General features: G+C 46.3%; 8 protein-coding genes across 8 annotated transcripts; 7 read left to right on the forward strand and 1 right to left on the reverse strand.

Annotated features, from left to right (window-relative positions):
• Positions 1-2,028: 2,028 nt before the first annotated feature.
• On the reverse strand, positions 2,029-2,697 carry LOC126875711 (uncharacterized). The gene is made up of 2 exons (XM_050638600.1): positions 2,640-2,697; positions 2,029-2,396 (listed from the first exon to the last, which is right to left on the reverse strand). The coding sequence occupies exons 1-2, from the start codon at positions 2,681-2,683 to the stop codon at positions 2,048-2,050; spliced, it is 393 nt and encodes a 130-aa protein (XP_050494557.1). The 5' UTR covers positions 2,684-2,697; the 3' UTR covers positions 2,029-2,047.
• Positions 2,698-4,635: 1,938 nt separating this feature from the next.
• LOC126875654 (uncharacterized) lies at positions 4,636-6,243 on the forward strand. The gene is made up of 4 exons (XM_050638541.1): positions 4,636-4,688; positions 5,242-5,587; positions 5,672-5,733; positions 6,172-6,243. The coding sequence occupies exons 1-4, from the start codon at positions 4,683-4,685 to the stop codon at positions 6,241-6,243; spliced, it is 486 nt and encodes a 161-aa protein (XP_050494498.1). The 5' UTR covers positions 4,636-4,682.
• A 19,735-nt stretch (positions 6,244-25,978) lies between these two features.
• On the forward strand, positions 25,979-28,606 carry LOC126875655 (uncharacterized). Its single transcript, XM_050638543.1, has one exon. The coding sequence runs from the start codon at positions 25,979-25,981 to the stop codon at positions 28,604-28,606; it is 2,628 nt and encodes an 875-aa protein (XP_050494500.1).
• Positions 28,607-28,693: 87 nt separating this feature from the next.
• On the forward strand, positions 28,694-29,728 carry LOC126875656 (uncharacterized). The gene has a single exon (XM_050638544.1). The coding sequence runs from the start codon at positions 28,694-28,696 to the stop codon at positions 29,726-29,728; it is 1,035 nt and encodes a 344-aa protein (XP_050494501.1).
• A 12,972-nt stretch (positions 29,729-42,700) lies between these two features.
• LOC126875657 (uncharacterized) lies at positions 42,701-47,113 on the forward strand. Its single transcript, XM_050638545.1, has 3 exons — positions 42,701-43,016; positions 43,128-43,823; positions 44,361-47,113. The coding sequence occupies exons 1-3, from the start codon at positions 42,701-42,703 to the stop codon at positions 47,111-47,113; spliced, it is 3,765 nt and encodes a 1,254-aa protein (XP_050494502.1).
• Positions 47,114-47,200: 87 nt separating this feature from the next.
• Positions 47,201-48,235, forward strand: LOC126875658 (uncharacterized). The gene has a single exon (XM_050638546.1). It carries the CDS (start codon positions 47,201-47,203, stop codon positions 48,233-48,235), a length of 1,035 nt encoding a protein of 344 aa, XP_050494503.1.
• A 13,012-nt stretch (positions 48,236-61,247) lies between these two features.
• LOC126875659 (uncharacterized) lies at positions 61,248-65,660 on the forward strand. The gene is made up of 2 exons (XM_050638547.1): positions 61,248-62,370; positions 62,908-65,660. Exons 1-2 carry the CDS (start codon positions 61,248-61,250, stop codon positions 65,658-65,660), a joined length of 3,876 nt encoding a protein of 1,291 aa, XP_050494504.1.
• Positions 65,661-65,747: 87 nt separating this feature from the next.
• On the forward strand, positions 65,748-66,782 carry LOC126875660 (uncharacterized). Its single transcript, XM_050638548.1, has one exon. The coding sequence runs from the start codon at positions 65,748-65,750 to the stop codon at positions 66,780-66,782; it is 1,035 nt and encodes a 344-aa protein (XP_050494505.1).
• Positions 66,783-70,853: the final 4,071 nt, after the last annotated feature.

Below are 70,853 nucleotides of genomic sequence, written 5' to 3' on the forward strand. Positions count from 1 at the left end.
TATAGTAAAACTTTATAACGTATTACGTTTTATAGTATAAAGTTATAACGTATTACGTTATATGGTATAACGTTATACCGTATTACGTTATATAGTGTAACGTTATAACGGATGACGTTACATAGAATAACGTTATAAGGTATTACGTTACATGGTATAACGTTATAACGTATTAAGTTATATAGTATAACGTTATAACGTATTACGTTATATGGTATAACGTTATACCGTATTACGTTATATAGTGTAACGTTATAACGGATGACGTTACATAGAATAACGTTATAACGTATTACGTTATATGGTATAACGTTATAACGTATTGCGTTTTATAGTATAACGTTATAACATATTACGTTATATGGTATAACGTTATACCGTATTACGTTATATAGTGTAACGTTATAACGGATGACGTTACATAGAATAACGTTCTAACGTTTTACATTGTATAGTATAACGTTATAACGTATTACGTAATATACTACAACGTTATATGCTTTAACTTTATGACGTATTACGTTTTATAGTATAAAGTTATAACGTATTACGTTATATAGTAAAACTTTATAACGTATTACGTTTTATAGTATAAAGTTATAACGTATTACGTTATATGATATAACGTTATAACGTATTACATTATATAGTGTAACGTTATAACGTATGGCGTTACATAGTATAACGTTATAACGTATTACGTTATATAGTATAACGTACTAGCGTATTACATTATATAGCGTGACGTTATAACGTATGACGTTACATAGAATAACGCTATAACGTACTACGTTATATGGCATAACGTTATAACGTATTACGTTATATAGTATAACGTTATATGGTATAACGTTATAACATATTACGTTTTATAGTGTAAAGTTATAACCCATTACGTTATATACTATAACGTTATAACGTATTACGTTATATGGTATAACGTTATAACGTATTACGTTTTAAAGTTTAAAGGTATAACGTATTACATTATATAGTATAACGTTATATGGAATAACGTTATAACATATTACGTTTTATAGTGTAAAGTTGTAACGTATTACGTTATACAGTATAACGTTATACCGTACTACGTTATATAGCATAACGTTATAATGTATTACTTTATATAGTATAACTTTATAACGTATGACGTTACTTAGAATAACGTTATAACGTATTACGTCATATGGTATAACGTTATAACGTATTGTATTTTATAGAATAACGTTATAACGTATTACATTATATGGTATAACGTTATAACGTATTACGTTATATAGTATAACGTTATGACGTATTAATTTATATGGTATAACGTTGTAACGTATTGCGTTATATGGTATAACGTTGTAACGTATTACGTGTTATAGAATAACGTTATAACGGTTTAACGTTATATAGTATAACGTTATACCGTATTACATTATATAGTGTAACGTTATATCGTATGACGTTCCACAGAATAACGTTATAACGTATTACGACATATGGTATAACTTTATAACTCATTACGTCTAAGAGAATACCGGATTACATTATATAGTGTAACGTTATAACGTATGACGTTCCACAGAATAACGTTATAACGTATTACGATATATGGTATAACGTTATAACGTATTACGTTATATAGTATAACGTGATAACGTATTCCGTTATATAGTATAACGTTATAACGTGTTACGTTAGGTAGTATAACGTTATAACGTATTACGGTATATAGAATAACGTAATGACGTATTACGTTATATAGTATAACGTTATAACGTATTCCGTTATATAGTATAACGTTATAACGAATTACGTTAGGTAGTGTAGCATTATAACGTATTACGTTATATAGTATAACTTTATAACGTATTACGTTTTATAGTATAAAGCTATAACGTATTACGTTATATAGTATAACGTAATAACGTATTACGTTATATAGCATAACTTTATGACGTATTACGTTAGATAGAATAACGTAATAACGTATTATGTTTTATGGTATGACGTTATAACGTATTACGTTATATGGTATAACGTTATAACGTATTACGTTTTATAGAATAACGTTATAACGTATTACGTTGGGTAGTTTGGACGAAAAACTTACATCCGGCGGAAGCGGTGCCGCACCGGAAACGATCTCTCTCACGCTGCTGAAATCGTAATTTGGCACTATTGGATGCTTCGCAAGACCAACTAAAACTGGAGGGACCAATGGTATATGCGTAATTCTGTATTTTTCTACGGAACTGAGTAACGTTTCTAACTCGAAATTTCCCATTATGTACACAGCTGCACCGCAACTTATTGCCGTATTCATCATTCCGAACGCATAACCGTGAAATAATGGCAAGAAAACTAGTATTCGGTCTCCACGTCGAATATCCATTGATCCTGGGGCACTTCGATTATGAACAAAATGCAATTGAATCGAATATTTATAATTTCAACTAGAATGATAAGAGTTAAGATGCACAACAATAGAGAAAATATTATATAGTTGACTTGAATAAGGAATGGTTTGTTAATCATATAAAACGAATAATATATATTTAAATTTGGCATAAATAAAAAATAAATTTCGAAATATATGTGTGGTCTGAGATCAACCGGATACATTGTGTATATTAATTTAATATATTTACCTTAGAGTTTGGATGAAAAGTAACAAATTTCGATGAGACAACATTACTCTAAGACTATTGAGGGAGGATATGCAGACATCTGGGTGCCATCCTATCCGTGGTGTGTGGCCTGGTCTCTGATGTGAATTGACGTTACACTCCCGAGGGAGCAGGAGGGTGGGGAGTGGAGAGTGGTAGAGGCGAGGAAGAAGAGACGGAAGAACAAAAATCAGAGGAAGACAGCCGTCGCCGTTGGAGGAGAGACAGCGAGGAAAGGGGCGAACGTGGCACCGCCGACGAGGATACGCCAGCAGCAATCCCAGCCCAGGACGACAGGCGCGGCGAAAGCGAGCGCCGCCGCAACAAGCAGAGGACCGTCGCAGGCACCCAAGGCGGTCACGCTCCCTCGCGCACCGCGAACATCCGCGGTGACTCTGACGCTGAACGAGGGAGCATGGATGTCGTACGCCGACGTCCTCGAGGCAGCCGGAGGTCCCGCTCTCGGAGCTCGGCGTGGAGCAGGTGGGGATGAAGAAGGCGATGACGGGCGCCATCATCATCAGATTCCCTGGAGACAGGAACAGGGAAAAGGCGACGCTGCTGGCGACGCTGCTGGCGACGCGTCTGGCCGAGGCGCTAGACGCAACTGCGGTGAGAGTCGCCACGCCTACCTGGATGGCGGAGCTTCGAGATACCGGGATAGACATCTCGGTCAAGAAGGAGGAGCTGCGGAAAGCACTGGCCTCGGCGGCAGGATGCGGCTGCGCGGAGGTTCAGGTCGGCGAGAACGGCGGCAGAGGTGGCCTAGGGTCTGCCTGGATCAAGTGCCCGGTGGCAGGAGCCCGGAAAGTATCCCAGGCAGGGAAAATAGCCCTGGGCTGGTCAACCGCGAGGATTCGAGCCATCCCGAAGCGGCCCCTGCAGTGCTTCAGGTGCTGGAGGTGGGGCACGTACGCGCAACATGCGTGTCCAGCAAGGATCGAGGGCACCTGTGTTACAGGTGCGGCGGAAGCGGACACCGCGCCAGAGGCTGTCCCGCCTCTGCTCCCAAGTGCTCCCTGTGCGAGTCGCTCGGGACGCCCGCCAATCACAGGATGGGCGGTGCGGAATGTCCCCCCCCCCCCCCCCCCCCCGAAAGTCAAGAGGAGGAGATCAATCCGCGAGCCAGCAGCTGCGGAAAGGACACCAGGGAGAACCGCCAAAGCAGCAGCGGCAGATGGTCGGGAGGAGGCCATAGAGGTGACCGAGTAGTTCAAGCGCCTCCTCCAATGCAATCTCTGTAGGTCGAGAAGGGCGCAAGATCTGCTCTTCCAGACCATACGGGAGTGGAGTAATGGTGGTAGCGGTATACGACTCCCCCAACATCGACCTGGCTGCGTACAGGGGCTTCCTGGAACGGGTCGGCGAGTGCGTCGGGAGATGCCTCCCCCGCAAGGTACTCGTCCTCTGGGACTTCAATGCCCACTCTATGCAATGGGAAAATCCCAGGACCAACTCTCGGGGACGGACGCTTACCGATTGGGCAGCGGGTCTCGGGCTCCTGCTGGCAAACAGGGGCTCGGCGAGCACCTGCGTGGCGTGGAGAGGATTGTATTCGCCGTAGAGTTTATACTAGCGGGTAAGAATTGTTATTGAGTATTACTGGATGTGATGTAGCACTCGCATTGCGCGACAACGTGAGATACAAGAAATACGCGATTTTCTTTAATATCGAGACGCGCACGTGGATAGATTTGACGCCATTATTGTAATGGTAGTGGCAGGACGTACGCGTGGTGCCGAACGATGCGCAGGCGAGGTGGTTTGTCGCGTCGATGTGTGGCGTCGCCACCTTACGGGCAGCACACTAGGGTATGTACGGCCGGCTCGACTTAAGTTCCTATTACGAAGAAATAAAGTCGGGTCGACCAGAGTTCTAGTTATATATCGTTTATTTTATTTATTTTATTTATTTCGCCACTCGAGTCAAACTTCCTTGGTGAATAAATAAGAATAAATAAGTATGACGGGTGCTGCGTACGTGGAGGCTTTATTTGAGTTACGCGGCGTCGTGTGGGTTGGGGAATGCAGGTATATGCGTTTCTTATTTATATTATTTATTTACTTTACTCGTTTATTTATTTATTTATTTATTTATTTAACTATTGGTTGATTATTTATGTATTATTTGTTTTGATATTATTTATTTATTTACTTATTTATTATTAATATTTATTATTAGTTATGTTGGTTTATTTATTATTTAGTTATTTAGTTATTATTCATTTATTTATTTATTTAGTTAGCTGGTTGTTTATTTATTTATTACTATATTATCTATTTATACATGCGGTGATCTGCGTATGTATCATCAGGCCTCTTATTGAAGCGCAGGCGTTAGCTTGATATATTTAGTTTATTTTAGCGTTATATAAATTTAGCTTGATAGATTTAGTTTATTGTAGCTGTGTAGAAATTTCTAAGATAATATTTAATTATGAGGATATAACTATGTTTTGCTCTTAGATACTTATTTATTTATTTATTCGTTATATATTTTTTATTTCTATTATACTGGCTTTTTGTTGACGACTTGGCGAGTTCTTTCGGTTATGATTGGATACATTCGAACGGTTTTGGCTAGGAGGTGGAACCCCAGGCACCCCCTTGTACAGTAACAGCGACTGGCGCAAAGGCGAATAGCAAGAGGTTGGCGGTTAGTATTGAAAACCCAAGGATAGTGTCGGACATCAGAATAAGTGACAACGTCACCATATCGGTTGCACCGAAGACTAGGGGAGACGAGGAAGGTGATCCCTTTAAGCCTAGTAGGAAAATTCAGAGGAGTCCCACGATTGGTGGTAGGCCCGATATTGAAGTAGCAGAAGAATCGGTGGTGTACCGAAACTGGATTGAAATTAGCTCAAGACAAGACGGAGGTGATTCTACTTACCGGAAATCGTATCACAAGGTCAAGGACGTCAATATGGGCAAGTACCTGTTGATGACTAAATAGAAGGTTAGGTATCTTGGGGTGCAATAGGACAATAATAGAAAATTCTCATTACATCTAGGAAAGGTGTGTGTCATGGTTGATACCCTAATAGGAGCGATTAGGATGTCGTGTAAAATTAAGGTAAAAATAAGGAACTTGTTAATTTCCGAAAAGGAGATTAAGTTCTTTTTATTTTTTACTCAATTTATACAATTTTTTCGGTTCGCGATGATACACTTTCGATACTTGGATTAGTTAAGAATTTTTTTATTAGACTGACTGAATGATTTTGAAGGGAGCATTTATATTCTTCCAATCGTTGGAGTGGGAGAAGGTTTTGTTTATACTTAGTGTAAAATTCGGAGAACGGCTGAAGTGATCGAATGCCACTCAGGCGGCTGAGAACGGGTGCTGACCGGACGGTCACACGCGATAAAGCGTTCGGAATTTCGGTTTGTTATATACAGTTGCTCGAATTTCGTCTGTGACATTCCCCCCTTCTTAGATTGAACTTGATCCCTCAAGTTTTCTTCAGAAGACTTTTGTGGAATCGGACTTGACGTGGCTTGAAAATTACAGCTGATTCCTCCTCTTCATCTGAGTGGTATGTGTTGGTTGGAATATAGATGTTGGGTGTTGAGCCCAGGGTGAGTGGTACTGGTGGGGCTGTCGCATTGTGGCTGTTGATTACAGTTTCATTTCGGCAGCAAAATAAATTGATACATTATTTGTTCGGTATACATTTCCTGATGCATTTGAATACCCCTATTTTGTTTAATCCATATATACCTAGTATGCCTAATGCTATGTACCCTAATATCTGGAGCGTGGTTAGTCCCCAATACTGTATATTTTTAATTCTGTGTTCGAAATTAAGAGTTTCTATCTCGTCGCCTATTTTATCGATCGTTGTTTTATAGCCTTGTAAATTATCTATTATTTTCGGTGCTCGCTGGAGTTTATCTAATAGATGAGTGAAACTATCGTTTGTTTTGAGCGCTAGGGTTTTTGTTTTGATTTCGTATATGACTTCGTTTTTTGTTTCGCCTATACGCATGTGTTCGTCTTTGTACAATAAATCGCAAGAAGTGTTAGCTCTTATGATGGAAGGCTTGTCAAGTTTTTGTAAGGTATGTTTCGTTTGGCAAATTGTGTCTATTTCTATCGGATTTGCTGGTATCGCAATGTAACAGTTGCTAGTTTTGAGCGGTATAAAGCTAATGTCTTCAATCTTAAGTACAGTTATTTGACAATGTTCAATGTGTGGTTTGAAATTTATTATTTCGCTGCGACAATCGGTTCTTGAATTTCTCTCATGGATTGGTAGTGTTTGTTTGCATATAGTGGTTCCGGCTCGATTCTTACAAAGTTTGTTGAAATACTCGATATCAGCGTTTATAAATGAAAGACCTGAAGTTAAATACATCTGATGTTCGACTACTGGAGCCAAAAATACTCCATTTCTTTTACTCGGCATAGGATATACTTGTAATATGTTCCATTCTGTGTTAGAGACTAAAGGTACTATGATTTTGAAAAATATTTTGTCATCTATTGTGAAGATTTTAAGATCACCGATGTCGAGTATGAATTGAAAATGTTCGGTTTTGGCAGAAATCGCGGTGTTGTACATCTGGCTACCTATTGCCTTGGCGTAATTTTCTATGAATTCATTGGGGTCAAGTATTTGTGGACTAATTATTCCTTGTTTGCCTAATATCATGACGTTAACTATTTCATCTAATTGGAAGTGTAAAGTTTGCATCGCGGTGCCGACTTTCATGATTATCTTAAGCATAGATCTATCGATATTTGCCTGCTGTTGTAATTTTAATATATCACTATATGATCTCTCTAAGTGGTTTAGGTTTTCTGAGTTTACAATTTTTCTAATAAGTGCTGTTTAATTAGCTATTATGGTCTTGATTTTATTATTATCATCGAATAGTTTGTCCATATTTTTGTTTATGAGCGTAAGATCATCATCGTCGAGAGTCCCGAACAGACTTTTCGATACGGAACCTATGATGTTAAGCAGACCTCGTGTGCTCCGGGTATGTGTTAACGCTTTCAAGTGTTTTGCGAGTTGTTTTAGGTTATTGATGCGATTTTGTAATCCGCCTAACTCTTCGACGTATTGTTTGCTGATTGCACGTGAGTCTATTGTTAATTTATATGATTCTATTGCGCTTATCTGTTCGTATATGTCGCTAGTGTCTAATCCTACTATTACATTGGCAGTGTCGCTGTATAAATATCCTTTTCCTATGTTTTCTACGAATACAGAGTTTCCTTCTAATGGTGTAATATTTATTTGCGCGGATACTATTCCGGCAAAGAGGAGCGTCGACCTGGAAAGTAAGGTTTTAAACGATTACCGTGTATCTTTTTGTCTTGAATCAGATAGTATGGAGTACATACCTTATCAATCGTGTACGGTCCTAACCATTCCACATCAAGTTTATGCCTTTTATGATCGTTATGTATTAAAACGGAGTCTCCTTCTTTGAAAACTGATTGAGGTTTTATAATTTTACGTTTTTGATCGCGCTGATATCGCTGTTTACTTTTGATCAATGTTTCGCGAGCGTGTCGGAGTCTAGAGTCCCATTCCTTTTTGCGGAACGTGACTTCGTCTGCGTATGTGCGTTGGGGATTCTTGGATATTGTGGAGGGAAGATTGGCTTGGTGTCCGAATGTGAGTTCGAATGGCGTGTAACCAGTAGAGTCGTGTATCATTGTGTTATATGCAAGGCATACAAAGTTAAGTTGATCGTCCCATTCTTCATCCGAATTTCGCTGCATCGATTTTAACATGTCTGTTATTACTGCGTGTGTCCGTTCTAACGATCCGTTATTTTGTGGGTGGAAGGATGTCGTTTTGATATGTTTGATTTTGAACGCGTCTTCGTACTGTTGCATTAAACTAGATATAAAATTCTGTCCGCGGTCAGTTAATATCTTTTTTGGAGCGGAAAAGATGTAAATGTAATGATTCAAGAGTGCGTTCCAAATTGTTTCCGTTTGCTGAGTTTTTAGTGGTACGAGTATTAAGTATTTTGTCAATTCGTCATGTATGGATAGAATGTACTGATTGCCTTTTTTCGTCTTTTTCAGTGGGCCTAATAAGTCCATAGCAATTTTATCGTTTGGTTCGAGGGGTGTGTCGGTGATACAAGGTTCTTCGCGCGGTCTGATACGTGTAGTTTTAGATGTTTGGCAGGTGTCGCATGATTCTATATGTTGTTGTATGCGTTTCATCAAATCTGGTACTCTGTGCCGTTCACGAATGCGGTCGTATGTCTTTTGTATATCGGGGTGTCCTACTAAATCGTGATTTTCTTTCAATAATTCGTCTATTTCTTCGTCGCTATATGTTTGAATTGGTTCCCATGCAAAATTTAATTCTTTTACAGTGTCGTTCAGGAATAATAAAATTTGTTTGATCGCGTTCTTTTCGGTCTCTGTGAAACTGTCGTCGCCTATACCTATCTTTTCGTTTATATGAATAATTTCGTTTAATTTAGTTAACCATTCGATTCTGTCGTAATTTCCTAGCTCTGTTTTGGATAATTGATAGAAAGATTTACGGTTCGGAGTCATTTTGAGAATTTTGGGTAACGCGTCGGTAGATTTTTCCCAATCGTGATATTTTTTATCGAGTTCTATGTTCAAATTTTCGAGTCGTCTGGTCAGAACATGTATTCTAGATAGTGCGTCGGCTGCAGTATTATCTTTTCCTTTCGTGTATTCTATGTCGTATTCGTATTCTTCTAGTTTTAGTCGCCATCTCGTCAAGCGTGATGAGGGGTCTTTGCAATTCTGTAACCATTTTAGTGCTTGGTGATCGGTTCGGATGAGGAATTTCTGTCCTAACAGATATTGTCGGAGGCGTTTCACGGCCCATACTATTACTAAAAGTTCTTTTTCTGTAGTGGAATAATTTCGTTCCGGTGGGTTTAGAGTTCGCGAGATATAACAACATGTATGTCCGTCCTGTGATAAGATTGCACCTATACCTTCGTTACTGGCGTCAGTCGTTAATGTGAATGGTTTCGCAAAGTCTGGGAATTTTAGTACGGGTGATGAACAGAGTTTGTCTTTTAATGTCTGGAATGCTTCCTGGGTTTTATCTGTCCAATGAAATGATGTCTCCTTTCTTGTAAGTTCGGTCAATGGTTTCGCGATCTTAGAAAAGTTTCTTATGAACTTACGGTAATAACCTGCTAGTCCTAAGAACGATTTGATGTCTGTGGGATTACGTGGCTGTTTGAAATTGCTAACGGCTTCTAATTTTTTGGGATTTGGCTTTACACCTTCGGCGGTTACTATATGTCCAAGATATTCTAATTCTGGTTTGAGAAATTCGCATTTGTCCGGCTGTATTTTGAGTCCGAGTTCGCGTAGGCGTTGCAATACTATCGCGAGGTTGCTATTGTGCTCTTCAATCGACTGTCCGAATATTATAATGTCGTTTAAATATACGAAGCAATGTTTATTTATGAGTCCTCTTAGCGCGGTATCCATCATGCGTTGAAATGTTGCAGGTGTATTCTTTAAACCGAATGGCATCCTATTGTAATGATAGTGTCCTTGTGGTGTGGAGAATGCTGCGTACTTTTTAGAGTCTATGTCCATTGGGATTTGGTGGAATCCGGAGGATAAATCGAGGGCTGAGAAGAATTTTGCGTTGCCTAGTTGGGATAGTATGTCGTCTATGTCAGGTAATGGATATGCGTCCTGGTCAGTTAGTTCGTTTATTTTTCTGAAGTCTATTGCAATTCGCCATTTCTGTTTCCCTGAGGCGTCTGCCTTTTTTGGTACTACCCAGACTGGTAAATTGTAAGGAGAATCAGATGGTTCTATAATGTTCTTTTGTAGCATTTCGTCCATTTGTCGTTTGATTTCTTCTTTATGGCATTCAGGCGGTCGGTAAGATTTTGTGTTAATGATTTTATTTTCTTTTAACGTTATTGTGTGTTTAGCAAGGTTAGTGCATGGTAATAAGTCGGTCTCTAGATTGAATACGTCGAGGTAGAACAGCAATATCTTTTCGATTGGTTCACGGAGGGTTTTCTCTATATGCGAAAGTCTAACTATATCTTTAAACGTGGAGACTTGATCGTACGTATTTGAATTTTCGATAAAATTAGTCATTTTGGCTGGGCACTCACCACAATTGATAAAGCATATCGTTGTCGGTTTTCCTTCCAGGTAGACTGTTTTTGACACTGCTTGTTTTGGAGGTACGTCGTTTTCCTGTTGCAATAATGATTCGAGAGTTCAAATTTGAATTTAGATAGGGCTGGCAAACCGAATATGCCGTCTTCTATAATTGGAAAGTTGTCTTCTACCACAAAAAATTCTAGAGTTTTGCCAAATAGTTTTATCAAAGCGTGTTCGTTGGTTTCAAATTTAGAGTGTCCCATCGAGAATTTCCGTTCTTTTGTTATTCTTGGTCGTAATACGCATCTTCGCTTGAGTATATTAATTCCTGCTCCGCTGTCAATGAGGAATTTATGTCGCTGTCCGTCGGATCGTAAAAGTACTGTGGGTAGTCTTCCCGTTGTGGCGTTAATTCGTAGGTCTGGTCTGTTGGTTTCTCTATTTCTTCCTTGTGTGTCTCGAGATTGTGGACTGCTGGTGGTCTCGGAAATTGGCTGGGTGTTCGAAAATTTTTACATTGACTGGAGACATGTCCGATCTGGTTGCATTTGAAGCATTTTAATTGTGTCCTTTGGGCAAGTGGTATTTGTTCGGTTTGTCGGAAGCTTCTTGGCATTGGATTGGGTGTTGGAGTTGGTTTTTTAGTGATCGGATTAGGATTATTGGTTGTTAGTCGTTGCTGCTCAGGGAGTCGTAATCGTTCTATTGGTTTTGGTCGTCGATTTCGATCTTCCCCGAAGAATCGCTCGATGTCGGTGGCTTTCTTTTCGGCTTCAAGGATATTGTATGGTGGATTGGCGAGTAGTAATTGTCCTATTTCGCCTTTCAGGCCTCGGATAAAATCGATCACGGAGTCTTTTAAAATCCTGTCGTTCATAGCTCGTCTAGTAATTTCGTCACGGTATTCGTTCGTTATACTGTATTGTAACTTATTGAGTGCTCTGCGGAACCTGATGATATAACTTTGCACACTTTCGTCGTGACGCTGTCTCGTTTCGCGTAGCTGGTCTTGATGTTCTCTAACAGAGTCTTGGGTGGCTACGTTTCGTCTTAGGGCATCGTACAGGTGTCCGTATTCGTATATCGGTATATTGCAGATGGCCATTGCGGCTTTACCCGCGATTTTCCCGATTTTGATCGTTTTTAATAATAGCGTGGGTTCGCTACACATGGCTCGTAATTCGCGTACTTCGCGTATGAATTCTTCGACTCCGATATTGTCTTCACCGTTTAATTGCGGAATACATACTATCGCGTCTTTGGTCCGTAAGCTCGGAGAGGCGAATTGCGGTGGACGGTCTTCGTAAGAGGGATGGTTGCCTTCTTCTGTTCGAATTGGAACGCATGGTGGGGAAGTTCTATCTCTCGCGGCAACAGATTCGTCCATAGTAATAAGGGAGCCTAGTTCTGTAGTAGCGTCGCGTCCTATTTTTATTTTAGAGATATTTTTGCCTAATAGTTCTATTTCCGCTGCACGCTTCTTATTTTCACTGTCGGCCGTCCGTTGTGTCTCTTCTACACGTTGCGCAAGAATTTCAATTTGTTTTTGTATCACGTCGAGTATGGCACGAATCGAATTGTCCGTACCTCCGTTTGTAGAAACGGTTTCAATAGTTTCGACTTTGTCTTTTCGTGATGTGGGCATGATTCTAATTGAGCTTATTGAGTCTGAACTACTGTTGCTATTTGGACTCGAAGCGCTTGAGAAACTGGGTTTTCTCACACGGTATCGTGAAAATGAATCCAGATTTTCAGCTTACCGTAGTAGCTATGACCGTTGAGGAGTCTCAGGGATGTTTCCTCTCTGGTTGGTTCTAGATTCCGAATCTTATTCGTAGGGTTGCTCTGCGCTGACCGTAGTCCTCTCGTCTAGTTTCATCGTAGTGGAACGTTGAAAGTTGCTGCAGGCCTTCGTAGTAGCAAAGATTCGCACTGGGTCCGTTGATCCTTCGATCTTCAATGATGCGCGTACGCCGAAATCGTAATTTCGTTTGCACTGAAGTGAATAGATCCTGGCACGGATCGCCAAAAATGTCGTGTAAAATTAAGGTAAAAATAAGGAACTTGTTAATTTCCGAAAAGGAGATTAAGTTCTTTTTATTTTTTACTCAATTTATACAATTTTTTCGGTTCGCGATGATACACTTTCGATACTTGGATTAGTTAAGAATTTTTTTATTAGACTGACTGAATGATTTTGAAGGGAGCATTTATATTCTTCCAATCGTTGGAGTGGGAGAAGGTTTTGTTTATACTTAGTGTAAAATTCGGAGAACGGCTGAAGTGATCGAATGCCACTCAGGCGGCTGAGAACGGGTGCTGACCGGACGGTCACACGCGATAAAGCGTTCGGAATTTCGGTTTGTTATATACAGTTGCTCGAATTTCGTCTGTGACAAGGACATCGTTGCCGAACGTCAATGGGCCCACCGACTCAGTTAGGAAACTATTACGGAGTGCGGGAGTCGGTGGTGCTTTATGCCACACCGATATGTGTCAAAGCCCTAGCAATACGGAAAAACAATAACATTCCGAAGATGTCGATAGTGATCGAATAAAAGATGAAGGGAAGAGTAGCTCTATTGCAGAGAAGATAATTGGACCAGAAAGCTGATTGACGACGCCTGCATTTTTAATAGAGAACGATTAGGAAAGAGACACACCCAAGATGCTGGGATTGTGATGTCGAAGGTGAAGATGCAGAGCATGCGTTGTTCAATTGCCCCAGATGGGACAATGGAAGTACATTGTTGGATAATTACGTAGGCGAAATACTGGCAACCAATAACGTAATCGACGTGGTCGTCAATAGCGAGGAGAACTGGGCTAGATTCCAAGGGCTTTGCCGAAAGAAAATGATAGCTCAATCAGATAGACAAGATAAGGAGAGGAACATGGAGAGAAGAAGGAGAGGATTAACTAGAAGAAGATCATAATAAGATGAGAGGTACACTCAGTAAGAAGACCAACCCTGAAGTAATGCCGAGAGGTGGTTCCAGGGTTGGTTCTTGTACCGACAGAGGAGAGAGACAGAGGAGGGGTTTTTTGGTGGGTAGAGGTGCTATCATCTTGCCAAGTCCCGCATAATCCAGGCGCGCGCTAACGTACCTAGTTATGCGTAACTGCATTCTCCTCTCCTCTCAAAACAAAAAAATGTGCAAAATAGGAAGGAGTATGGATATGAATTTTTAAATTACCATCTGTCAATAAATATCCACAATTAGTAAATTTAGGTTTAAGATTATATTATATTTGGGTTAATATATAAATGCGAATGATCTTTTACTATGAAATGCATAAAATAAAAGTAGATATCAATTGGTGCCACCAGATGACTTGTTATTTTGCGTGTTAAGTAAATATACCACAAAATTTCAGTTGATATAATAACCGTCACTTGTTGATAAAATATCGTTGATGTTTGGATAAGGTATGTATTTCTGTTTGTTTTAAAATAAAAACAACAGGTTGTAATAGACGTACGATTATAAATTGTAACGTATCGCTATTAAAAATCATTTTTGTTCTTCTGGAAGATTAGGGAAGAATACTATTCTGTGTTTGTATTCAAGTAATGACAACGAGAGAGTGAGTGAAGCGTAAAGCATTAGAAAGCGTAGGCGAGAATTTATCTTCAGGTAACATTAGTGATGTATGCCTGAAAAAGGCAAACGCGTGTAGAATCTGTGGTTTCAGTTTAATGTTTATACCGATGCAGTTATCTCTTCCTGGCAGACGAATAGTGTTTTTCTAACGCCATATTACGTTTCACCTTCTCTGAGTAGAAATTCGTGATACTCGCAAGTTTAATATTTCAAGTCCTGGCATAATCATTCATTGATTCGGTGTAATTAATACTTGGTTAGGTACATGTCGAAATTTGTTTGATTCATTAAGAATTAAAGTAGCGAAAAAATGATTTTGACGGGAACTGTGTTCTTCTATACGAAAAAATGTCAATAAAGAGATATTTTAGTTTCCACTGAAATGAACAAATTATTGAAGGTTTTGAGGATTTCGAATTTTGCAGGAAAACAAGTAGTGCGCAGTTTTTCATGACAAGCGATTTACTCAGTAATTGGAAATAACCAATAGCATTTTTTGTTTAAAAAGAATGGAATTGAAACTAATCAATTATATTATCAAATATATTAGGTGCTATTTTAGTACACAGTACTGACTTAGAAGTTGTTGCTAGAAATGCGAAAAAAGGTTTACATTTCATGACATCGACATTGGAAAAGGTGGAAAATGTCTCAATTCGACATGTATATTTATCTTTTTGTTATGTTTACCGATTTTTCGGAAACGGCTTGATCAATCGGAATGACACTTTTTGCTCCTTGTAAGACATAATTTTCCGTTGGTTCAGATATAAAATATTTTTCCATTTCTTTTTTGTAAACTATTTTTTTTTTTTTACAAAAAGCCAATTTTTATGTATACAAATTCATCAGTTATTCTGGATTGGATCGAGCTATCGAGATGAAACCTTTTGCATCTTTTAAGAGTAGTCCATTGACTGGACCCATTTGCAAAATGTCTCCATTTTGTTCATTAAGTATTATTATTGCAAAGAATTCGTTATTTATCAATTTCATTTACGTCTACTCAGTGATTGTTCTGCAATTGTTGGACTGATAACGAGATGATTCTAAAACAACAGCCTGGGCAAGTAGTTTGAAATCGTGTTTTTCAATTTAGGCTTCAATTCGTGTTTCCATTGCAGGAAACAATGGTTGGTTGTTATTGTTGCTGTCGTATAAACGAAATTTCTTGACATAGCTGCGTACATCGTAGTTTGTCCCTGATATTTCGGAGATGTACAGCTAGAATAAAATTCTTTTACTTGTTTATATTAATTTCTACTGTCCATAAATAGCCATACATTATGTCCAATATTTGTTGTAGATGGCTTTTGGATTTTAAAGCTTTATTGTCTCTCGCGCATATTAGTAGGTCATCTGCGAATGTTATTGCTTCATTATTTTTATCGCTATTTGCGCTACAATTTACATCGCGATAAATTAGGCAGACCTTAAACAGTAGACAGGCGACGTTGGCTTCGGGGTTTTCAGTTATAGGGTAACACTGCTAGCGTGCGGATTTGGACCAGTTCAAATTGTATTCTTACTTATAATTACACTTCTGTATGAAAATATATTATCTACCTTACAATTTATCCACGACTTTCTCTGTTTATACATCAAATAACCTCAACAAAAAAAAAAAAATAGTTGTAGTGGCACTCGACAGTAAACATTCCAACAGTTGCTGTTCGTGGATCACGACATGCAGACCCTCTTCATCTCCACAGTACATGTTCAGCTAGCCTGAGGACCCGTTATAAATCTCAAGATTTAGTTAACTAAGGTCCTTCAAACAGACAAACAGTCTTTGTCCCAACTACGAAAAGATAGGGGAAATCTATGTTTCTCACGAACGACGTTTCCTGCTAGCAACTTTCTCTCAACGTCACTTTCCCTCACTTTCCGGACGAAGGCATCTCTCCGCGAATCCGATGATCTCATGTTCTGCGACACACCCCATCATAGATTTCCTCTGCAGCATCATCACGACGGAAAGTTATTCTCTCGTGAGGTCACATCAGCGAGTTACATAGCGTCTTTACGCTCGGTGAATATTCTACTTTTTAACAAATAGTTAGTTTAGTAATACTTGTACCGTAGACAAGCAAGTTGAGTAGAACTTGGACTTTGAAAAAAAAGGGCATTTTGTTATCCCGCTGACCGCGGATTCGTTATTGAACCTAGGATCATTGTCATTGGCTTCTCGAGTATCTAATTACCACGGTTACTTGTCAAATGCTGTAATAATCCTATTTGCAGTAGTAAATATTGCATAACAAAAATGTCTAATCCAAATGAAGATTCGTTTCACGCCCCTAACCCTAGTCATAATGTGAACCCGACATATATATAACATTTATTGCCCGAGAAAATACATATTACACGTATATATTCTTAATAAAGAAAGAATTTCAGTTGGAATGTGGTTTTGGCAAAAGTACCGTTACGCGACGGTATGACGTAGCCATACAATATTTTGTGTCGGATTTACATTTTTAACATTTCAGTTAATGATTGAATTTAAGTCGCTACAAAAGTGGTACTTTTCTACAATATTGTTTTTCCTTTCTTCAGGAGAAGAATGCGAGAACGAGTGTACTCAATGTGGTATGAGCGTTTGCTGAAGTAACTAGTTTTGTTATTCGATATTACTGTACAAAAAATATCTAAAACCTATAAATGGTATATAATGGTTAAATATGTATTGAGTATGATCTCAGACACTTACATTTGAACCAATTTGGCTTTTCTGTTTAAATCAAATCGGGCAACCGTACATCAGGATCAGCTTTATTAGAAGTTTGCAGCAGAATATTTTTACTTTATTATTTAGTTGTTTGCAGTAGATTCGTGTGTTTGTTCGATTTGAAATCCGAATGTATATCTAAATAGCAAACGACTTTTTTGTGAGGAATGGATATGTTGCTATTGTATCGTAGATATCGTGTAGGCGGAATTGCTTTTTGCATCTGATATTTTGGAAATGTACGGCCCGAATAGAATTGTTTTGAATTCGCTTATATTAATTTGTGATTTCCAAATTATTTTTATTACGTGGTGTGGAAGCTCTCTTTTTCGAGCTTAAGGAAAGAAATTCAGCCAGAATGTGTTGAATGCCCTCTCTAAATCTATGAACACCGCTTCGACGCAATCACTCTCGTCTCTTGCCCAAGAGATATATGATGAATTTTGTAATTGCATGTATCGTTGAATGTTTAAATTTGAAGCCAAATTGGGTGCCCGGAATTAGGTTATTTTCAATGTATATAGTGTTATTTATCATAGATTCGGATACTTTATAAATGTTGAGTAAGAGTCTAATTCATCGGTATAGCTGACAGAATCACTGTTGCTTTTCCTTCTTTTTTTAATGCTACTGCCTTTCTTGTTTTCCAGAATGGAGAAATAATTGGCATTTAGGCAATTGTTAAATATTATGCTGCAGGAGTAGATGTGTGAAAGGTGCGTAAATATAGTTAGGTAGGTTCTTTTAAATCAATGTTACCAAATTCGATAATTTTTTTTATTGTTCATTTTTGAAGGTTAGATCTAACTTATTTTAATTTGTGGAAATGTCAGATAGAATTAAATCTGGATTGTCAATGTTACGACCGTTCGCGGAGAGACGCGGTCGCGAGGAAAACGCGTCAGCGAGAGGCGTAAATTCTCGCTACGATTCGGTGAATCGACGCCGCGAAGTAGTCGTTCCCCTGTTTCGGTTAGGATAACAGAGGTGGTTGAATGAATATGACACAGTAGTAAGTTATATTTCACCGTTTATTCCACAACTTATAACGAGGATAGTTACGCTGATGCGTATGTACGAGATGAGTGACTGATCTACGGGTGTGTATACCGGGTGGAAGGATGTTGACCGTTCGAAGGATGTAAAATCAGTACTCTTGGTAGACGATGCTGTCTCGGAGGAAAGCTAAGGATCGGGTGTGTCTAGCGCACGGGACCATCGGATTTGTTCGTGACGATTTGTGTTAGGAGAGTGAGGGAATAGGCTTCGTTTTTAATTGGTTAGACGCAGGGTCTTAACCGCCCTCGAGAGAAAGTGGTTAGTGGGAGGAAAGTTGCAGCGTACGTGACAAATACTACCTTTCCCTTTTTCGCCGTGGTAGACAATAGTCTCTAGAAATTCCTCCGAACCAGATGTTTGTTTCGTTTGAAGGACCTTTTCTAGGAAATCTGTGAAATTTATGGAAGGTCCTTGAAACTATGGAGGATACGCTGCGAGTATCCGAAGACATCTGGTTGCCATATTGCCTTCGGTGTGTGGCCTCGGCTAGGTAGAGTGTTACGCGACGTAACAGTCAACTTAGTTATGCTGATATATTCTTATGTGGCTATTTTGTGTGTGGACTGTTTCAATGCGTGCTCTTAGTATAGACGATTAATTTATGACTTCCCAAATTAGCCTTTTTAGGCCCTTTATTTGGAGATACTCAAGGTTTCGTCTATGTAACGCGGAGCGTGCCCATGCGGCCCAGCAGTCACGTACCCCCAAGTAGACTCTGACCGTTTTTCCCATTCGGTATATGCTGAATGTTTCAGTTGGAATTCAGTCGTCTTTGCCAATATCCTAAGCTTTCTCCTTATACTTTATAACCATCCAGACAATAAATGTTATTTCTCTATGTTAGTATGTTTAGTATCTCATGGTTATCGATAATGATTATATTATTGTCTTCGTCGAATTGTGTGACGGTACATGTCGGCTTTCATGAATTCCTATTTGTATCCGTTCTGGTTGTGTCAGAGTATATCACTTATGTTGTGGTTTTTTGGGCGGAAGACGCAGTTAATCGATGGTGAAAGTTCTTTGGGTTTTTATTTGGATATGTTTTCCATTCTACATTTCCAGTAGTTTCTTATGAAGTTGTGGAAAGCTTTTCTAATTTCGTATTCACTCTCTTTGTTCCTCTGTTATTCTGCTCTTCTTTTTCTTCTCCAGCAACGCTAGTAATTTTTCACCGTTGCGTTTGATCTTTTATTTTAATGTACTAATTCTTTGTAGGATGATTGGTTCCCCGTGTTACTATCCTTTTTCTTGTTTTTATCTTTTGTGCTTTAGATGATTTCTATAGACATGATTTCTATAGGTAATCCGGGTACGGAATTCGATCTTTTCATGTTTTCGCTTGATTTCAATAGTACTTTTATGCACTGTACTAGTTCCACTTCGTTTAATTCTTCTGTTATCCGTTTATTCATTGGTGTTAATTCTATGCGAAAAAACATTTGCGTAATAAAAACTAGGACTTTGTTTGAATATAACAGAATTCTTTTGTCAAAATCCAGGAAAAGATACTTACTTTTGCTACGTTTATGACTCCTTTCATATACTTGCACGGTGTGGTATTTTTCGAAGCAATTGCGTGTATGCAGGGCCGGTTTAACCAAACGAGTGGCATAATAGTACATCGATTCTCTTCTTCTACCTTTGATTTTCCGATTACAACATACCACACGATCTTTACTTCCTTCTGTGTCATCTCGCCGAATGACATGTAAAAGGCCGTTTAGTCTTTCTGCTGTTCCAGAAGTTGATGAAGTATTCTTGAGGTCGGCGTCACGAAAATGCCCAATTAATTGACCCATCAAGCGACGTACGAATTGCAAATGCGTTATTTTGTTTTTATTCTTTTTCTTCTGGTTTGCGTTATATAATAAGTAAGAATTTATTGTTGATATTTCCAATCCGCAAAAAAGTAATTTTCGCCACCATTTTTGGGACTTTCGTATAAAACGGTATGTAGCTGTTTACTGGTCTGCTTTACACCGCCCATATATTCGTGGCGGGACTCGACGACGGAACTCTTTTCGATGGCTTCGCGATACAAAGCGCCATATCATAAAAGTGTAAGGCCGACATGCTTCCTACATCCTTCCGTCGAATATTTGGAAGAAGACATACGTGGCAACGGTCGCGAACGCGTAACGAACGCGTGCGTAGTGCGGATATCGAGGGGCAAGAAAAGAAATAGTCGTTCGTATTCGAGTTCCTTTCCCGACGTTCCGCGCAGCGAAATTGAAAGGGACGATCTGAAAAAAGCAGAGTAAACTGGAGTAGCTTTGACCTGTATACCAGGTCCAAAAGGTAATTTAAACGTTTCGGTATAGTTACATGTTTAATTAAGGAACGGTTAACCGGAAAATCTTTGTAATTGAAAAGCATTGAATTCCGAGTAAAGTTGGCGAGCAGATTTCAGCTCGTTGATGGGTCTTAAACGAGGTCGAAAATTCCACTAACGGCTATCTTGGAACACTCGATGAAAAGGATCCGTGGAGTAATGATTTTCCACAAACTTTATTCGGCGTGTCCCTCGTACACGATGACGTAAAGCGACCAACCATCGTGATTAACTCAAATACGGCGGAAGAAGAGAAAGAAAAAGAAAAGTATCGTGGAGAAAAGGTAATACCATCGTAACCGTCGTAAATCGTTGGCAGTTGTCGCGTGTCGATGGTACGTTGATCGGGTCGGCTGTACGCGGAAGCTCTTTATCGACGGACTCGAAAAAACTTTCACATCCGGCGATCGCTAAGCAATTTAAGTTTAGCGGAAAATCCATTTCTCTGGCGAAGAAAAGAGTGCGAGCTAGCGGCGCGTGGATAATATTAACTGATTTATATCCCGGGATTTAATAACCTGGCGACGTTGGGCCGGAGTACAGAGGCTCTCAATTACAGTCGGAACAGCGTCGTTAATACAAAAGGAGGCTGTTACGGTCGATAGATGGCGGCCCTTATCGTTGTCTCTCTGCCACCAGCAGGTTTCAGCGACGCTGCCTCGATATATCGATACAACCCCCCATTGGGTGAAACGACAGCGGGCTGGCTGCTGTTTTTTCGCTACGGTCGGACCCGCGCTCCCTGTCGCGAAATGCTTTTGCGTCACGATGGTTTCGCGTCGGTTGTTTGCGCGCCGTTTCGTTACATTCCTGTGACTATAACGCTTGGTTACGAGTCGAAAAACGTTTCGTTTCCCGCTGATCTTTGCACGAGTACGAATTTTTCTATTTTTCGACAGTGGATTTTTTTTACAAGTTTCTATACGCGAACATTCGTTGATTTATGCATCGTCGTATACGTATTGTCGTTGCGTGGACGCTGGTTTGCTGAACAGCGCGACGTTTTTTCCATCGCGGGAATCGCACAGACGCGTAAAGCGAAGGCCACCTTGGTATTAGGTATTCTCTTTGAGAAACGTGCAAGCAGAATAGGAGAAAAACGGCACGAGACGCGTTGCAAGGCGCGCGTTGATATACTTGTACGTATAGCCAGAAGCGGAAGGAGATTTCGCGGAGACTCGAGTTTCCAAGACTGACCGTGGCACTCGTCGCGTATATTTCGCAGGATCGTTTTATTTTAGAAAAACCGGTCTCGCCGTTCTCTCCAGTCGGCGCCCGTAACTTTTCGTAAACTCTGTTGCCAAATTGCTGGCGAAGAGATGGAAACACGGGCGGCTGGATAGCGCGGTCCACGGGTAAATTTTGTAAGAAAGAAATTTATTAACAGGAGTCGGCCAGATTTCTTCCGCGCACCGATTCTGCGTCGCCAGTGCGAATTTCCGCGAAATTTTTCACGCGTGTGTATAAAAGGACGACACAGGATGAAACCGGGCCGCGTATTTCGCGTAACGTTATTTGCTCGCCGTAGGGTACTTGCAAACAAACGCGTATTTGCCCGTTCATTACATTCGTTTGGCAACAACGTTGCCGTTGCCGTTCTTTCCACCCCCCCCCCCCCACCCCATCATCAGCGCATGGTTTTTCACGTGTTTATCACTGGCGATTTACGTTCCGCGTTGATTAATTTTTCAGCAGAAATTCAGCGACCGTTCCGAGGCAGGCCGCTCGAATATTCGCTGGTTTAGCTCGGGCGGACGCCGAAGATTCGTTTCTGCCGAGCTGCAACGGCAAACAGGTCGTTAAGCCTTTAAGTTCAGGCCTCGAGTGTACAGAGCAAACTCACGGCTGTTCGCTCGCCGCGCGTTCCAATGGCAACGACGATCGGCAACGCAGCGATTAGGCATCGCGACAACGCGCGCCGAAACTTGGATCGGCCAGACCAACCACTGCGAAAGAAATTCTCTTTCCGTAGGATTCTCGAGAGGGGTCGGATTTCGATCGCAATCGCTATCCCAAATTGCGCGTCACTGGTTTACAAACGGTTCGAACGTAACAGCAGCTAGCTGTAAAATCGACGACTTGAAATCCGCTGGGGCGTCGAGGGGCATGCCTCGACGTCCCCAAAGGCTAATTAGTTTATTTTCGCACGACGGTGGGGCGATGCCCCGGTTAGCGAAACTCCCTTTCCGAATCGTTGATCAGTGTACGTAATATTATACGACGGGTTATTTACCGAGGTTACGACGCTCGCTCGATCGCAGTAGCTTCGGCGCACGCGAGCATCGCGACGCTCGGGGCTCGGGGCTCGTGGCTCGCGTGCCGCTCAAATTAATCAACAGTCAACCTTTTGATCTTTCTTCTCGCGTCCCGATGCATTCGCCGATATTAAAATCGGAAAATTTCCATTTCCATCCGCTTTCCGCGGCTCCACCAACTTTATTAATGTCTCGTGTTACAAACCGTTCGTCCGATTTGCTCTACCATCGAATCCCTCTTTCATCTATCTCTTCGAATTCGACGCTGAATTTGTATTTTCATGCGGATTACGCGGTCCAGGGAATTTTGGTCGTTCCGGTTTTTACTTATTAATTGGAATTTAGGAATGTTACGACGCCTAAAGCATCTGCTCGCCAGCCCGCGCGACCGGACAACAACCGACCTGCGTAACGGCACTTCGACCCTCAATAAACCTAAGGACCCACCATAACTTTCATTTCCCTGCATTGTTTCGCCATATGTCTTCAATCCGATTGTCTTGAAGAATTGCAAGCCAAAATATGCTCGAAACACAGTCGGTTTTAGAGGTGTCCTTGGGTTTATTAGTCGCCTTTAAAACACGGAGAAAGCGGGTATGCACCCATTAGGAAAACCCGAATAGCCCTGTAATAAAACAGGCTTGGTTTTCTCATACACACAGTCATTTACGCACCACGATGGTAGAAGACTCCCTACTCATCCCTTCGAGCAGTAGTGCAGCATGACCAATCGACACCGCGGTTCGTTACCCTCACTTTTCCTAACGAAAGTGGGACCAACGAATCCGCGTTCTTTATGCACAGGGGCACACCCACACCGAACTTTCTTCCGTATTAAACAAAAGAGCGACAAACGGTCTACCAGCTAACGCCTAACGCGACAGTCTCCCAACTAACGCCTAACGCGACGGTCTCCCAACTAACGCCTAACGCGACGGTCTACCAACTAACGCCTAACGCGGCAGTCTGCACATAGCGCGAGAGTCGCATTCTTCACGCAAATCTTTTGTAACTAAGTGCTTGGAAATATATACTTTATAATACTGTGAATCCCAGTGTTATACCAACTCAATCACCCCTCATTATCTCAAAGGAAATCAGGGGATCGATCAATTCGTGGTGTCGATTGTTATAATCGTAACGGGGATTTACGACCCCCGTTGACGACTCTCCTCGCGAGTACGTCTCCCCGCGATTGGTCGAATTTACATGGTCCTTCGAGCCGGATCTCGTGCCACCAAAAAGTGCACTGAACAGTGACTATACAGTGTCGCGTGAGATCCAAGTTCCAACCACTTAGTCAACTGAGCAAGGGAACCGCCATCGGAGAGAAGCACCTCCGTCGCGCAGCATCTACACGAGCCCACGCCGCATCGTAACGATTAGCAACAGAATCCCAGATCAACGTCCATTTGATCAAGGTAAGGGCGTTCATTATCAAAATCAAACATGGCCCAAGCTGAATCAATCAGCACGTTACGGCGGAGACGAGGCGTCCTAGCCCGTCGACTTGCAACCATAAGGCGCGAACTCGATGAGTACGAAGCGTCTGGGAAGGCAAACAGAATCTTCCTAGCATCTTGCCGCAGCTCGTTCGATGAGCTTTGGAGGAGGATACTCGAGGTTCAAGAAGAGTTAGGTGTGGTAGATGAGGGGGAAGATGCGCGGGTAGATTCGTTATCGCAAGAGCATCGGGAGCTTGACATGCGGTTCCGAGAGCTCTTTGAGCAAATATCAGCAACAACCCCGTCGACTACAACAAGAGGTGAGACGTGCCGGAAACCAGAGCCGACCACCGTTCCAGAGGTCCGCGTGCCCCAATTCGACGGTGCCCTCGAGAATTGGACCTATTTCTACGACACGTTCACATCCATAGTGGACCTTAACGAAGGTTTGACGAATGTCCAAAAGTTCCAGCATCTACGCTCATCTATAACTGGACGGGCCGCACAGAGTATCCAGTCATTAGAACTCACAGAGGCCAACTATTCCATCGCGCTTGATACACTGAAGGACAAGTTCAATTGCCCCCTCCAAATCTGCATGCGCCATTGGAATCTGATGCGTAATTATCCGGAAATCAAAAGGGAAACTCCAGAGGCCCTAGAGGATTTGTTGGAAACCATCAGCGTAAATCTAAAGGCGCTCGAACATCTAAAGGAGCCCGTCACTTCAAACATAGCGATGATCGAATTGATCGCGTCGAAGTTGCCCGCGTCCAGCCTGCGTAAATGGCAACGCACACATTCCCCCGCCAAAAGGTGCCATCCTATCAGCATCTGATAGACTTTCTCAAAACACGGGCGAACGGGACTCAATTCCTCTCTAAAGAGAAGGAATCAAAAGGGTCAACACACAAACACCGCAGTCAGCGAACAACCATACCGCATGGGCGAACCCTTGCTACAACCAGCAGAACGGTGGTGTGTCCGACCTGCAACGGACATCACGAGATCAGACACTGCAAAATATTCAAGGCCAAATCAGCGACCAAACGTTTTCAAATCGTGAAGAAGGCATCGTTGTGCATAAATTGCCTAGGCACAGGACATTCGCCGACACAGTGTACATCGGGTTCGTGTCGTATCTGCGGTCACCGACACCATACGTATCTACACCGCGAAAAAACCCAGGTAGATTCATGGTCGTCGAGCGGTCGATCTTCGAGCGGTCGATCGTCGAGCGGTCGATCGTCGAGCGGTCGGTCGGCAAGCGGTTGGTCGCCGAGCAGTCGGTCGTCGGACAGTCGCGCATCGAGCGGTCGGTCGTCGGGCAGTCGCGCACCGAGCGGTCGATCGTCGGGCAGTCGTTCATCACACAAGCGAGCCTCCACCGAACAATCCCCATCGGGATCATCGAAGTCGCGGTCGTCCCACAAATCGAGGCGAACATCCGATACTTCACGGAAGCATACATCTTCGGTTCCAAGAGGTACGAAAGAGCATTCCTCGTACGAGTCACGCTCAGCCCGGATCCGGAACACCACCCCAACCTCTTCATCCAAGTCCCAACCGGGGCAAAACTGACTGTCCGAGACTACGACAGCAAGGGGGATCGGACTAACAAACACATCTCCCCACACCCCTCTGCATCATGATCTGTTGGCCACAGCACAGATCAAGGTTTTGAACAAACAGGCACAACCAATCCGAGCCCGAGCCTTACTCGACACTGGGTCGAGCATGAACTTCATGACCGACAGGCTCGCGAACTCCCTCGGTATAAGGCAAAGGAGATGTGCGATCCAGATCGGAGCCCTCGACAATTTGAGCACCACGGCAAAACGTTACACCACGGCCACCATCACGTCGACGGCGGCGAGTACAAGAAGACATTGAGATTTCTTGTTATCCCGGCCATATCGATCCTCGTACCAAGCGAGCCCATCGATCCCTCGAGTCTGGGATTACCCAGAAATATTCATCTAGCCGATCCACAATTCCATTGCCCAGCCCCGATCGATGTTTTACTTAGTACCGGATCAACATTCGCGTCGCTGTGCATCGGGCAGGTCAATCTGGCACAACCAGGCGAACCTGAACTACGTCTACAAAAAACACGCTTCGGCTGGGTAATCGGGGGGAGTCCCACGTCCCAAACCGCGATAAATACGTTCCACGCAACCACAACGGCTCTGCAAGAGGACCTCGCACGGTTTTGGGAGATCGACGAGGGACAGGCCACTACTCATCTTTCGGAATCGGAACGACTATGTGAAGAACATTTCCGAAACCATGTCCGACGAACCAAGGAAGGCAGATACATCGTTGCATTACCGTTCAACGAAAAGCTTTCCTCACTAGGGTCATCGAAGGCCACTGCAATGAGCAGGCTCGCCTCTCTTCATCGCCGATTCCAACGCGACAAACAATATGAAACCGCGTATAGTGCTGTGATTCAAGAATATTTAGACTTGGGTCACATGACAAAGATCAACACGGATCACGCCACCGACCACGGATATTATTTACCACATCACGGCGTGACCAAGGAATCGAGCGACACCACCAAGCTACGGGTTGTGTTCGACGGCTCAGCTTCAAGTACCACGGGAGTGTCTCTAAACGACGCCCTTCATACGGGTCCGAAATTACAAGAAGACCTGAGGAACATCCTATTGAGATTCCGGTCATTTCAATATGTCCTTACCGGCGACATCGAGAAGATGTACCGCCAATTCCTCCTACGTCCAGAAGATCGTCCCCACCAAAAGATTCTGTGGCGTGCCGACAACGGAGAGATCGAAACTTACCGACTCAACACCGTAACGTTCGGTCTATCCGCAGCCCCGTATCTGGCCATCCGATGTCTCAAACAGTTGGCAGAGGACGAGGGACCTCGATTTCCGAGAGCAGCGCAGATCCTACGGCGAGACTTCTATGTCGACGATGCGTTGACCGGAGCCGATACGAAGGACGAAGCCCTATCAATCAGGAATGATCTCACGAGATTACTTAAGCTAGCCGGTCTAAATATCCGCAAATGGGCCTCAAACGATCGGGATCTGCTGAGAGGGCTACCTGAGGAAGACACCAAGCAGAAATTACATCTCGGTGAGTCATCCACGTTAAAAACACTCGGCGTCTTTTGGGATTCAGCCGACGATACCATACTATATTCGGTCAAGACGAACAGTGACACTTCCCGAATCACAAAGCGATCAATCAGCTCAGTCATCGCACAAATATATGATCCACTAGGATTGCTCGCGCCGGTAATCGTTCGAGCAAAAATGATTTTGCAACAAGTCTGGACATTGAAGGTAGATTGGGACGAATCCCTTCCGTCAGACGTACACACAGCATGGATCAAATACCACACCCAATTGCCGTTGTTAAATGCGGTAAGGTTCCCTCGGAAGACCATCCTAGAATCCGCAACGAAAATTGAGCTCCACGGATTCTGTGACGCTAGCGAAAGGGCATATGGGGCGTGCGTCTACGTGCGGACGACTGACCGAAAGAACAATATTTGGACTCGACTCCTCACGGCGCGGTCGAAGGTAGCGCCGCTCAAATCGCTCTCCATACCACGTCTCGAATTAAGTGGGGCACTTATTTTGACGTCCTTGATTTCGTCAATACAACAGGCCCTGACGACCAAGATATCGCGGATAGTCTACTGGACTGACTCCACCATCGTACTCCATTGGATCAGGTCTTCGCCGCACACCTTGAAAACATTTGTGGCGAATCGAGTCGCTGAGATACAGACCAAGACCAATATCTCCGACTGGCGTCATGTGCCTACCGACGATAATCCAGCGGATCTCATCTCCCGAGGCCATACGCCCAAGGAATTCCTATGTCCGTCCATTTGGAAAAACGGGCCAAGGTGGCTCCTGCAAAGCGAAAGCTATTGGCCGGTTTGGAGCCCGATACCGGTAGTCGACCTCCCGGAGCAAAAGAAGACGATCTGTCTGAGGACGAGTGTTAACGACAACACTCTCCTCCATCGCTACTCGTCTTGGCCAAGACTAATAAGAATCGTCGCCCGGTGTCTTCGATGGAGACATAAGCAACACCGAACTGCCCATCTCACCACAGACGAACTGACCGCAGCGCACAACAGGCTAATAAAAATCTTACAATCCCAGCATTTCGCGCCTGAAATTCGGATCCTCCAAAAAAATCGATGCGAGGACGTTGGAGGGAAACTACAGCCATTAAACCCCTTCCTCGACGAAGATGGGCTACTCCGGGTAGGAGGGCGACTAACCAACTCCGCCATACCCTTCAGCCAAAAACACCCGATCATCCTACCGAAATCCCCGGTGACAGAGCTAATTATAGAACAAGAGCACCGGAACAATCATCACACAGGGACCCAAGCTACCCTATACGCGATGAGACTGCGCTATTGACCGATCGACGGCCGTAGCCAGGTATGGCGCACTCTCAGAAGGTGCGTCCGCTGCTGCAGAGCCAACCCTCCACCAGTGGAATACTTGATGGGTGATTTGCCAGAGGCGCGTATTACCGAATCGCGGCCGTTCAGGAACGTCGGAATCGACTACTGCGGCCCATTCTACATCAAGGAGAGGAGGGACCGCAACCGACGTAAAATCAAGACGTACGCCGCCATATTCGTTTGTCTGGCGACAAAGGCGGTCCACATAGAGTTAGTCAGCGACCTAACCACCGACGCCTTCTTGGCCGCGCTACGCCGTTTCATCTCGCGGCGAGGATACTGCGCAACGATCCTCACCGACAACGGCACCAATTTCGTCGGGGCTAATCGGCAGCTGCAAGAACTCCGGACCCTATTGCAGTCCGACGACCACCAGGATAGGGTACAGAATTTTCTCGCCGACCGACAAATACAATGGCGTTTTAATCCTCCGAACTCACCACATTTTGGCGGCTTATGGGAAGCCGCAGTTAAATCGTTCAAACGCCATCTCATCCGCGTGGTCGGCACGGAGCTCCTGACCTTTGAACACCTCAACACCCTTGTGATCGAAATTGAGGCCATTCTCAATTCACGCCCACTGACTCCCACCTCATCCGATCCGAAAGATCCCCCTGTCCTCACTCCCGGTCATTTTCTAATCGGTGATACCCTAACCAGTTTACGGGAGCGTGATTTCAGGACAGTTCCATCAGGACGGCTATCCAGTTGGCAGCGCATTCACCAGATTAAGCAGCACTTCTGGAGCCGATGGTATCGAGAATACCTAAACGAGTTAACCCGCCGCAGCAAATGGGACAAGGGCAAACACAACATTCATGAAGGCACCGTAGTAATCCTCAGGGAGGACAACGTGCCCTCTATGCAGTGGCCTTTGGGCCGCGTAATCAAGGTCCATCCAGGAGCCGACGGAATCATCCGGACCGCTACCGTGCAGACGGCAACAAGCATCCTGGACCGCGGCGTCAAAAGACTGGTCCCCTTACCCATCCACCCAGATCCAGACGAGGCCGAACGCCCACACGGAGCGAAGGAGGTCACCAACGACACACCAGACTCCACAGCCAGAATTTGATCGGTGCCCTCTCAACGGGGGGAGGATGTTACGACGCCTAAAACATCTGCTCGCCAGCCCGCGCGACCGGACAACAACCGACCTGCGTAACGGCACTTCGACCCTCAATAAACCTAAGGACCCACCATAACTTTCATTTCCCTGCATTGTTTCGCCATATGTCTTCAATCCGATTGTCTTGAAGAATTGCAAGCCAAAATATGCTCGAAACACAGTCGGTTTTAGAGGTGTCCTTGGGTTTATTAGTCGCCTTTAAAACGCGGAGAAAGCGGGTATGCACCCATTAGGAAAACCCGAATAGCCCTGTAATAAAACAGGCTAGGTTTTCTCATACAAACAGTCATTTACGCACCACGATGGTAGAAGATTCCCTACTCATCCCTTCGAGCAGTAGTGCAGCATGACCAATCGACACCGCGGTTCGTTACCCTCACTTTTCCTAACGAAAGTGGGACCAACGAATCCGCGTTCTTTAGGCACAGGGGCACACCCACACCGAACTTTCTTCCGTATTAAACAAAAGAGCGACAAACGGTCTACCAGCTAACGCCTAACGCGACAGTCTCCCAACTAACGCCTAACGCGACGGTCTCCCAACTAACGCCTAACGCGACGGTCTACCAACTAACGCCTAACGCGGCAGTCTGCACATAGCGCGAGAGTCGCATTCTTCACGCAAATCTTTTGTAACTAAGTGCTTGGAAATATATACTTTATAATACTGTGAATCCCAGTGTTATACCAACTCAATCACCCCTCATTTTCTCAAAGGAAATCAGGGGATCGATCAATTCGTGGTGTCGATTGTTATAATCGTAACGGGGATTTACGACCCCCGTTGACGACTCTCCTCGCGAGTACGTCTCCCCGCGATTGGTCGAATTTACAAGGAATTTCAAAGTTATCGTAGACATCTAGAGACGGGTTGTTCGGAGGTCTCAAAGTTTCCAAAGAGAACGAAATTCGGCCAATCTAACTGCTCGGGTTACGTCGTTTGAATTAAAAAAAAAAATCTGCACGTTCGATTTCCAGATAAATAAAATTTTTTGAATGCGATTCGCAGCGCGAAATTCGAGCAGCGGCTATTCGATACGACAATTGCACGATATAGAAGGGGTTTCTATCGCGCGCAATGCTTGCGTAGAATCTCGACGATAGGTACGCGGTATTTGTCGACTAACTATAAATATCGAACAGTTCGACTGGCTGCGCGAAGTAGCGAGTTTCCACGCGCGAGCAATAACGTTTACAATATATTTCACGTAACGGCAAATAGCGCTAATTGTACGCCAGCGTTTTGCCACAGCGATCGTGCGATAGTCAGTGGTACGCACGGCTCGTTCGTATTCACAATCGTGAAACTTAAATTCGGATCGCGCGAATGGCGAATCGAAACAGATTGAATGCCAGATTTCGGGGGGGAAAACGATCGATCGGAGGGTATTCTGACTAATTCTCGGACTAATTCTCCGACTGATTCTCGAACGATGCCGCTCGAACGTGGACGAACCGCGTTAATGGACGATCTAATTTGCAGTTATCTGTTAATCGGTTTAAAACGCTCTATATTTAACCGGGCATTCCATTATACTTGGCTGTTTCATTCGCTAATTTATCATTTCATCTCGGCTCAGCCGGCTCATCGTCGTTCCATCAGTCGCGTCGATCGAGCGAGCGGAATTTAAATTACCCGTATAATCCTCGAGCGGTATCGCGGCTCGTTAAAATTACACCGACAGATTTATTTGCCGCGCGTTTGGCGGATGGCATGCCGATCGACCCAGCGCGCTCGCATAATTCCAAATTCGAACATCTTGTCGCGTTTTCCACGTTACGTTGAGTCGTCGAGTACGTTACGTCGTGAAATTTGAAATGCGTGGAACGCGCGTATCGCGCGTCCACGTAAGATTTGTGTTTGCCAATCGTAGCCGAACTCGACAGCAAACGCGGCGCTTCGGCGAGAGAAGAAGGGAAAAGAGGATAAAAGGAGAAGAGCGGAAAGAAGAAAATGAAAAAGAAGGGGAGCAAAACGGTGGACGGTTGGGAAATAACAGGCGGCAGAAGCGTGGTCGGCGTCGATCGTCGAGGGTAAAGCGCGAACGGGCTGTCATATTCGCAACAAAGGGCGAAAGTCAAAGTGGATCTCGGTGCGGGGCGGCGCAGCTAAGCGTTCGGGTCTGAAAGCACGTTCCAGCCTTTTGATCGCCAGGCTATTTTCTTCCGTGCGGCCTCTTTCATCGTTCCACGCTACGGATTTTCAGCTGAATTTACGCCTGACATCAGCGGTTTCCTCGTTGGTTACTAGTTGGAGTCGCCTGATAGACGAGTAGGTGCGAGGGAGCGACCGGCAATTAACTTAGCAGTCGATTCTAGCCAGTTTCGAAGTTTCGTAACCCGGCACGTTGGATCCGGTCAATCTGTTAGATCCGTGGCAGCCGAGCCGTGGGGCAGACAGGAACGAAAGGCACGTCGACGGGGCTCTCCAGTAATTTCACCGATACGTTCGACCGTCGCGCGATTAAAATCCTCTCGGAGCCCGCCATACAGTTTCTGCTAGTGGCACGAGTGGCCAACTTTACGAGGGGATAACGCTACGTGATACGAAATCGCACGGCCGAAGCTTGCCGTATCCATTCCTTTTCTATTCCGCCCGTTCTGCCTTCTGCTCCCGATCTCCCGCTAATTCGCCTTGTTTCATCGGCCGTCTCCAGCGTGGATCGAGGGACATCGGTCCTTAAACTTTTCCCCACGCTGGACAAGGTTTTCTCCTTGATAAGTACCGATTCGTTTCTACTTCGTTCCGATGTTAGCGAAACGGCTCGTTCGTTCCAATAGCAATATTATTGAGCAGTAAAATTCTTCTGCGTGTAAAAGCGGATAAAACAATTTCCCCTAGTATTTGTTTGCAAATAACAGTTTTTAGCATTTCGTTAATAAATATTTCTTGGCAACAGCATCGTATGAAATATATTAGGTTGTCCGAAAAATGTCTTTTTTCGCAAACGTCGTTTTTACAATAAAGCACCTCCGTACAAACGTGAAACCAAGTCTGTGAAATGTCTCGGTGTTTATCTCAATAGAACAAAATGGATCGTACGTAATGCGACAAAACGATATAAAGCAAATAACATTGTGCGTCTATTATTTCCTCATAAACAGAAAGAAACTTTTCGGATATCAATCAAACAACTCGTATAGCGTATCTCTTTGAAGAAAACTTGCAAAGGATCGGTTTAACGTCTTAGGTACGATTGAATTTTGTGCGGGGACGTTCCTTCGTAGGGCAGGGTTTGACGCGAACTACGCGTAAACGATACTGCACCGCAATATGTGGCGGATAATGCTGTTCTCTACGCAAGCACATTGGATAATTAAATGTTAATTTTTCTTAAAGGTACGATACATATACGTGAACTTTAATAATTTACTTTAATTATTAATAATACAATTGAGTGTGATATATTTTAAAGCAGGGCAAAGCACATACACCCACGTCACAATTTTCACATTCAAGCGAGCTAGTGCTTTTCAAATTGTTTTTCGTTTTCTATTTTCTAGCGACATTTTTAGGTTAAAAATTGTAAAATATTGTAAGGATGCGGATCGGAATATTAAAAAGAGCATCTAATAATGATATATTTATTTTAACGGAAAGCAATAATTGATATCTGACACTTGTGTATCAAAAATAGACTATATATTTTGCCTGTATGTATTGATAACACTGTTATAAAATATTGCGAGGACAAGAAAAGCGTGAAAAAAGACAAACGAAAACGTGCGTTTAGCTTAAACGGTGACCGAGTACCTCTCCAAGGTCGGTGCTGCTGATATTTAAAGGGGTCCTCTCTAAGGTCGGTGCAGCTGATATATAAAGGGGGTTCTCTCCAAGGTCGGTGCTGCTGATATTTAAAGGGGTCCTCTCTAAGGTCGGTGCAGCTGATATATAAAGGGGGTCCTCTCCAAGGTCGGTGCTGCTGGTATATAAAGGGGGGTCCGATTCCCGGCGGAGCCAGCACCATCCGACATAGACACGTAAACTAGGCAGATCAGTATAGTCGAACATTAACATTCGAAATTTTTTCCAAATCTAGTATACCATGGAGATTTTACAAAAGACAAACGATCGGTTCCGAGAAGGAGTTCCCGTCCGGGTGGTTCGAGTCGAGTCACTTACCACCATGTGGGTTCGTTTGGCTGGATGGCCGAAGATAACCCAAACACTCAATTTGAAGATGATGGAACATCCCGTGGAGTACTTGCCGAAGGCGAAAAGTTTAAGAACAGGCATGCTAGTCGCCGTGCTAGTAGATTTTAAGGAATCTAGCGCTTGGGAAAGAGCCATCCTTTTACAAAGGACCATGACTGGCTACATCGTCTTTCTAATCGATTGGGGGTTAGAGAGCGAGCAATGTCTCGATTCAATACGGCTGCTGCCCCGTAATTTGGCAAAAATGGCACCGTGGGCTAGAAAAATCGTTCTGCCAGGTGTACGAGAACAACCGATCCAAGGGAAGAGACATCGAGTGGCCCAATTCACCATGTTGAGACGGACAGGGAGCCTAGTCAACATCGATCCTTCTCCAGGAGAAGCAATAACTGCAAGGTTGCTGCTGGACCGAGAGCCGGGAGAATCCGCAAGAGATATGGCAGCATACTGGCTGGAGTTGGGATACCTCGATCCCGAATAATCGCTACTATTGCCAGACACTTTTTTTCTAAGTATAATAATTCTTGTATGTATGGTTTTGTATGTATGGTTGTATGTACAGTTTTATGTGGATATTTGTATTTTTTTTTATATATATTACTACTGAATTGTATATTCTTAGTCAAGTTTGGTTTTGTATGTCTGGTTTTGTATGTATGGTTTCGTATGTATGATTGTATGTACAGTTTTATGTGGATATTTGTATTTTTCTATATATATTAGTACTGAATTGTATATTCTTAGTCAAGACTGTAGGTGAATAAAAACTAATGAAAGCATAAAAACTTGTTAACTCTCTCTTATCCTTCCTCCTCATTCACACAAGTCCTACAATACTAAATTTAATGTTCAGCTGTACGAATTGCAAGGTACATAATAAAAAAAATAGAATAAAAAGTAAAATAAAATAAAAAAAGGAATAAAAGAAATAAAATAAAATAAAATAAAAAAAAGTTAAATTTAAGATATCTTTTAAACTAATCATTTTGCAAATCAAGTACTTGTATACTCCTCTGTAGAGAATCAAAAACTACGGACCGGATCGTCCATCCAGAAAACGAGAAACCCGAGGAAAAGGAATTGCCCGTGTTGGTGTTAGGTCGCGTCCTCGTCGCTTCGCTTATCGTTGGACACACGCTGATCGAACAACGACGCCTTTTCACGGATCCCTCGTGTTTTTCCTCCCTTTTGGTTTCGTGACCCACGGAGAAAGACGCCGAGCAACGCGAATCTCGACGCGTGGCATAACGTTGTTTCGTCGGCCCGGCCTTTGACGCTGGTCGCGGAAGCGAATCGATACCTCGTCGATCGACGCGTGGTGGCGATACGCGTTGCTCTCGTCCCCCTGAGACGCGCAATTAAGAACGACGATCGAAGAACGACGGAGTATCGACGGACGAGGGGGCGGATGAATTCGTTGGATATCGTGGAGCCGGCGATTATCGCTGCCCGATTAATAACTGCGACCCTCTTCTCCGGATTTCGTAGGTTACGACGTTTAGTCGCGATATTAACGTACCTCCAAAGATTACAGGCGTAAGCCTGCTTCGATCGCTTTATCGCGAATCTTCTTACGATCTCCATCGACCGCACCCCTGCGATATTTAATCGCACGGGGGACGAGGATCGTACGAGTGCTCCTCTTTCCCTTACTTCATGACCGATCTCCCTTGAGCGATACTCGACGTCGTTGGAGTCAAGTACCTTCGGCTTTGTATCAAAGTCGGCCTTCGCGTCGGTCCGTGTCGCGGCATTTTCCATTCTGAAGGGATTCTTCGTTTCACATCGTCACGTCCTACGAAGCGTTATATGGTCGTAAGAACGACGAAACCAAGATCCAACCTTTTTATACTTATTCGTATCTAGATCTCGAGTCGGTTATTAATCGTCCGGCGGCACACAGCGCTGTTATCTCCGAATCGAGAGAGCAACGTCGAAAGAAACGGCGCAGCCGGCCGTTCTCACTTTACTCGCTCGCTCCAAGAATCCCGTGGCTCTCTTTTTCGTCCGCGGTCACCCTTTGTCCGTGAATTGGCATTAAGCCGCACCCCGATCTGTGCGCAGATCGTTTTCCACTGCGAACACTGTAAAGGGCAATTGTACGTCGAGTCGTACGCGGAAGCCTTTATCCCGCGGGTTACATTATCGCAGCCCGTGGTTTCCGTATACTCGCCCTATAGCGAGCCGCGTTAATTCCAATTTATTCGCCCTTTCGAAACGTTGCTCGAAACTTGATCCGTCTTACGTTCGCCAGTCCGTATCCTCGATACGAGAGATCGATCGACGTATTCCACGTATTCGTCTCTTTTAAGCCGCCAAAGTAGCCCCGCCAAAGTAGCGCCAAAGCCCCGATCCCTTATCATTTAATGTATATCCTATGTTTTATCGTTCTTGCATTGTTTTGTTCCTCGACGTTGCACTAATCGGAGCAGGTGCAAAGTGTTGGATAATCGATTCGAGACAATGGGATCTCGAGCGACAGGCGTCGTAAACCCAAGGACAACCATGCCCGGACAGTGTTACGGTTACGAGCGCGAAGTCTTTTAATCGTCTTTCGCTCGTAATATGGGATCGTACGCGCGTATTACGCCGATCCCGACACCGATCTCGATCGATCGCGAGATCGCCAAATTAACGCTTAAAGCGACCTTCCAATCGCTACGTTCGGATCGCGTCGTCGGCGCAGATACCGCAGTCGAGGTTGACTCCTCCTCCTTCGCTCGGCTCGTCGTTTCTTGCTGGATCGCGAGAGAAAAGGGCTGATATCCTCTGAAACGCGCGACGCGAAATCGAGTTGGACCTCGTCGCGTTCTACGTATATCGACGATCCGTCAGAGAAGAACATCGGGAATCCTCGATCGCACTCTCTCGAGCCGTCAAGCCACTCACACCCGCTTTTCGCTCGACGCGCTACCCAGAGAAAAAAACGAAAATAGAGGTAACCGATCGAGCGCGTTTGCGCTTACGCCAACGAGGAGAACGAACGAATAAATTAACGTTTCGAAGACAACTGGACGAAGACAATGGAACGAAGAGAGTCATCGGGATGTTTGAAACGCTGCGAGGATCTCTGAACTATTTCGCTTCTAACGAGTGAAAGGAAAGGAGAAGAAGCTTGCGCGCTAACTAGACGAGAGAAACAATTGGAACTTTCACGCTAAATAGGAAACGATTTTGCCTAGAATCGCAAACGAACATCGTTTCGATCCTTTAACGGGGGTTGTATCGATCGCGCGACCTGACACCTGCGATTTCAATGGCGAGAAACGAGAAGAGTTGGCGCAACTGCTCCACGAAATTTTCATAATTCTCGTTTCCAGCGTCTAGATACGCGCGACGGTGCACAACGAAGCGTGCAGGAAGAGAGCCGACAGACGGAATCGCGCCCCCCATCCGTTTCGAAATACAGCGGGGGCGGTAGAAACGTAACAGCGAGGCAGAAACTGTCGACGAACTCGCGAAAGATCGCATCTGAGTTTTTCGACGAGCGACGCCTCTCTCTCTCTCTCTTTCTTTCTCTTCGCTTGGATTTTACGATGCGCCCGCGCCCTCTTCTCTCTGTCTGTCGAGAGAAGCGAGGGCAGAGAGACCGCGCTAAGTCACCTGTAATTTCCGGCCGAGAAGTAGCGGGTGGCGCCGTCCATCTTCCGCGAACGGCTTCTTAAGTCTTCTTGACCGTGGCGAGATTTTTCGGACCGCTGGTTGCTTATTTACGATGACGATCGAACTCGTTAACGCTCCGAGCACACCGTACACGCCACTCGAATTCCAAATGGCCGCTCTCCGCGGAGCAAGTTAAGCTTCATCGAGCCCGATTGAACTTTGTAGTCGCTCGTGCTCGTCTTTCGTAGCCTGTCTCTCGCATTGGGTAAATACCGCCCTTGCGATCTCTTTCCTTCTCCCGTGTACGCGGCTACGCGATAAATTTGATATTTCGTAGTAGAGCAGCGCCGATCGCGAACAGTAGCGAAGCTTTATCGCTTGCGAATGAACATCGTCTAATATTTCGGCGTAATACGGTGGCAAGATTTTTCGGCTTATGCGTTCGTAGCGGCGCTAATATTCGACGGAAGAAGGAGATGAGACGGATCTAGCACTTGCCGACAAAGGAGATGACCATCGCAATCGACTCCCCGAAAGATACGCAGATGGGAGAAGGCCGAACCCAGTTCTTTACGTTCTTTCGTCTTTAAACGAAAGTTGTCTGAAAGTGATTAGGTTTCTCGTCGTTTAAAGATTCGAGACCCCTCGCTAGAAAAACGAATTGAACGCGAATGACACCGTTCGAAAGATTCGTCTTTACGAGGCAAGAAACGCCTGGCGTCGGTTTACAAAGATATCGAACTGGGTCAATTATCGTCGGTGTGTCCAGAGGAGCGAAGGTATTTACCGGGCGAGCTGGGTCGATCGCTCGGTTCAATAAAATTGTCGTTAAGGGAGAGATAGCAAGGTGTAGGCGAGTCGGTGACGTGGCACATAGCCAGTCGGTGTGTTACTACGAAATTACGAAGCAATTTCGCAGGAAATATATTGGGAAATGATTTCGACGCCGACATCGAAAGTATCTATTACACGACTAACGTTACCGTTACACGAGACCAAGCTTGTACGGATTATAACGAAGAGGTTGATGTCGCGTTGAGCCTGTATCGTCGGACACCTGCCACGAGCAGATTGACGTAAGCAGGCCAACGTCGATTATAGGAGATTTTATTATCGGCGGTCACACAGATTTTCCTACGAATCGTCGGTCTCGTATTTGCGATTTCGTAGGTATCCTGCCGAGGAGGACAGCCAATTTAAGGACAAGCATATTGGCTTCGAATCGAGGCGAGAATTCGTTCGGCCCGAATTTGCTTCGAATTTGCTTCGAATTTGCTTCGAATTCGCTTCGACGATGATTTTCTATCAAATTATTCGTGTCGTTCGTATTCGAGTTCCTTTCCCGACGTTCCGCGCAGCGAAATTGAAAGGGACGATCTGAAAAAAGCAGAGTAAACTGGAGTAGCTTTGACCTGTATACCAGGTCCAAAAAGTAATTTAAACGTTTCGGTATAGTTACATGTTTAATTAAGGAACGGTTAACCGGAAAATCTTTGTAATTGAAAAGCATTGAATTCCGAGTAAAGTTGGCGAGCAGATTTCAGCTCGTTGATGGGTCTTAAACGAGGTCGAAAATTCCACTAACGGCTATCTTGGAACACTCGATGAAAAGGATCCGTGGAGTAATGATTTTCCACAAACTTTATTCGGCGTGTCCCTCGTACACGATGACGTAAAGCGACCAACCATAGTGATCAACTCAAATACGGCGGAAGAAGAGAAAGAAAAAGAAAAGTATCGTGAAGAAAAGGTAATACCATCGTAACCGTCGTAAATCGTTGGCAGTTGTCGCGTGTCGATGGTACGTTGATCGGGTCGGTTGTACGCGAAAGCTCTTTATCGACGAACTCGATAAAACTTTCACATCCGGCGATCGCTAAGCAATTTAAGTTTAGCGGAAAATCCATTTCTCTGGCGAAGAAAAGAGTGCGAGCTAGCGGCGCGTGGATAATATTAACTAATTTATATCCCGGGATTTAATAACCTGGCGACGTTGGGCCGGAGTACAGAGGCTCTCAATTACAGTCGGAACAGCGTCGTTAATACAAAAGGAGGCTCTTACGGTCGATAGATGGCGGCCCTTATCGTTGGCTCTCTGCCATCAGCAGGTTTCAGCGACGCTGTCTCGACATATCGATACAATCCCCCATTGGGTGAAACGACAGCGGGCTGGCTGCTGGTTTTTCGCTACGGTCGGACCCGCGCTCCCTGTCGCGAAATGCTTTTGCGTCACGATGGTTTCGCGTCGGTTGTTTGCGCGCCGTTTCGTTACATTCCTATGACTATAATGCTTGGTTACGAGTCGAAAATCGTTTCGTTTCCCGCTGATCTTTGCACGAGTACGAATTTTTCTATTTTTCGACAGTGGATTTTTTTTACAAGTTTCTATACGCGAACATTCGTTGATTTATGCAACGTCGTATACGTATTGTCGTTGCTTGCACGCTGGTTTGCTGAACAGCGTGACGTTTTTTCCATCGCTGGAATCGCACAGACGCGTAAAGCGAAGGCCACCTTGGTATTAGGTATTCTCTTTGAGAAACGTGCAAGCAGAATAGGAGAAAAACGGCACGAGACGCGTTGCAAGGCGCGCGTTGATATACTTGTACGTATAGCCAGAAGCGGAAGGAGTTTTCGCGGAGACTCGAGTTTCCAAGACTGACCGTGGCACTCGTCGCGTCTATTTCGCAGGATCGTTTTATTTTAGAAAAACCGGTCTCGCCGTTCTCTCCAGTCGGCGCCCGTAACTTTTCGCAAACTCTGTTGCCAAATTCCTGGCGAAGAGATGGAAACACGGGCGGCAGGATAGCGCGGTCCACGGGTAAATTTTGTAAGAAATAAATTTATTAACAGGAGTCGGCCAGATTTCTTCCGCGCACCGATTCTGCGTCGCCAGTGCGAATTTCCGCGAAATTTTTCACGCGTGTGTATAAAAGGACGACACAGGATGAAACCGGGCCGCGTGTTTCGCGTAACGTTATTTGCTCGCCGTAGGGTATTTGCAAACAAACGCGTATTTGCCCGTTCATTACATTCGTTTGGCAACAACGTTGCCGTTGCCGTTCTTCCCCCCCCCCCATCATCAGCGCATGGTTTTTCACGTGTTTATCACTGGCGATCTACGTTCCGCGTTGATTAATTTTTCAGCAGAAATTCAGCGACCGTTCCGAGGCAGGCCGCTCGAATATTCGCTGGTTTAGCTCGGGCGAACGCCGAAGATTCGTTTCTGCCGAGCTGCAACGGCAAACAGGTCGTTAAGCCTTTAAGTTCAGGCCTTGAGTGTACAGAGCAAACTCACGGCTGTTCGCTCGCCGCGCGTTCCAATGGCAACGACGATCGGCAACGCAGCGATTGGGCATCGCGACAACGCGCGCCGAAACTTGGATCGGCCAGACCAACCACTGCGATAGAAATTCTCTTTCCGTAGGATTCTCGAGAGGGGTCGGATTTCGATCGCAATCGCTATCCCAAATTGCGCGTCACTGGTTTACAAACGGTTCGAACGTAACAGCAGCTAGCTGTAAAATCGACGACTTGAAATCCGCTGGGGCGTCGAGGGGCATGCCTCGACGTCCCCAAAGGCTAATTAGTTTATTTTCGCACGACGGTGGGGCGATGCCCCGGTTAGCGAAACTCCCTTTCCGAATCGTTGATCAGTGTACGTAATATTATACGACGGGTTATTTACCGAGGTTACGACGCTCGCTCGATCGCAGTAGCTTCGGCGCACGCGAGCATCGCGACGCTCGGGGCTCGGGGCTCGTGGCTCGCGTGCCGCTCAAATTAATCAACAGTCAACCTTTTGATCTTTCTTCTCGCGTCCCGATGCATTCGCCGATATTAAAATCGGAAAATTTCCATTTCCATCCGCTTTCCGCGGCTCCACCAACTTTATTAATGTCTCGTGTTACAAACCGTTCGTCCGATTTGCTCTACCATCGAATCCCTCTTTCATCTATCTCTTCGAATTCGACGCTGAATTTGTATTTTCATGCGGATTACGCGGTCCAGGGAATTTTGGTCGTTCCGGTTTTTACTTATTAATTGGAATTTAGGAATGTTACGACGCCTAAAGCATCTGCTCGCCAGCCCGCGCGACCGGACAACAACCGACCTGCGTAACGGCACTTCGACCCTCAATAAACCTAAGGACCCACCATAACTTTCATTTCCCTGCATTGTTTCGCCATATGTCTTCAATCCGATTGTCTTGAAGAATTGCAAGCCAAAATATGCTCGAAACACAGTCGGTTTTAGAGGTGTCCTTGGGTTCATTAGTCGCCTTTAAAACACGGAGAAAGCGGGTATGCACCCATTAGGAAAACCCGAATAGCCCTGTAATAAAACAGGCTAGGTTTTCTCATACACACAGTCATTTACGCACCACGATGGTAGAAGACTCCCTACTCATCCCTTCGAGCAGTAGTGCAGCATGACCAATCGACACCGCGGTTCGTTACCCTCACTTTTCCTAACGAAAGTGGGACCAACGAATCCGCGTTCTTTATGCACAGGGGCACACCCACACCGAACTTTCTTCCGTATTAAACAAAAGAGCGACAAACGGTCTACCAGCTAACGCCTAACGCGACAGTCTCCCAACTAACGCCTAACGCGACGGTCTCCCAACTAACGCCTAACGCGACGGTCTACCAACTAACGCCTAACGCGGCAGTCTGCACATAGCGCGAGAGTCGCATTCTTCACGCAAATCTTTTGTAACTAAGTGCTTGGAAATATATACTTTATAATACTGTGAATCCCAGTGTTATACCAACTCAATCACCCCTCATTATCTCAAAGGAAATCAGGGGGTCGATCAATTCGTGGTGTCGATTGTTATAATCGTAACGGGGATTTACGACCCCCGTTGACGTCTCTCCTCGCGAGTACGTCTCCCCGCGATTGGTCGAATTTACATGGTCCTTCGAGCCGGATCTCGTGCCACCAAAAAGTGCACTGACCAGTGACTATACAGTGTCGCGTGAGATCCAAGTTCCAACCACTTAGTCAACTGAGCAAGGGAACCGCCATCGGAGAGAAGCACCTCCGTCGCGCAGCATCTACACGAGCCCACGCCGCATCGTAACGATTAGCAACAGAATCCCAGATCAACGTCCATTTGATCAAGGTAAGGGCGTTCATTATCAAAATCAAACATGGCCCAAGCTGAATCAATCAGCACGTTACGGCGGAGACGAGGCGTCCTAGCCCGTCGACTTGCAACCATAAGGCGCGAACTCGATGAGTACGAAGCGTCTGGGAAGGCAAACAGAATCTTCCTAGCATCTTGCCGCAGCTCGTTCGATGAGCTTTGGAGGAGGATACTCGAGGTTCAAGAAGAGTTAGGTGTGGTAGATGAGGGGGAAGATGCGCGGGTAGATTCGTTATCGCAAGAGCATCGGGAGCTTGACATGCGGTTCCGAGAGCTCTTTGAGCAAATATCAGCAACAACCCCGTCGACTACAACAAGAGGTGAGACGTGCCGGAAACCAGAGCCGACCACCGTTCCAGAGGTCCGCGTGCCCCAATTCGACGGTGCCCTCGAGAATTGAACCTATTTCTACGACACGTTCACATCCATAGTGGACCTTAACGAAGGTTTGACGAATGTCCAAAAGTTCCAGCATCTACGCTCATCTATAACTGGACGGGCCGCACAGAGTATCCAGTCATTAGAACTCACAGAGGCCAACTATTCCATCGCGCTTGATACACTGAAGGACAAGTTCAATTGCCCCCTCCAAATCTGCATGCGCCATTGGAATCTGATGCGTAATTATCCGGAAATCAAAAGGGAAACTCCAGAGGCCCTAGAGGATTTGTTGGAAACCATCAGCGTAAATCTAAAGGCGCTCGAACATCTAAAGGAGCCCGTCACTTCAAACATAGCGATGATCGAATTGATCGCGTCGAAGTTGCCCGCGTCCAGCCTGCGTAAATGGCAACGCACACTGCCCCGCCAAAAGGTGCCATCCTATCAGCATCTGATAGACTTTCTCAAAACACGGGCGAACGGGACTCAATTCCTCTCTAAAGAGAAGGAATCAAAAGGGTCAACACACAAACACCGCAGTCAGCGAACAACCATACCGCATGGGCGAACCCTTGCTACAACCAGCAGAACGGTGGTGTGTCCGACCTGCAACGGACATCACGAGATCAGACACTGCAAAATATTCAAGGCCAAATCAGCGACCAAACGTTTTCAAATCGTGAAGAAGGCATCGTTGTGCATAAATTGCCTAGGCACAGGACATTCGCCGACACAGTGTACATCGGGTTCGTGTCGTATCTGCGGTCACCGACACCATACGTATCTACACCGCGAAAAAACCCAGGTAGATTCATGGTCGTCGAGCGGTCGATCTTCGAGCGGTCGATCGTCGAGCGGTCGATCGTCGAGCGGTCGGTCGGCAAGCGGTTGGTCGCCGAGCAGTCGGTCGTCGGACAGTCGCGCATCGAGCGGTCGGTCGTCGGGCAGTCGCGCACCGAGCGGTCGATCGTCGGGCAGTCGTTCATCACACAAGCGAGCCTCCACCGAACAATCCCCATCGGGATCATCGAAGTCGCGGTCGTCCCACAAATCGAGGCGAACATCCGATACTTCACGGAAGCATACATCTTCGGTTCCAAGAGGTACGAAAGAGCATTCCTCGTACGAGTCACGCTCAGCCCGGATCCGGAACACCACCCCAACCTCTTCATCCAAGTCCCAACCGGGGCAAAACTGACTGTCCGAGACTACGACAGCAAGGGGGATCGGACTAACAAACACATCTCCCCACACCCCTCTGCATCATGATCTGTTGGCCACAGCACAGATCAAGGTTTTGAACAAACAGGCACAACCAATCCGAGCCCGAGCCTTACTCGACACTGGGTCGAGCATGAACTTCATGACCGACAGGCTCGCGAACTCCCTCGGTATAAGGCAAAGGAGATGTGCGATCCAGATCGGAGCCCTCGACAATTTGAGCACCACGGCAAAACGTTACACCACGGCCACCATCACGTCGACGGACGGCGAGTACAAGAAGACATTGAGATTTCTTGTTATCCCGGCCATATCGATCCTCGTACCAAGCGAGCCCATCGATCCCTCGAGTCTGGGATTACCCAGAAATATTCATCTAGCCGATCCACAATTCCATTGCCCAGCCCCGATCGATGTTTTACTTAGTACCGGATCAACATTCGCGTCGCTGTGCATCGGGCAGGTCAATCTGGCACAACCAGGCGAACCTGAACTACGTCTACAAAAAACACGCTTCGGCTGGGTAATCGGGGGGAGTCCCACGTCCCAAACCGCGATAAATACGTTCCACGCAACCACAACGGCTCTGCAAGAGGACCTCGCACGGTTTTGGGAGATCGACGAGGGACAGGCCACTACTCATCTTTCGGAATCGGAACGACTATGTGAAGAACATTTCCGAAACCATGTCCGACGAACCAAGGAAGGCAGATACATCGTTGCATTACCGTTCAACGAAAAGCTTTCCTCACTAGGGTCATCGAAGGCCACTGCAATGAGCAGGCTCGCCTCTCTTCATCGCCGATTCCAACGCGACAAACAATATGAAACCGCGTATAGTGCTGTGATTCAAGAATATTTAGACTTGGGTCACATGACAAAGATCAACACGGATCACGCCACCGACCACGGATATTATTTACCACATCACGGCGTGACCAAGGAATCGAGCGACACCACCAAGCTACGGGTTGTGTTCGACGGCTCAGCTTCAAGTACCACGGGAGTGTCTCTAAACGACGCCCTTCATACGGGTCCGAAATTACAAGAAGACCTGAGGAACATCCTATTGAGATTCCGGTCATTTCAATATGTCCTTACCGGCGACATCGAGAAGATGTACCGCCAATTCCTCCTACGTCCAGAAGATCGTCCCTACCAAAAGATTCTGTGGCGTGCCGACAACGGAGAGATCGAAACTTACCGACTCAACACCGTAACGTTCGGTCTATCCGCAGCCCCGTATCTGGCCATCCGATGTCTCAAACAGTTGGCAGAGGACGAGGGACCTCGATTTCCGAGAGCAGCGCAGATCCTACGGCGAGACTTCTATGTCGACGATGCGTTGACCGGAGCCGATACGAAGGACGAAGCCCTATCAATCAGGAATGATCTCACGAGATTACTTAAGCTAGCCGGTCTAAATATCCGCAAATGGGCCTCAAACGATCGGGATCTGCTGAGAGGGCTACCTGAGGAAGACACCAAGCAGAAATTACATCTCGGTGAGTCATCCACGTTAAAAACACTCGGCGTCTTTTGGGATTCAGCCGACGATACCATACTATATTCGGTCAAGACGAACAGTGACACTTCCCGAATCACAAAGCGATCAATCAGCTCAGTCATCGCACAAATATATGATCCACTAGGATTGCTCGCGCCGGTAATCGTTCGAGCAAAAATGATTTTGCAACAAGTCTGGACATTGAAGGTAGATTGGGACGAATCCCTTCCGTCAGACGTACACACAGCATGGATCAAATACCACACCCAATTGCCGTTGTTAAATGCGGTAAGGTTCCCTCGGAAGACCATCCTAGAATCCGCAACGAAAATTGAGCTCCACGGATTCTGTGACGCTAGCGAAAGGGCATATGGGGCGTGCGTCTACGTGCGGACGACTGACCGAAAGAACAATATTTGGACTCGACTCCTCACGGCGCGGTCGAAGGTAGCGCCGCTCAAATCGCTCTCCATACCACGTCTCGAATTAAGTGGGGCACTTATTTTGACGTCCTTGATTTCGTCAATACAACAGGCCCTGACGACCAAGATATCGCGGATAGTCTACTGGACTGACTCCACCATCGTACTCCATTGGATCAGGTCTTCGCCGCACACCTTGAAAACATTTGTGGCGAATCGAGTCGCTGAGATACAGACCAAGACCAATATCTCCGACTGGCGTCATGTGCCTACCGACGATAATCCAGCGGATCTCATCTCCCGAGGCCATACGCCCAAGGAATTCCTATGTCCGTCCATTTGGAAAAACGGGCCAAGGTGGCTCCTGCAAAGCGAAAGCTATTGGCCGGTTTGGAGCCCGATACCGGTAGTCGACCTCCCGGAGCAAAAGAAGACGATCTGTCTGAGGACGAGTGTTAACGACAACACTCTCCTCCATCGCTACTCGTCTTGGCCAAGACTAATAAGAATCGTCGCCCGGTGTCTTCGATGGAGACATAAGCAACACCGAACTGCCCATCTCACCACAGACGAACTGACCGCAGCGCACAACAGGCTAATAAAAATCTTACAATCCCAGCATTTCGCGCCTGAAATTCGGATCCTCCAAAAAAATCGAAGCGAGGACGTTGGAGGGAAACTACAGCCATTAAACCCCTTCCTCGACGAAGATGGGCTACTCCGGGTAGGAGGGCGACTAACCAACTCCGCCATACCCTTCAGCCAAAAACACCCGATCATCCTACCGAAATCCCCGGTGACAGAGCTAATTATAGAACAAGAGCACCGGAACAATCATCACACAGGGACCCAAGCTACCCTATACGCGATGAGACTGCGCTCTTGACCGATCGACGGCCGTAGCCAGGTATGGCGCACTCTCAGAAGGTGCGTCCGCTGCTGCAGAGCCAACCCTCCACCAGTGGAATACTTGATGGGTGATTTGCCAGAGGCGCGTATTACCGAATCGCGGCCGTTCAGGAACGTCGGAATCGACTACTGCGGCCCATTCTACATCAAGGAGAGGAGGGACCGCAACCGACGTAAAATCAAGACGTACGCCGCCATATTCGTTTGTCTGGCGACAAAGGCGGTCCACATAGAGTTAGTCAGCGACCTAACCACCGACGCCTTCTTGGCCGCGCTACGCCGTTTCATCTCGCGGCGAGGATACTGCGCAACGATCCTCACCGACAACGGCACCAATTTCGTCGGGGCTAATCGGGAGCTGCAAGAACTCCGGACCCTATTGCAGTCCGACGACCACCAGGATAGGGTACAGAATTTTCTCGCCGACCGACAAATACAATGGCGTTTTAATCCTCCGAACTCACCACATTTTGGCGGCTTATGGGAAGCCGCAGTTAAATCGTTCAAACGCCATCTCATCCGCGTGGTCGGCACGGAGCTCCTGACCTTTGAACACCTCAACACCCTTGTGATCGAAATTGAGGCCATTCTCAATTCACGCCCACTGACTCCCACCTCATCCGATCCGAAAGATCCCCCTGTCCTCACTCCCGGTCATTTTCTAATCGGTGATACCCTAACCAGTTTACGGGAGCGTGATTTCAGGACAGTTCCATCAGGACGGCTATCCAGTTGGCAGCGCATTCACCAGATTAAGCAGCACTTCTGGAGCCGATGGTATCGAGAATACCTAAACGAGTTAACCCGCCGCAGCAAATGGGACAAGGGCAAACACAACATTCATGAAGGCACCGTAGTAATCCTCAGGGAGGACAACGTGCCCTCTATGCAGTGGCCTTTGGGCCGCGTAATCAAGGTCCATCCAGGAGCCGACGGAATCATCCGGACCGCTACCGTGCAGACGGCAACAAGCATCCTGGACCGCGGCGTCAAAAGACTGGTCCCCTTACCCATCCACCCAGATCCAGACGAGGCCGAACGCCCACACGGAGCGAAGGAGGTCACCAACGACACACCAGACTCCACAGCCAGAATTTGATCGGTGCCCTCTCAACGGGGGGAGGATGTTACGACGCCTAAAACATCTGCTCGCCAGCCCGCGCGACCGGACAACAACCGACCTGCGTAACGGCACTTCGACCCTCAATAAACCTAAGGACCCACCATAACTTTCATTTCCCTGCATTGTTTCGCCATATGTCTTCAATCCGATTGTCTTGAAGAATTGCAAGCCAAAATATGCTCGAAACACAGTCGGTTTTAGAGGTGTCCTTGGGTTTATTAGTCGCCTTTAAAACGCGGAGAAAGCGGGTATGCACCCATTAGGAAAACCCGAATAGCCCTGTAATAAAACAGGCTAGGTTTTCTCATACACACAGTCATTTACGCACCACGATGGTAGAAGACTCCCTACTCATCCCTTCGAGCAGTAGTGCAGCATGACCAATCGACACCGCGGTTCGTTACCCTCACTTTTCCTAACGAAAGTGGGACCAACGAATCCGCGTTCTTTATGCACAGGGGCACACCCACACCGAACTTTCTTCCGTATTAAACAAAAGAGCGACAAACGGTCTACCAGCTAACGCCTAACGCGACAGTCTCCCAACTAACGCCTAACGCGACGGTCTCCCAACTAACGCCTAACGCGACGGTCTACCAACTAACGCCTAACGCGGCAGTCTGCACATAGCGCGAGAGTCGCATTCTTCACGCAAATCTTTTGTAACTAAGTGCTTGGAAATATATACTTTATAATACTGTGAATCCCAGTGTTATACCAACTCAATCACCCCTCATTTTCTCAAAGGAAATCAGGGGATCGATCAATTCGTGGTGTCGATTGTTATAATCGTAACGGGGATTTACGACCCCCGTTGACGACTCTCCTCGCGAGTACGTCTCCCCGCGATTGGTCGAATTTACAAGGAATTTCAAAGTTATCGTAGACATCTAGAGACGGGTTGTTCGGAGGTCTCAAAGTTTCCAAAGAGAACGAAATTCGGCCAATCTAACTGCTCGGGTTACGTCGTTTGAATTAAAAAAAAAAATCTGCACGTTCGATTTCCAGATAAATAAAATTTTTTGAATGCGATTCGCAGCGCGAAATTCGAGCAGCGGCTATTCGATACGACAATTGCACGATATAGAAGGGGTTTCTATCGCGCGCAATGCTTGCGTAGAATCTCGACGATAGGTACGCGGTATTTGTCGACTAACTATAAATATCGAACAGTTCGACTGGCTGCGCGAAGTAGCGAGTTTCCACGCGCGAGCAATAACGTTTACAATATATTTCACGTAACGGCAAATAGCGCTAATTGTACGCCAGCGTTTTGCCACAGCGATCGTGCGATAGTCAGTGGTACGCACGGCTCGTTCGTATTCACAATCGTGAAACTTAAATTCGGATCGCGCGAATGGCGAATCGAAACAGATTGAATGCCAGATTTCGGGGGGGAAAACGATCGATCGGAGGGTATTCTGACTAATTCTCGGACTAATTCTCCGACTGATTCTCGAACGATGCCGCTCGAACGTGGACGAACCGCGTTAATGGACGATCTAATTTGCAGTTATCTGTTAATCGGTTTAAAACGCTCTATATTTAACCGGGCATTCCATTATACTTGGCTGTTTCATTCGCTAATTTATCATTTCATCTCGGCTCAGCCGGCTCATCGTCGTTCCATCAGTCGCGTCGATCGAGCGAGCGGAATTTAAATTACCCGTATAATCCTCGAGCGGTATCGCGGCTCGTTAAAATTACACCGACAGATTTATTTGCCGCGCGTTTGGCGGATGGCATGCCGATCGACCCAGCGCGCTCGCATAATTCCAAATTCGAACATCTTGTCGCGTTTTCCACGTTACGTTGAGTCGTCGAGTACGTTACGTCGTGAAATTTGAAATGCGTGGAACGCGCGTATCGCGCGTCCACGTAAGATTTGTGTTTGCCAATCGTAGCCGAACTCGACAGCAAACGCGGCGCTTCGGCGAGAGAAGAAGGGAAAAGAGGATAAAAGGAGAAGAGCGGAAAGAAGAAAATGAAAAAGAAGGGGAGCAAAACGGTGGACGGTTGGGAAATAACAGGCGGCAGAAGCGTGGTCGGCGTCGATCGTCGAGGGTAAAGCGCGAACGGGCTGTCATATTCGCAACAAAGGGCGAAAGTCAAAGTGGATCTCGGTGCGGGGCGGCGCAGCTAAGCGTTCGGGTCTGAAAGCACGTTCCAGCCTTTTGATCGCCAGGCTATTTTCTTCCGTGCGGCCTCTTTCATCGTTCCACGCTACGGATTTTCAGCTGAATTTACGCCTGACATCAGCGGTTTCCTCGTTGGTTACTAGTTGGAGTCGCCTGATAGACGAGTAGGTGCGAGGGAGCGACCGGCAATTAACTTAGCAGTCGATTCTAGCCAGTTTCGAAGTTTCGTAACCCGGCACGTTGGATCCGGTCAATCTGTTAGATCCGTGGCAGCCGAGCCGTGGGGCAGACAGGAACGAAAGGCACGTCGACGGGGCTCTCCAGTAATTTCACCGATACGTTCGACCGTCGCGCGATTAAAATCCTCTCGGAGCCCGCCATACAGTTTCTGCTAGTGGCACGAGTGGCCAACTTTACGAGGGGATAACGCTACGTGATACGAAATCGCACGGCCGAAGCTTGCCGTATCCATTCCTTTTCTATTCCGCCCGTTCTGCCTTCTGCTCCCGATCTCCCGCTAATTCGCCTTGTTTCATCGGCCGTCTCCAGCGTGGATCGAGGGACATCGGTCCTTAAACTTTTCCCCACGCTGGACAAGGTTTTCTCCTTGATAAGTACCGATTCGTTTCTACTTCGTTCCGATGTTAGCGAAACGGCTCGTTCGTTCCAATAGCAATATTATTGAGCAGTAAAATTCTTCTGCGTGTAAAAGCGGATAAAACAATTTCCCCTAGTATTTGTTTGCAAATAACAGTTTTTAGCATTTCGTTAATAAATATTTCTTGGCAACAGCATCGTATGAAATATATTAGGTTGTCCGAAAAATGTCTTTTTTCGCAAACGTCGTTTTTACAATAAAGCACCTCTGTACAAACGTGAAACCAAGTCTGTGAAATGTCTCGGTGTTTATCTCAATAGAACAAAATGGATCGTACGTAATGCGACAAAACGATATAAAGCAAATAACATTGTGCGTCTATTATTTCCTCATAAACAGAAAGAAACTTTTCGGATATCAATCAAACAACTCGTATAGCGTATCTCTTTGAAGAAAACTTGCAAAGGATCGGTTTAACGTCTTAGGTACGATTGAATTTTGTGCGGGGACGTTCCTTCGTAGGGCAGGGTTTGACGCGAACTACGCGTAAACGATACTGCACCGCAATATGTGGCGGATAATGCTGTTCTCTACGCAAGCACATTGGATAATTAAATGTTAATTTTTCTTAAAGGTACGATACATATACGTGAACTTTAATAATTTACTTTAATTATTAATAATACAATTGAGTGTGATATATTTTAAAGCAGGGCAAAGCACATACACCCACGTCACAATTTTCACATTCAAGCGAGCTAGTGCTTTTCAAATTGTTTTTCGTTTTCTATTTTCTAGCGACATTTTTAGGTTAAAAATTGTAAAATATTGTAAGGATGCGGATCGGAATATTAAAAAGAGCATCTAATAATGATATATTTATTTTAACGGAAAGCAATAATTGATATCTGACACTTGTGTATCAAAAATAGACTATATATTTTGCCTGTATGTATTGATAACACTGTTATAAAATATTGCGAGGACAAGAAAAGTGTGAAAAAAGACAAACGAAAACGTGCGTTTAGCTTAAACGGTGACCGAGTACCTCTCCAAGGTCGGTGCTGCTGATATTTAAAGGGGTCCTCTCTAAGGTCGGTGCAGCTGATATATAAAGGGGGTTCTCTCCAAGGTCGGTGCTGCTGATATTTAAAGGGGTCCTCTCTAAGGTCGGTGCAGCTGATATATAAAGGGGGTCCTCTCCAAGGTCGGTGCTGCTGGTATATAAAGGGGGGTCCGATTCCCGGCGGAGCCAGCACCATCCGACATAGACACGTAAACTAGGCAGATCAGTATAGTCGAACATTAACATTCGAAATTTTTTCCAAATCTAGTATACCATGGAGATTTTACAAAAGACAAACGATCGGTTCCGAGAAGGAGTTCCCGTCCGGGTGGTTCGAGTCGAGTCACTTACCACCATGTGGGTTCGTTTGGCTGGATGGCCGAAGATAACCCAAACACTCAATTTGAAGATGATGGAACATCCCGTGGAGTACTTGCCGAAGGCGAAAAGTTTAAGAACAGGCATGCTAGTCGCCGTGCTAGTAGATTTTAAGGAATCTAGCGCTTGGGAAAGAGCCATCCTTTTACAAAGGACCATGACTGGCTACATCGTCTTTCTAATCGATTGGGGGTTAGAGAGCGAGCAATGTCTCGATTCAATACGGCTGCTGCCCCGTAATTTGGCAAAAATGGCACCGTGGGCTAGAAAAATCGTTCTGCCAGGTGTACGAGAACAACCGATCCAAGGGAAGAGACATCGAGTGGCCCAATTCACCATGTTGAGACGGACAGGGAGCCTAGTCAACATCGATCCTTCTCCAGGAGAAGCAATAACTGCAAGGTTGCTGCTGGACCGAGAGCCGGGAGAATCCGCAAGAGATATGGCAGCATACTGGCTGGAGTTGGGATACCTCGATCCCGAATAATCGCTACTATTGCCAGACACTTTTTTTCTAAGTATAATAATTCTTGTATGTATGGTTTTGTATGTATGGTTGTATGTACAGTTTTATGTGGATATTTGTATTTTTTTTATATATATTACTACTGAATTGTATATTCTTAGTCAAGTTTGGTTTTGTATGTCTGGTTTTGTATGTATGGTTTCGTATGTATGATTGTATGTACAGTTTTATGTGGATATTTGTATTTTTCTATATATATTAGTACTGAATTGTATATTCTTAGTCAAGACTGTAGGTGAATAAAAACTAATGAAAGCATAAAAACTTGTTAACTCTCTCTTATCCTTCCTCCTCATTCACACAAGTCCTACAATACTAAATTTAATGTTCAGCTGTACGAATTGCAAGGTACATAATAAAAAAAATAGAATAAAAAGTAAAATAAAATAAAAAAAGGAATAAAAGAAATAAAATAAAATAAAATAAAAAAAAGTTAAATTTAAGATATCTTTTAAACTAATCATTTTGCAAATCAAGTACTTGTATACTCCTCTGTAGAGAATCAAAAACTACGGACCGGATCGTCCATCCAGAAAACGAGAAACCCGAGGAAAAGGAATTGCCCGTGTTGGTGTTAGGTCGCGTCCTCGTCGCTTCGCTTATCGTTGGACACACGCTGATCGCACAACGACGCCTTTTCACGGATCCCTCGTGTTTTTCCTCCCTTTTGGTTTCGTGACCCACGGAGAAAGACGCCGAGCAACGCGAATCTCGACGCGTGGCATAACGTTGTTTCGTCGGCCCGGCCTTTGACGCTGGTCGCGGAAGCGAATCGATACCTCGTCGATCGACGCGTGGTGGCGATACGCGTTGCTCTCGTCCCCCTGAGACGCGCAATTAAGAACGACGATCGAAGAACGACGGAGTATCGACGGACGAGGGGGCGGATGAATTCGTTGGATATCGTGGAGCCGGCGATTATCGCTGCCCGATTAATAACTGCGACCCTCTTCTCCGGATTTCGTAGGTTACGACGTTTAGTCGCGATATTAACGTACCTCCAAAGATTACAGGCGTAAGCCTGCTTCGATCGCTTTATCGCGAATCTTCTTACGATCTCCATCGACCGCACCCCTGCGATATTTAATCGCACGGGGGACGAGGATCGTACGAGTGCTCCTCTTTCCCTTACTTCATGACCGATCTCCCTTGAGCGATACTCGACGTCGTTGGAGTCAAGTACCTTCGGCTTTGTATCAAAGTCGGCCTTCGCGTCGGTCCGTGTCGCGGCATTTTCCATTCTGAAGGGATTCTTCGTTTCACATCGTCACGTCCTACGAAGCGTTATATGGTCGTAAGAACGACGAAACCAAGATCCAACCTTTTTATACTTATTCGTATCTAGATCTCGAGTCGGTTATTAATCGTCCGGCGGCACACAGCGCTGTTATCTCCGAATCGAGAGAGCAACGTCGAAAGAAACGGCGCAGCCGGCCGTTCTCACTTTACTCGCTCGCTCCAAGAATCCCGTGGCTCTCTTTTTCGTCCGCGGTCACCCTTTGTCCGTGAATTGGCATTAAGCCGCACCCCGATCTGTGCGCAGATCGTTTTCCACTGCGAACACTGTAAAGGGCAATTGTACGTCGAGTCGTACGCGGAAGCCTTTATCCCGCGGGTTACATTATCGCAGCCCGTGGTTTCCGTATACTCGCCCTATAGCGAGCCGCGTTAATTCCAATTTATTCGCCCTTTCGAAACGTTGCTCGAAACTTGATCCGTCTTACGTTCGCCAGTCCGTATCCTCGATACGAGAGATCGATCGACGTATTCCACGTATTCGTCTCTTTTAAGCCGCCAAAGTAGCCCCGCCAAAGTAGCGCCAAAGCCCCGATCCCTTATCATTTAATGTATATCCTATGTTTTATCGTTCTTGCATTGTTTTGTTCCTCGACGTTGCACTAATCGGAGCAGGTGCAAAGTGTTGGATAATCGATTCGAGACAATGGGATCTCGAGCGACAGGCGTCGTAAACCCAAGGACAACCATGCCCGGACAGTGTTACGGTTACGAGCGCGAAGTCTTTTAATCGTCTTTCGCTCGTAATATGGGATCGTACGCGCGTATTACGCCGATCCCGACACCGATCTCGATCGATCGCGAGATCGCCAAATTAACGCTTAAAGCGACCTTCCAATCGCTACGTTCGGATCGCGTCGTCGGCGCAGATACCGCAGTCGAGGTTGACTCCTCCTCCTTCGCTCGGCTCGTCGTTTCTTGCTGGATCGCGAGAGAAAAGGGCTGATATCCTCTGAAACGCGCGACGCGAAATCGAGTTGGACCTCGTCGCGTTCTACGTATATCGACGATCCGTCAGAGAAGAACATCGGGAATCCTCGATCGCACTCTCTCGAGCCGTCAAGCCACTCACACCCGCTTTTCGCTCGACGCGCTACCCAGAGAAAAAAACGAAAATAGAGGTAACCGATCGAGCGCGTTTGCGCTTACGCCAACGAGGAGAACGAACGAATAAATTAACGTTTCGAAGACAACTGGACGAAGACAATGGAACGAAGAGAGTCATCGGGATGTTTGAAACGCTGCGAGGATCTCTGAACTATTTCGCTTCTAACGAGTGAAAGGAAAGGAGAAGAAGCTTGCGCGCTAACTAGACGAGAGAAACAATTGGAACTTTCACGCTAAATAGGAAACGATTTTGCCTAGAATCGCAAACGAACATCGTTTCGATCCTTTAACGGGGGTTGTATCGATCGCGCGACCTGACACCTGCGATTTCAATGGCGAGAAACGAGAAGAGTTGGCGCAACTGCTCCACGAAATTTTCATAATTCTCGTTTCCAGCGTCTAGATACGCGCGACGGTGCACAACGAAGCGTGCAGGAAGAGAGCCGACAGACGGAATCGCGCCCCCCTTCCGTTTCGAAATACAGCGGGGGCGGTAGAAACGTAACAGCGAGGCAGAAACTGTCGACGAACTCGCGAAAGATCGCATCTGAGTTTTTCGACGAGCGACGCCTCTCTCTCTCTCTTTCTTTCTCTTCGCTTGGATTTTACGATGCGCCCGCGCCCGCTTCTCTCTGTCTATCGAGAGAAGCGAGGGCAGAGAGACCGCGCTAAGTCACCTGTAATTTCCGGCCGAGAAGTAGCGGGTGGCGCCGTCCATCTTCCGCGAACGGCTTCTTAAGTCTTCTTGACCGTGGCGAGACTTTTCGGACCGCTGGTTGCTTATTTACGATGACTATCGAACTCGTTAACGCTCCGAGCACACCGTACACGCCACTCGAATTCCAAATGGCCGCTCTCCGCGGAGCAAGTTAAGCTTCATCGAGCCCGATTGAACTTTGTAGTCGCTCGTGCTCGTCTTTCGTAGCCTGTCTCTCGCATTGGGTAAATACCGCCCTTGCGATCTCTTTCCTTCTCCCGTGTACGCGGCTACGCGATAAATTTGATATTTCGTAGTAGAGCAGCGCCGATCGCGAACAGTAGCGAAGCTTTATCGCTTGCGAATGAACATCGTCTAATATTTCGGCGTAATACGGTGGCAAGATTTTTCGGCTTATGCGTTCGTAGTGGCGCTAATATTCGACGGAAGAAGGAGATGAGACGGATCTAGCACTTGCCAGCTTATTCGACCAATTCGAATCGTATCCGACAAAGGAGATGACCATCGCAATCGACTCCCCGAAAGATACGCAGATGGGAGAAGGCCGAACCCAGTTCTTTACGTTCTTTCGTCTTTAAACGAAAGTTGTCTGAAAGTGATTAGGTTTCTCGTCGTTTAAAGATTCGAGACCCCTCGCTAGAAAAACGAATTGAACGCGAATGACACCGTTCGAAAGATTCGTCTTTACGAGGCAAGAAACGCCTGGCGTCGGTTTACAAAGATATCGAACTGGGTCAATTATCGTCGGTGTGTCCAGAGGAGCGAAGGTATTTACCGGGCGAGCTGGGTCGATCGCTCGGTTCAATAAAATTGTCGTCAAGGGAGAGATAGCAAGGTGTAGGCGAGTCGGTGACGTGGCACATAGCCAGTCGGTGTGTTACTACGAAATTACGAAGCAATTTCGCAGGAAATATATTGGGAAATGATTTCGACGCCGACATCGAAAGTATCTATTACACGACTAACGTTACCGTTACACGAGACCAAGCTTGTACGGATTATAACGAAGAGGTTGATGTCGCGTTGAGCCTGTATCGTCGGACACCTGCCACGAGCAGATTGACGTAAGCAGGCCAACGTCGATTATAGGAGATTTTATTATCGGCGGTCACACAGATTTTCCTACGAATCGTCGGTCTCGTATTTGCGATTTCGTAGGTATCCTGCCGAGGAGGACAGCCAATTTAAGGACAAGCATATTGGCTTCGAATCGAGGCGAGAATTCGTTCGGCCCGAATTTGCTTCGAATTTGCTTCGAATTTGCTTCGAATTCGCTTCGACGATGATTTTCAGTCAAATTATTCGTGTCGTTCGTATTCGAGTTCCTTTCCCGACGTTCCGCGCAGCGAAATTGAAAGGGACGATCTGAAAAAAGCAGAGTAAACTGGAGTAGCTTTGACCTGTATACCAGGTCCAAAAAGTAATTTAAACGTTTCGGTATAGTTACATGTTTAATTAAGGAACGGTTAACCGGAAAATCTTTGTAATTGAAAAGCATTGAATTCCGAGTAAAGTTGGCGAGCAGATTTCAGCTCGTTGATGGGTCTTAAACGAGGTCGAAAATTCCACTAACGGCTATCTTGGAACACTCGATGAAAAGGATCCGTGGAGTAATGATTTTCCACAAACTTTATTCGGCGTGTCCCTCGTACACGATGACGTAAAGCGACCAACCATAGTGATCAACTCAAATACGGCGGAAGAAGAGAAAGAAAAAGAAAAGTATCGTGAAGAAAAGGTAATACCATCGTAACCGTCGTAAATCGTTGGCAGTTGTCGCGTGTCGATGGTACGTTGATCGGGTCGGTTGTACGCGAAAGCTCTTTATCGACGAACTCGATAAAACTTTCACATCCGGCGATCGCTAAGCAATTTAAGTTTAGCGGAAAATCCATTTCTCTGGCGAAGAAAAGAGTGCGAGCTAGCGGCGCGTGGATAATATTAACTAATTTATATCCCGGGATTTAATAACCTGGCGACGTTGGGCCGGAGTACAGAGGCTCTCAATTACAGTCGGAACAGCGTCGTTAATACAAAAGGAGGCTCTTACGGTCGATAGATGGCGGCCCTTATCGTTGGCTCTCTGCCACCAGCAGGTTTCAGCGACGCTGCCTCGACATATCGATACAACACCCCCATTGGGTGAAACGACAGCGGGCTGGCTGCTGGTTTTTCGCTACGGTCGGACCCGCGCTCCCTGTCGCGAAATGCTTTTGCGTCACGATGGTTTCGCGTCGGTTGTTTGCGCGCCGTTTCGTTACATTCCTATGACTATAATGCTTGGTTACGAGTCGAAAATCGTTTCGTTTCCCGCTGATCTTTGCACGAGTACGAATTTTTCTATTTTTCGACAGTGGATTTTTTTTACAAGTTTCTATACGCGAACATTCGTTGATTTATGCAACGTCGTATACGTATTGTCGTTGCTTGCACGCTGGTTTGCTGAACAGCGTGACGTTTTTTCCATCGCTGGAATCGCACAGACGCGTAAAGCGAAGGCCACCTTGGTATTAGGTATTCTCTTTGAGAAACGTGCAAGCAGAATAGGAGAAAAACGGCACGAGACGCGTTGCAAGGCGCGCGTTGATATACTTGTACGTATAGCCAGAAGCGGAAGGAGTTTTCGCGGAGACTCGAGTTTCCAAGACTGACCGTGGCACTCGCCGCGTCTATTTCGCAGGATCGTTTTATTTTAGAAAAACCGGTCTCGCCGTTCTCTCCAGTCGGCGCCCGTAACTTTTCGTAAACTATGTTGCCAAATTGCTGGCGAAGAGATGGAAACACGGGCGGCTGGATAGCGCGGTCCACGGGTAAATTTTGTAAGAAATAAATTTATTAACAGGAGTCGGCCAGATTTCTTCCGCGCACCGATTCTGCGTCGCCAGTGCGAATTTCCGCGAAATTTTTCACGCGTGTGTATAAAAGGACGACACAGGATGAAACCGGGCCGCGTATTTCGCGTAACGTTATTTGCTCGCCGTAGGGTACTTGCAAACAAACGCGTATTTGCCCGTCCATTACATTCGTTTGGCAACAACGTTGCCGTTGCCGTTCTTTCCACCCCCCCCCCCCCCCCCCCCATCATCAGCGCATGGTTTTTCACGTGTTTATCACTGGCGATCTACGTTCCGCGTTGATTAATTTTTCAGCAGAAATTCAGCGACCGTTCCGAGGCAGGCCGCTCGAATATTCGCTGGTTTAGCTCGGGCGAACGCCGAAGATTCGTTTCTGCCGAGCTGCAACGGCAAACAGGTCGTTAAGCCTTTAAGTTCAGGCCTTGAGTGTACAGAGCAAACTCACGGCTGTTCGCTCGCCGCGCGTTCCAATGGCAACGACGATCGGCAACGCAGCGATTAGGCATCGCGACAACGCGCGCCGAAACTTGGATCGGCCAGACCAACCACTGCGAAAGAAATTCTCTTTCCGTAGGATTCTCGAGAGGGGTCGGATTTCGATCGCAATCGCTATCCCAAATTGCGCGTCACTGGTTTACAAACGGTTCGAACGTAACAGCAGCTAGCTGTAAAATCGACGACTTGAAATCCGCTGGGGCGTCGAGGGGCATGCCTCGACGTCCCCAAAGGCTAATTAGTTTATTTTCGCACGACGGTGGGGCGATGCCCCGGTTAGCGAAACTCCCTTTCCGAATCGTTGATCAGTGTACGTAATATTATACGACGGGTTATTTACCGAGGTTACGACGCTCGCTCGATCGCAGTAGCTTCGGCGCACGCGAGCATCGCGACGCTCGGGGCTCGGGGCTCGTGGCTCGCGTGCCGCTCAAATTAATCAACAGTCAACCTTTTGATCTTTCTTCTCGCGTCCCGATGCATTCGCCGATATTAAAATCGGAAAATTTCCATTTCCATCCGCTTTCCGCGGCTCCACCAACTTTATTAATGTCTCGTGTTACAAACCGTTCGTCCGATTTGCTCTACCATCGAATCCCTCTTTCATCTATCTCTTCGAATTCGACGCTGAATTTGTATTTTCATGCGGATTACGCGGTCCAGGGAATTTTGGTCGTTCCGGTTTTTACTTATTAATTGGAATTTAGGAATGTTACGACGCCTAAAGCATCTGCTCGCCAGCCCGCGCGACCGGACAACAACCGACCTGCGTAACGGCACTTCGACCCTCAATAAACCTAAGGACCCACCATAACTTTCATTTCCCTGCATTGTTTCGCCATATGTCTTCAATCCGATTGTCTTGAAGAATTGCAAGCCAAAATATGCTCGAAACACAGTCGGTTTTAGAGGTGTCCTTGGGTTCATTAGTCGCCTTTAAAACACGGAGAAAGCGGGTATGCACCCATTAGGAAAACCCGAATAGCCCTGTAATAAAACAGGCTAGGTTTTCTCATACACACAGTCATTTACGCACCACGATGGTAGAAGACTCCCTACTCATCCCTTCGAGCAGTAGTGCAGCATGACCAATCGACACCGCGGTTCGTTACCCTCACTTTTCCTAACGAAAGTGGGACCAACGAATCCGCGTTCTTTATGCACAGGGGCACACCCACACCGAACTTTCTTCCGTATTAAACAAAAGAGCGACAAACGGTCTACCAGCTAACGCCTAACGCGACAGTCTCCCAACTAACGCCTAACGCGACGGTCTCCCAACTAACGCCTAACGCGACGGTCTACCAACTAACGCCTAACGCGGCAGTCTGCACATAGCGCGAGAGTCGCATTCTTCACGCAAATCTTTTGTAACTAAGTGCTTGGAAATATATACTTTATAATACTGTGAATCCCAGTGTTATACCAACTCAATCACCCCTCATTATCTCAAAGGAAATCAGGGGGTCGATCAATTCGTGGTGTCGATTGTTATAATCGTAACGGGGATTTACGACCCCCGTTGACGACTCTCCTCGCGAGTACGTCTCCCCGCGATTGGTCGAATTTACATGGTCCTTCGAGCCGGATCTCGTGCCACCAAAAAGTGCACTGACCAGTGACTATACAGTGTCGCGTGAGATCCAAGTTCCAACCACTTAGTCAACTGAGCAAGGGAACCGCCATCGGAGAGAAGCACCTCCGTCGCGCAGCATCTACACGAGCCCACGCCGCATCGTAACGATTAGCAACAGAATCCCAGATCAACGTCCATTTGATCAAGGTAAGGGCGTTCATTATCAAAATCAAACATGGCCCAAGCTGAATCAATCAGCACGTTACGGCGGAGACGAGGCGTCCTAGCCCGTCGACTTGCAACCATAAGGCGCGAACTCGATGAGTACGAAGCGTCTGGGAAGGCAAACAGAATCTTCCTAGCATCTTGCCGCAGCTCGTTCGATGAGCTTTGGAGGAGGATACTCGAGGTTCAAGAAGAGTTAGGTGTGGTAGATGAGGGGGAAGATGCGCGGGTAGATTCGTTATCGCAAGAGCATCGGGAGCTTGACATGCGGTTCCGAGAGCTCTTTGAGCAAATATCAGCAACAACCCCGTCGACTACAACAAGAGGTGAGACGTGCCGGAAACCAGAGCCGACCACCGTTCCAGAGGTCCGCGTGCCCCAATTCGACGGTGCCCTCGAGAATTGGACCTATTTCTACGACACGTTCACATCCATAGTGGACCTTAACGAAGGTTTGACGAATGTCCAAAAGTTCCAGCATCTACGCTCATCTATAACTGGACGGGCCGCACAGAGTATCCAGTCATTAGAACTCACAGAGGCCAACTATTCCATCGCGCTTGATACACTGAAGGACAAGTTCAATTGCCCCCTCCAAATCTGCATGCGCCATTGGAATCTGATGCGTAATTATCCGGAAATCAAAAGGGAAACTCCAGAGGCCCTAGAGGATTTGTTGGAAACCATCAGCGTAAATCTAAAGGCGCTCGAACATCTAAAGGAGCCCGTCACTTCAAACATAGCGATGATCGAATTGATCGCGTCGAAGTTGCCCGCGTCCAGCCTGCGTAAATGGCAACGCACACTGCCCCGCCAAAAGGTGCCATCCTATCAGCATCTGATAGACTTTCTCAAAACACGGGCGAACGGGACTCAATTCCTCTCTAAAGAGAAGGAATCAAAAGGGTCAACACACAAACACCGCAGTCAGCGAACAACCATACCGCATGGGCGAACCCTTGCTACAACCAGCAGAACGGTGGTGTGTCCGACCTGCAACGGACATCACGAGATCAGACACTGCAAAATATTCAAGGCCAAATCAGCGACCAAACGTTTTCAAATCGTGAAGAAGGCATCGTTGTGCATAAATTGCCTAGGCACAGGACATTCGCCGACACAGTGTACATCGGGTTCGTGTCGTATCTGCGGTCACCGACACCATACGTATCTACACCGCGAAAAAACCCAGGTAGATTCATGGTCGTCGAGCGGTCGATCTTCGAGCGGTCGATCGTCGAGCGGTCGATCGTCGAGCGGTCGGTCGGCAAGCGGTTGGTCGCCGAGCAGTCGGTCGTCGGACAGTCGCGCATCGAGCGGTCGGTCGTCGGGCAGTCGCGCACCGAGCGGTCGATCGTCGGGCAGTCGTTCATCACACAAGCGAGCCTCCACCGAACAATCCCCATCGGGATCATCGAAGTCGCGGTCGTCCCACAAATCGAGGCGAACATCCGATACTTCACGGAAGCATACATCTTCGGTTCCAAGAGGTACGAAAGAGCATTCCTCGTACGAGTCACGCTCAGCCCGGATCCGGAACACCACCCCAACCTCTTCATCCAAGTCCCAACCGGGGCAAAACTGACTGTCCGAGACTACGACAGCAAGGGGGATCGGACTAACAAACACATCTCCCCACACCCCTCTGCATCATGATCTGTTGGCCACAGCACAGATCAAGGTTTTGAACAAACAGGCACAACCAATCCGAGCCCGAGCCTTACTCGACACTGGGTCGAGCATGAACTTCATGACCGACAGGCTCGCGAACTCCCTCGGTATAAGGCAAAGGAGATGTGCGATCCAGATCGGAGCCCTCGACAATTTGAGCACCACGGCAAAACGTTACACCACGGCCACCATCACGTCGACGGACGGCGAGTACAAGAAGACATTGAGATTTCTTGTTATCCCGGCCATATCGATCCTCGTACCAAGCGAGCCCATCGATCCCTCGAGTCTGGGATTACCCAGAAATATTCATCTAGCCGATCCACAATTCCATTGCCCAGCCCCGATCGATGTTTTACTTAGTACCGGATCAACATTCGCGTCGCTGTGCATCGGGCAGGTCAATCTGGCACAACCAGGCGAACCTGAACTACGTCTACAAAAAACACGCTTCGGCTGGGTAATCGGGGGGAGTCCCACGTCCCAAACCGCGATAAATACGTTCCACGCAACCACAACGGCTCTGCAAGAGGACCTCGCACGGTTTTGGGAGATCGACGAGGGACAGGCCACTACTCATCTTTCGGAATCGGAACGACTATGTGAAGAACATTTCCGAAACCATGTCCGACGAACCAAGGAAGGCAGATACATCGTTGCATTACCGTTCAACGAAAAGCTTTCCTCACTAGGGTCATCGAAGGCCACTGCAATGAGCAGGCTCGCCTCTCTTCATCGCCGATTCCAACGCGACAAACAATATGAAACCGCGTATAGTGCTGTGATTCAAGAATATTTAGACTTGGGTCACATGACAAAGATCAACACGGATCACGCCACCGACCACGGATATTATTTACCACATCACGGCGTGACCAAGGAATCGAGCGACACCACCAAGCTACGGGTTGTGTTCGACGGCTCAGCTTCAAGTACCACGGGAGTGTCTCTAAACGACGCCCTTCATACGGGTCCGAAATTACAAGAAGACCTGAGGAACATCCTATTGAGATTCCGGTCATTTCAATATGTCCTTACCGGCGACATCGAGAAGATGTACCGCCAATTCCTCCTACGTCCAGAAGATCGTCCCCACCAAAAGATTCTGTGGCGTGCCGACAACGGAGAGATCGAAACTTACCGACTCAACACCGTAACGTTCGGTCTATCCGCAGCCCCGTATCTGGCCATCCGATGTCTCAAACAGTTGGCAGAGGACGAGGGACCTCGATTTCCGAGAGCAGCGCAGATCCTACGGCGAGACTTCTATGTCGACGATGCGTTGACCGGAGCCGATACGAAGGACGAAGCCCTATCAATCAGGAATGATCTCACGAGATTACTTAAGCTAGCCGGTCTAAATATCCGCAAATGGGCCTCAAACGATCGGGATCTGCTGAGAGGGCTACCTGAGGAAGACACCAAGCAGAAATTACATCTCGGTGAGTCATCCACGTTAAAAACACTCGGCGTCTTTTGGGATTCAGCCGACGATACCATACTATATTCGGTCAAGACGAACAGTGACACTTCCCGAATCACAAAGCGATCAATCAGCTCAGTCATCGCACAAATATATGATCCACTAGGATTGCTCGCGCCGGTAATCGTTCGAGCAAAAATGATTTTGCAACAAGTCTGGACATTGAAGGTAGATTGGGACGAATCCCTTCCGTCAGACGTACACACAGCATGGATCAAATACCACACCCAATTGCCGTTGTTAAATGCGGTAAGGTTCCCTCGGAAGACCATCCTAGAATCCGCAACGAAAATTGAGCTCCACGGATTCTGTGACGCTAGCGAAAGGGCATATGGGGCGTGCGTCTACGTGCGGACGACTGACCGAAAGAACAATATTTGGACTCGACTCCTCACGGCGCGGTCGAAGGTAGCGCCGCTCAAATCGCTCTCCATACCACGTCTCGAATTAAGTGGGGCACTTATTTTGACGTCCTTGATTTCGTCAATACAACAGGCCCTGACGACCAAGATATCGCGGATAGTCTACTGGACTGACTCCACCATCGTACTCCATTGGATCAGGTCTTCGCCGCACACCTTGAAAACATTTATGGCGAATCGAGTCGCTGAGATACAGACCAAGACCAATATCTCCGACTGGCGTCATGTGCCTACCGACGATAATCCAGCGGATCTCATCTCCCGAGGCCAGACGCCCAAGGAATTCCTATGTCCGTCCATTTGGAAAAACGGGCCAAGGTGGCTCCTGCAAAGCGAAAGCTATTGGCCGGTTTGGAGCCCGATACCGGTAGTCGACCTCCCGGAGCAAAAGAAGACGATCTGTCTGAGGACGAGTGTTAACGACAACACTCTCCTCCATCGCTACTCGTCTTGGCCAAGACTAATAAGAATCGTCGCCCGGTGTCTTCGATGGAGACATAAGCAACACCGAACTGCCCATCTCACCACAGACGAACTGACCGCAGCGCACAACAGGCTAATAAAAATCTTACAATCCCAGCATTTCGCGCCTGAAATTCGGATCCTCCAAAAAAATCGAAGCGAGGACGTTGGAGGGAAACTACAGCCATTAAACCCCTTCCTCGACGAAGATGGGCTACTCCGGGTAGGAGGGCGACTAACCAACTCCGCCATACCCTTCAGCCAAAAACACCCGATCATCCTACCGAAATCCCCGGTGACAGAGCTAATTATAGAACAAGAGCACCGGAACAATCATCACACAGGGACCCAAGCTACCCTATACGCGATGAGACTGCGCTATTGACCGATCGACGGCCGTAGCCAGGTATGGCGCACTCTCAGAAGGTGCGTCCGCTGCTGCAGAGCCAACCCTCCACCAGTGGAATACTTGATGGGTGATTTGCCAGAGGCGCGTATTACCGAATCGCGGCCGTTCAGGAACGTCGGAATCGACTACTGCGGCCCATTCTACATCAAGGAGAGGAGGGACCGCAACCGACGTAAAATCAAGACGTACGCCGCCATATTCGTTTGTCTGGCGACAAAGGCGGTCCACATAGAGTTAGTCAGCGACCTAACCACCGACGCCTTCTTGGCCGCGCTACGCCGTTTCATCTCGCGGCGAGGATACTGCGCAACGATCCTCACCGACAACGGCACCAATTTCGTCGGGGCTAATCGGGAGCTGCAAGAACTCCGGACCCTATTGCAGTCCGACGACCACCAGGATAGGGTACAGAATTTTCTCGCCGACCGACAAATACAATGGCGTTTTAATCCTCCGAACTCACCACATTTTGGCGGCTTATGGGAAGCCGCAGTTAAATCGTTCAAACGCCATCTCATCCGCGTGGTCGGCACGGAGCTCCTGACCTTTGAACACCTCAACACCCTTGTGATCGAAATTGAGGCCATTCTCAATTCACGCCCACTGACTCCCACCTCATCCGATCCGAAAGATCCCCCTGTCCTCACTCCCGGTCATTTTCTAATCGGTGATACCCTAACCAGTTTACGGGAGCGTGATTTCAGGACAGTTCCATCAGGACGGCTATCCAGTTGGCAGCGCATTCACCAGATTAAGCAGCACTTCTGGAGCCGATGGTATCGAGAATACCTAAACGAGTTAACCCGCCGCAGCAAATGGGACAAGGGCAAACACAACATTCATGAAGGCACCGTAGTAATCCTCAGGGAGGACAACGTGCCCTCTATGCAGTGGCCTTTGGGCCGCGTAATCAAGGTCCATCCAGGAGCCGACGGAATCATCCGGACCGCTACCGTGCAGACGGCAACAAGCATCCTGGACCGCGGCGTCAAAAGACTGGTCCCCTTACCCATCCACCCAGATCCAGACGAGGCCGAACGCCCACACGGAGCGAAGGAGGTCACCAACGACACACCAGACTCCACAGCCAGAATTTGATCGGTGCCCTCTCAACGGGGGGAGGATGTTACGACGCCTAAAACATCTGCTCGCCAGCCCGCGCGACCGGACAACAACCGACCTGCGTAACGGCACTTCGACCCTCAATAAACCTAAGGACCCACCATAACTTTCATTTCCCTGCATTGTTTCGCCATATGTCTTCAATCCGATTGTCTTGAAGAATTGCAAGCCAAAATATGCTCGAAACACAGTCGGTTTTAGAGGTGTCCTTGGGTTTATTAGTCGCCTTTAAAACGCGGAGAAAGCGGGTATGCACCCATTAGGAAAACCCGAATAGCCCTGTAATAAAACAGGCTAGGTTTTCTCATACACACAGTCATTTACGCACCACGATGGTAGAAGACTCCCTACTCATCCCTTCGAGCAGTAGTGCAGCATGACCAATCGACACCGCGGTTCGTTACCCTCACTTTTCCTAACGAAAGTGGGACCAACGAATCCGCGTTCTTTATGCACAGGGGCACACCCACACCGAACTTTCTTCCGTATTAAACAAAAGAGCGACAAACGGTCTACCAGCTAACGCCTAACGCGACAGTCTCCCAACTAACGCCTAACGCGACGGTCTCCCAACTAACGCCTAACGCGACGGTCTACCAACTAACGCCTAACGCGGCAGTCTGCACATAGCGCGAGAGTCGCATTCTTCACGCAAATCTTTTGTAACTAAGTGCTTGGAAATATATACTTTATAATACTGTGAATCCCAGTGTTATACCAACTCAATCACCCCTCATTTTCTCAAAGGAAATCAGGGGATCGATCAATTCGTGGTGTCGATTGTTATAATCGTAACGGGGATTTACGACCCCCGTTGACGACTCTCCTCGCGAGTACGTCTCCCCGCGATTGGTCGAATTTACAAGGAATTTCAAAGTTATCGTAGACATCTAGAGACGGGTTGTTCGGAGGTCTCAAAGTTTCCAAAGAGAACGAAATTCGGCCAATCTAACTGCTCGGGTTACGTCGTTTGAATTAAAAAAAAAAATCTGCACGTTCGATTTCCAGATAAATAAAATTTTTTGAATGCGATTCGCAGCGCGAAATTCGAGCAGCGGCTATTCGATACGACAATTGCACGATATAGAAGGGGTTTCTATCGCGCGCAATGCTTGCGTAGAATCTCGACGATAGGTACGCGGTATTTGTCGACTAACTATAAATATCGAACAGTTCGACTGGCTGCGCGAAGTAGCGAGTTTCCACGCGCGAGCAATAACGTTTACAATATATTTCACGTAACGGCAAATAGCGCTAATTGTACGCCAGCGTTTTGCCACAGCGATCGTGCGATAGTCAGTGGTACGCACGGCTCGTTCGTATTCACAATCGTGAAACTTAAATTCGGATCGCGCGAATGGCGAATCGAAACAGATTGAATGCCAGATTTCGGGGGGGAAAACGATCGATCGGAGGGTATTCTGACTAATTCTCGGACTAATTCTCCGACTGATTCTCGAACGATGCCGCTCGAACGTGGACGAACCGCGTTAATGGACGATCTAATTTGCAGTTATCTGTTAATCGGTTTAAAACGCTCTATATTTAACCGGGCATTCCATTATACTTGGCTGTTTCATTCGCTAATTTATCATTTCATCTCGGCTCAGCCGGCTCATCGTCGTTCCATCAGTCGCGTCGATCGAGCGAGCGGAATTTAAATTACCCGTATAATCCTCGAGCGGTATCGCGGCTCGTTAAAATTACACCGACAGATTTATTTGCCGCGCGTTTGGCGGATGGCATGCCGATCGACCCAGCGCGCTCGCATAATTCCAAATTCGAACATCTTGTCGCGTTTTCCACGTTACGTTGAGTCGTCGAGTACGTTACGTCGTGAAATTTGAAATGCGTGGAACGCGCGTATCGCGCGTCCACGTAAGATTTGTGTTTGCCAATCGTAGCCGAACTCGACAGCAAACGCGGCGCTTCGGCGAGAGAAGAAGGGAAAAGAGGATAAAAGGAGAAGAGCGGAAAGAAGAAAATGAAAAAGAAGGGGAGCAAAACGGTGGACGGTTGGGAAATAACAGGCGGCAGAAGCGTGGTCGGCGTCGATCGTCGAGGGTAAAGCGCGAACGGGCTGTCATATTCGCAACAAAGGGCGAAAGTCAAAGTGGATCTCGGTGCGGGGCGGCGCAGCTAAGCGTTCGGGTCTGAAAGCACGTTCCAGCCTTTTGATCGCCAGGCTATTTTCTTCCGTGCGGCCTCTTTCATCGTTCCACGCTACGGATTTTCAGCTGAATTTACGCCTGACATCAGCGGTTTCCTCGTTGGTTACTAGTTGGAGTCGCCTGATAGACGAGTAGGTGCGAGGGAGCGACCGGCAATTAACTTAGCAGTCGATTCTAGCCAGTTTCGAAGTTTCGTAACCCGGCACGTTGGATCCGGTCAATCTGTTAGATCCGTGGCAGCCGAGCCGTGGGGCAGACAGGAACGAAAGGCACGTCGACGGGGCTCTCCAGTAATTTCACCGATACGTTCGACCGTCGCGCGATTAAAATCCTCTCGGAGCCCGCCATACAGTTTCTGCTAGTGGCACGAGTGGCCAACTTTACGAGGGGATAACGCTACGTGATACGAAATCGCACGGCCGAAGCTTGCCGTATCCATTCCTTTTCTATTCCGCCCGTTCTGCCTTCTGCTCCCGATCTCCCGCTAATTCGCCTTGTTTCATCGGCCGTCTCCAGCGTGGATCGAGGGACATCGGTCCTTAAACTTTTCCCCACGCTGGACAAGGTTTTCTCCTTGATAAGTACCGATTCGTTTCTACTTCGTTCCGATGTTAGCGAAACGGCTCGTTCGTTCCAATAGCAATATTATTGAGCAGTAAAATTCTTCTGCGTGTAAAAGCGGATAAAACAATTTCCCCTAGTATTTGTTTGCAAATAACAGTTTTTAGCATTTCGTTAATAAATATTTCTTGGCAACAGCATCGTATGAAATATATTAGGTTGTCCGAAAAATGTCTTTTTTCGCAAACGTCGTTTTTACAATAAAGCACCTCCGTACAAACGTGAAACCAAGTCTGTGAAATGTCTCGGTGTTTATCTCAATAGAACAAAATGGATCGTACGTAATGCGACAAAACGATATAAAGCAAATAACATTGTGCGTCTATTATTTCCTCATAAACAGAAAGAAACTTTTCGGATATCAATCAAACAACTCGTATAGCGTATCTCTTTGAAGAAAACTTGCAAAGGATCGGTTTAACGTCTTAGGTACGATTGAATTTTGTGCGGGGACGTTCCTTCGTAGGGCAGGGTTTGACGCGAACTACGCGTAAACGATACTGCACCGCAATATGTGGCGGATAATGCTGTTCTCTACGCAAGCACATTGGATAATTAAATGTTAATTTTTCTTAAAGGTACGATACATATACGTGAACTTTAATAATTTACTTTAATTATTAATAATACAATTGAGTGTGATATATTTTAAAGCAGGGCAAAGCACATACACCCACGTCACAATTTTCACATTCAAGCGAGCTAGTGCTTTTCAAATTGTTTTTCGTTTTCTATTTTCTAGCGACATTTTTAGGTTAAAAATTGTAAAATATTGTAAGGATGCGGATCGGAATATTAAAAAGAGCATCTAATAATGATATATTTATTTTAACGGAAAGCAATAATTGATATCTGACACTTGTGTATCAAAAATAGACTATATATTTTGCCTGTATGTATTGATAACACTGTTATAAAATATTGCGAGGACAAGAAAAGCGTGAAAAAAGACAAACGAAAACGTGCGTTTAGCTTAAACGGTGACCGAGTACCTCTCCAAGGTCGGTGCTGCTGATATTTAAAGGGGTCCTCTCTAAGGTCGGTGCAGCTGATATATAAAGGGGGTTCTCTCCAAGGTCGGTGCTGCTGATATTTAAAGGGGTCCTCTCTAAGGTCGGTGCAGCTGATATATAAAGGGGGTCCTCTCCAAGGTCGGTGCTGCTGGTATATAAAGGGGGGTCCGATTCCCGGCGGAGCCAGCACCATCCGACATAGACACGTAAACTAGGCAGATCAGTATAGTCGAACATTAACA

Source organism: Bombus huntii, unplaced genomic scaffold, assembly GCF_024542735.1.
Source record: "Bombus huntii isolate Logan2020A unplaced genomic scaffold, iyBomHunt1.1 ctg00000052.1, whole genome shotgun sequence".
Classification (NCBI taxonomy): Eukaryota; Metazoa; Arthropoda; class Insecta; order Hymenoptera; family Apidae; genus Bombus; species Bombus huntii.

What these genes read in the sequence shown, in the direction of transcription:
- LOC126875655 (XM_050638543.1), top strand. Translation starts at nt 25,979, where the DNA reads ATGTGCGATCCAGATCGGAGCCCTCGACAATTTGAGCACCACGGCAAA.
- LOC126875656 (XM_050638544.1), top strand. Translation starts at nt 28,694, where the DNA reads ATGGGTGATTTGCCAGAGGCGCGTATTACCGAATCGCGGCCGTTCAGG.
- LOC126875660 (XM_050638548.1), top strand. Translation starts at nt 65,748, where the DNA reads ATGGGTGATTTGCCAGAGGCGCGTATTACCGAATCGCGGCCGTTCAGG.
- LOC126875711 (XM_050638600.1), bottom strand. Translation starts at nt 2,683, where the DNA reads ATGTTGTCTCATCGAAATTTGTTACTTTTCATCCAAACTCTAAG. An exon ending in CTTTTCATCCAAACTCTAAG is followed by an intron (nt 2,397 to 2,639) that starts GTAAATATATTA and finishes TCATAATCGAAG; the next exon opens with TGCCCCAGGATCAATGGATA.
- LOC126875659 (XM_050638547.1), top strand. Translation starts at nt 61,248, where the DNA reads ATGGCCCAAGCTGAATCAATCAGCACGTTACGGCGGAGACGAGGCGTC. An exon ending in GCCGACACAGTGTACATCGG is followed by an intron (nt 62,371 to 62,907) that starts GTTCGTGTCGTA and finishes TGTTGGCCACAG; the next exon opens with CACAGATCAAGGTTTTGAAC.
- LOC126875654 (XM_050638541.1), top strand. An exon ending in GGTCAAGGACGTCAATATGG is followed by an intron (nt 5,588 to 5,671) that starts GCAAGTACCTGT and finishes CATTACATCTAG; the next exon opens with GAAAGGTGTGTGTCATGGTT. An exon ending in GGATGTCGTGTAAAATTAAG is followed by an intron (nt 5,734 to 6,171) that starts GTAAAAATAAGG and finishes TGAAAATTACAG; the next exon opens with CTGATTCCTCCTCTTCATCT.
- LOC126875657 (XM_050638545.1), top strand. Translation starts at nt 42,701, where the DNA reads ATGGCCCAAGCTGAATCAATCAGCACGTTACGGCGGAGACGAGGCGTC. An exon ending in CCCGTCGACTACAACAAGAG is followed by an intron (nt 43,017 to 43,127) that starts GTGAGACGTGCC and finishes TCACATCCATAG; the next exon opens with TGGACCTTAACGAAGGTTTG. An exon ending in GCCGACACAGTGTACATCGG is followed by an intron (nt 43,824 to 44,360) that starts GTTCGTGTCGTA and finishes TGTTGGCCACAG; the next exon opens with CACAGATCAAGGTTTTGAAC.
- LOC126875658 (XM_050638546.1), top strand. Translation starts at nt 47,201, where the DNA reads ATGGGTGATTTGCCAGAGGCGCGTATTACCGAATCGCGGCCGTTCAGG.